This window comes from Trachinotus anak, unplaced genomic scaffold (genome assembly GCF_046630095.1).
Source record: "Trachinotus anak isolate AG129_WGS33_773 ecotype Australia unplaced genomic scaffold, CSIRO_AGI_Tana_v1 ptg000021l, whole genome shotgun sequence".
NCBI lineage: Eukaryota > Metazoa > Chordata > Actinopteri > Carangiformes > Carangidae > Trachinotus > Trachinotus anak.
Genome location: NW_027273872.1, coordinates 13,609,748 through 13,676,439, shown reverse-complemented (window position 1 = coordinate 13,676,439; position 66,692 = coordinate 13,609,748). Strand labels below are relative to the sequence as shown.

The 66,692-nt window shown below is 43.6% G+C and overlaps 3 protein-coding genes and 1 long non-coding RNA gene across 9 annotated transcripts; 3 read left to right on the top strand and 1 right to left on the bottom strand.

The window, feature by feature from the left end:
- Nucleotides 1–6,675: 6,675 nt before the first annotated feature.
- stard15 (StAR-related lipid transfer (START) domain containing 15) lies at nt 6,676–18,080 on the top strand. Its single transcript, XM_071458117.1, has 6 exons — nt 6,676–7,082; nt 14,629–14,776; nt 14,867–14,970; nt 15,809–15,926; nt 16,244–16,296; nt 16,517–18,080. Exons 1-6 carry the CDS (start codon nt 6,936–6,938, stop codon nt 16,730–16,732), a joined length of 786 nt encoding a protein of 261 aa, XP_071314218.1. The 5' UTR covers nt 6,676–6,935; the 3' UTR covers nt 16,733–18,080.
- A 418-nt stretch (nt 18,081–18,498) lies between these two features.
- Nucleotides 18,499–24,139, bottom strand: LOC139605815 (uncharacterized). Of its 2 annotated transcripts, XR_011684478.1 has the most exons (5): nt 23,631–24,139; nt 23,043–23,230; nt 22,792–22,949; nt 18,875–19,218; nt 18,499–18,782 (listed from the first exon to the last, which is right to left on the bottom strand). It is a non-coding gene; the product is annotated as an uncharacterized lncRNA (long non-coding RNA). The 2 variants fall into 2 exon arrangements; XR_011684477.1 differs by having other exon boundaries at nt 18,499–19,218.
- arap3 (ArfGAP with RhoGAP domain, ankyrin repeat and PH domain 3) lies at nt 19,402–50,030 on the top strand. 3 transcript variants are annotated; one of them, XM_071457620.1, is made up of 37 exons: nt 19,402–19,710; nt 19,854–19,962; nt 20,832–20,945; nt 29,169–29,331; nt 29,594–30,541; nt 30,997–31,037; nt 31,145–31,227; nt 31,446–31,513; nt 32,277–32,516; nt 33,559–33,628; nt 34,389–34,509; nt 35,429–35,613; nt 36,273–36,379; nt 36,888–37,087; nt 38,220–38,305; nt 38,881–39,063; nt 39,241–39,382; nt 39,751–39,864; nt 40,354–40,507; nt 40,616–40,718; nt 41,272–41,470; nt 41,558–41,621; nt 41,714–41,877; nt 42,293–42,505; nt 43,135–43,240; nt 43,320–43,467; nt 43,587–43,655; nt 43,832–43,906; nt 44,053–44,170; nt 44,274–44,402; nt 45,154–45,290; nt 45,401–45,483; nt 46,382–46,417; nt 46,924–46,987; nt 47,195–47,332; nt 47,743–47,781; nt 47,917–50,030. In XM_071457620.1, the coding sequence occupies exons 4-37, from the start codon at nt 29,258–29,260 to the stop codon at nt 48,394–48,396; spliced, it is 5,181 nt and encodes a 1,726-aa protein (XP_071313721.1). In that variant the 5' UTR covers nt 19,402–19,710; nt 19,854–19,962; nt 20,832–20,945; nt 29,169–29,257; the 3' UTR covers nt 48,397–50,030. The 3 variants fall into 3 exon arrangements, with proteins under 3 accessions (XP_071313721.1, XP_071313723.1, XP_071313720.1); XM_071457622.1 differs by lacking the exons at nt 19,402–19,710; nt 19,854–19,962 and having other exon boundaries at nt 20,804–20,945; nt 39,751–39,855; XM_071457619.1 differs by lacking the exons at nt 19,402–19,710; nt 19,854–19,962 and having other exon boundaries at nt 20,804–20,945.
- Nucleotides 50,031–51,105: 1,075 nt separating this feature from the next.
- b4galt7 (xylosylprotein beta 1,4-galactosyltransferase, polypeptide 7 (galactosyltransferase I)) lies at nt 51,106–59,327 on the top strand. 3 transcript variants are annotated; one of them, XM_071457877.1, is made up of 7 exons: nt 51,106–51,337; nt 51,461–51,757; nt 53,247–53,588; nt 54,519–54,744; nt 55,908–55,991; nt 56,369–56,473; nt 57,407–59,327. In XM_071457877.1, the coding sequence occupies exons 2-7, from the start codon at nt 51,705–51,707 to the stop codon at nt 57,560–57,562; spliced, it is 966 nt and encodes a 321-aa protein (XP_071313978.1). In that variant the 5' UTR covers nt 51,106–51,337; nt 51,461–51,704; the 3' UTR covers nt 57,563–59,327. The 3 variants fall into 3 exon arrangements, with proteins under 3 accessions (XP_071313978.1, XP_071313977.1, XP_071313976.1); XM_071457876.1 differs by having other exon boundaries at nt 51,106–51,364; XM_071457875.1 differs by having other exon boundaries at nt 51,106–51,757.
- The last annotated feature ends 7,365 nt before the right edge of the window (nt 59,328–66,692 follow it).

Below are 66,692 nucleotides of genomic sequence, written 5' to 3'. Positions count from 1 at the left end.
TCCTCCATAAACATCTGTCAAACATCTGGCTGGACTCACACACTGGGTGGAGGACATAATGCTGACTGGGGGGGTGGGTCACATGAGATCATGATTCAACAGGTGAGACGCGCAGGGACACATCGTCAGAGCAGCCGCTGGAGCTGGAGATTGATCTCACAGCTGTTTTTTTTTAATCTGGTCTCATGTTTTCACCAGGAACAATGAGACTGAACCAGATCCTGTGGATCACATACATGTACCTCATGTTACAATACATGTTACACTACCTGGTCTCTGGATGTGAACCTGGTCTCTGGATGAGGACCTGGTCTCTTTTATTTTCATCTCAGTGAACAAACTGGCTCAGAGTCAGCCTGAGTCCTACTGAGCCATGGAGATTTAGACTGATACAGCACAGAGTCGGTTTCCCTTCAAGGAACACAGAAGAAGAACTGACCCCTCTGGAATCAGGATCATGTGTAGATGAAGGGACTCAGTCAGGTCCAGATCTCAGAAGCTGATCAGATCTGTAAAATGTTGAAGGAAAAAAGAAAAGATTAATTATTTCTCTGCTGCCTTCATGTTCTTGTGATAAAATCTGACATCTGGAACATTAAATCCAGCTGTGACATGGAAACTTCCTGAGCATCTGCAGGTCTGTCCACAATCTGAAGCTGTGGTCTGAGGAGTCACGTCAGCTCAGGTGGGTTCACTTTACCAGAGTGAAGAGCAGCTGTTACTGAGGAGGGACAGATATGTAGCTGTTGAAACACTATCCAGCTGTTTGGCGTCTATGCTGATCTTCTACAAAACCTGGAGGAAAAAACGGTGGAGAATGTGCAGACACAGAAATGAGAGTGAAAACTCCCCAACAGGAGAAAACAGGAATCTGGAGGTTTTATCTCATTATCTTCTGTAACCAACCCGACCAGTGTGTGAACTCAATGACCCTCATCCTCCACGATGAGCTACATTCTGACCTCTCATCAACAGATATTTAATTTCATTTTTTGTAACAGACCAAATCTCCACAGGAGCCTGACTGTGAGAGAAGTGTGGGTGTTCGAGTGTGAACATGAACAAAGATGGAAAATCCTGAGGCTGAGATGACGAAGGCTGAAGATTCCTGGAGACTTGAAGACATCCCTGAAGATGAGACACAAAGACCAGTCTGAGCTGCTGAGTCAGAAACACCAGCTGGAGGAGGTCAGAGGTCAGCTACAGGTCTGACATCATACAGACACCATCGTCATCATCATCATTATCATCATCATCATCATCATCATCATCATCAAATAATGAATGCCTCTTTGTTCTCAACAGCTGAAACTACTGAGGATTCAAAAAGGTTTAAAACTTTTTTCCCCCACTTATTATTAGTGAAGAAACAGGATGAGCAGAGAGTGACAGGAGACACTGTGACAGAGAGTTGATGTGACAACGTGAATATAAAATAAGATTTAGTGGTGAAGATTGAATTTTGTTGGTATGTTGTGGGTAGTGTATGTGTAAGTGTGTGTGTGTGTGTGTGTGTGTGTGTGGTAGCATATTCTAATGACAGTGCATCATATACAATAATAATAATAATGATGATAATGATGTTGATGATGATGATGATGATGTGATAATGATGGAAACAGGTTCAAAACTAAAGAATCTGTTCCAAAAAAAAAGACTAAAACATGTTTTAAATGTTTCATGTTGTAAATAACAGAACAAAACAATAGGAAGTTGTTATTATTATTATTATATGGGGAATTTAAATGAATAAAATTCAGCTTTTTTGTCCATTGGGTCTGAACTTTGTCTCCAGCATGAAAGAACCAGTGAAATAATGTGGTGTTCAGAGGTGTATGTGTATTCTGATGGTGACACTATGACCACGACAGGAGACAGTGTTTATGTGACTCACTGTTATCAGCTGGTGTTTAGCTTCACTTTGACTGTGAAATGGAAAAAGTGTTTCTAACATCCTGGACTCAGACACACACAGTGACACCTCCACATGGACGTTGCACTCAACACAATATGGACACACACAGTTGTCCCTCCTGTCCATCCTGAGTGTGACATCTCCTCTGACTGCTCTGACAGAGGAGGAGGATAAACCAATACATTTATTCTCCTTCTTAACTTCACCTTTGTTTGACCAGTCAGTCCAGGTCTAAAGCCTCCGAGGAGACCTGGAAAGTTTCATACAAGATGAGACACAGATGCGCAAATACACCAACACAAACACAAAGATGCAGAAAACACTAACTTCTGCTCAGCACAAAGTCATGTTAATTGTTGTGATGTTGAGGTTGTTCGTTTACACAGAGAGCAGCAGTGTCGTCATCTTTAGCTTTTAGAGCAGCACGAAAACACACGTGGTGAATGTTTTTACCCTGCTCCTCTGTTTGTGTGTCACAGCCTGTTGGTCACAGCGTTCCACAGACTAAAGACTTAAGACTAGAGACTACAGAATAAAGGCTACTGACTACAAAATACAGACTCAAGACTAAAGACTAAGGACTAAAGACTACAAACTACAAACTACAGACTACAGACTAAAGACTAAAGACTAAAGACTACAGACTACAGACCAAAGAGATATGAGCTGCCAAACACTCAAGCTGAGTCACAGGAGCCACATTTAACATTAAACATCTTTAGTGTAAACACAGACATCAGTGAACTCATTGCTGCTTTGTTCTGTTTATAATGGCCAGCAGAGACCTCATCACTGTCAACCCTCTGCCAGCTTGAGTCTTCTCATCAGGGTCAGGCCTTGAGGAGCCACAGTCTGGACTTGGACCTGAGACTTTGTTGTTTCTGCATAGCCAAACTCTGTAGTTGTCCTGGTTGTGGTGCAGTGTAGGTCTGTGACAGCGAGCAGAAGGTGGTGTGATTACAAACTGTAGTGACTGAAGATGAATAATGATGGAGAGGAGAGTCTCAGCTTCAATCACAGCTTCTGTTTTTAAAGCGCGATTAGAAAATGCGACTGATAACAGAAACACACCCACTGTCTCTCTCTCTCTCTGTCTCTGTCTCTCTCACTGTGACGTGAGGAATCTCTCAGGGTTTTACTTTAGTGTGGAAACTTCACTTTACAGTCCATTTCACCTTTTTCACATTGTGGTGTTGATACACCCAAAACTAACACAGAACGAAGGCAACCTGTTCAGAGGGTCTGGATCCTGGTCTTCATCAGAGCCTCGTGTTTCCGGTGATATCAGCTCACCGCAGATACAGTGGGTCCAAACATCTGAGGCCACATTGAAAATCTAATATTTTCACATTAACCTGGATTTAATTAGAAAGTCTGAAGATTCAGAAACATTTAAAAACACGGGAAGTCCTGTCCTGTAAAATAAAGATTTAATATTCTGGTCTGATTCTAGGTCAGAAATCACATTTAACACAATTCAAACTCCTTTGTCTTTGGTTGTGTCTCTTCCATTGAAGCAGGTGTTCAGGTGAGACTCAGGTGGGTCTGGTTGACTCATCAGAGGCTCGCTGAGGTACCTGCAGCCAGAGTTCACCTGTTATACACAAGGCTGTGCCTAAAGTTTCCAGCAGCGGCTCTGTGATGGTTGAGAACTGGAAAAAAGTCCTGTTTACTAATGAATTCCAGTATAAGATGTTTGACAGAGGGGTTATCATGAGGTGGGATTGCTGCGATGCAACATCGAAACTCTATTTATACTTAAAATGTTTAGCTAAATTAGGACATTATGGGATGTATTCATTTTTTATGTATATTTTATACTTAAAGTAACAACAAACAGAATATTCAATGTTTCTCTGGCATTAAGATGAATAGACAGAGTGTTCAAAATCTGTCGTCCTCAGTCTATACAGCACAGTCCAAGAAAGACAAGCTGTTGTTTCTGACATCCTCTCCTGTGAACCTTACGTGTTTCTGTCCACTGAGTTGATAAGTTCTGTGAAGGGTCGCACTTCCTGGGTTTTAATTTTGACCCCTGTGTTGTCCTCTTCCCTGAACCAGTGACTTGGTGCTGTTCCTCTGAAAGAGTTCAGGACCTGCTTTCTACTTCTTCCATGTCAATGTTTGTCACAGTGGCAGATCCTGGTGAGCCCATAGCACTGCCATGCTTTTGTCTGTAGAGCCCCCATTGTTCTGGAAATAGGTGGTGTTTAGGCAGAGGTCCAGCAGTTTACATATCTGGTCTGGGTTGAGGTTGTTGTATGTGAAGGGTGTTGTCATGTAACAGACGTTGCCTTACTGTTTCCACCACCTCCATAGTTGATCCATATATGAACAGGTTTTGTGTGCAGGTTGTTTTCAATAAACTTTAAAGTTGAGTGAGTGAATCAGGATTTTACAGTGTAGACCTCAGCTCAGTCTCTCTGAGCTTCAACTCACTTCAACAATATGACTCACTACAGTCTGTGTTCTTCATCCATATTTCATCCACTTCAACAACCTTTTCAAACAAATTCAAGCTCGCAGCACAGTTTAGCTTTGGCTTGTGCAGAAGCAGCAAGTCAGCTGCTGTTTCTTCAGAAAGTGGAGTTTCTGTGATTATACAGTACAAATAAAAAAAGACTTGACCTGACCAATGATTTATATTGATAATATAACAGTATCTGATTTTCTTAAACTCTAATTTATCAACATCATCAGTCTTTATATTCAGTCTGTGGTGTGAACATCCTCAAGTGTTTCTCTCCTCAGTCAGTTCTGTTTCTGGTTCAAGCTGAAGTGCTGGTCGTTTTCAAATGCCTTCCATTTTGGTGCATTCAAGTTCAACAATGATGAAATACACTTTTATTAAACCTGGTTTAAAGACAAAGACCAAGAGGAGCCAGGTGGACAGAGACTAACCAGGCCAGTTGAGAGGAAACGGGAACCAGGAGGAACCAGGCGGGCCACACTGGGCCAGAGGAAAACCAGTTTTCCAGTTTGTAGACGGAGCAACATGTTTAATACCAACATTACCAGGAAGTACTGGTTAAAGTCCAGTTTGGTTTGTTGTGTGTGTACTCTTCACACTCCTCGGTGAAGTCCTGACATCAGCGAGTCAAAGCTGCTCTTTCCTCCCCACGCATGACCTTTGACCCCTGAGAACATCTGCTGGAAACCTGAACTGATCCTGAGCACAAAGCAGCTCTGTGTGTTACAGACCATCTGTTGCGCACACACACACACACACACACACACACACACACACACACACACACACAGACATAGGTTTAAGTGTGCAGTGCTCCCTCTGCTGGTGTCAGGGAAAGAAAACACTTCCCAACATGAACATGTAACATGAATCTATAACTGACAGATGATTCATCAAACAACAGTTCTTACACGTCTGCTAGTCTCTGAGTCTGATCTCAACAGACTCCTCCCTTACCTGATCCAGGTGTCTCAATCAGGAAGTCAGAGTTGATGAGCTTCAGACCAGTTTTTATGCAAACTAAATATGAATCATGGCAGAGGGTTTTTACAGAGTTTGAAACATGACTGGAGGAAATTTAACTTTGAAATTCATGTTCAGGAGTCTGTGAGTGATGAAGCTACAGAGTAAACCCTGAGTTCACTGGGTCCTATAATAGATTTCTGTTCAGTTTAACTTTTATTTAACATGTGATTGTGTTTATGTAATATCTGTTGTAAGGTGGGGGTGGAGGTTGACTTCAGCTTCAGGCCTCCAGAAGTCTTTCAGTCACTGTAATGGAAACAAAAAGCTGCTGTCATCTGATCTGTTGACCATCAGTCTGACTCCACCCACTGCTCCACCTGAACAACAGGTGCCAGGTACTGTTACTGATGCATTCAGGTGCTGTCTGAAACCCCAGAGTTTCTACATCAGAAGAGTCTGTTGAATCCTACTCATCCTGTTGTTTTCAGTTCATTAAAACATGGAGATGTAGAACCAGACGGAAGGTCTGAATTTAGAGTTGGTAATACTTTATTTTGGGAGTCTGTAAATTCTAATTTACTTCTATGTAATCTCATGAAATGTTTCCTGGAAATAAGCAGGTAAATTATCTTCAATTATAAATACAATGATCAATTAATACACCTGTAAAACAACACGTGACCTCAATACCTGATCACCTGACCTCTGTCATCGTGTCTCTGTTGTCTTACTCTCATCACCCTGGGATGGTCACATTTACAGCAGCACCTGAAGGCAGCATCCCCTCTAATGCAACATGAGACCAGAGATGGTTTGTTGTGAGCATAACTTCACTCTGTTACCAAAACCAAAGACATGTCAAGGACATTAAATGTTGTGTGACCTTTGACCCACAGATACGAACATGTGACTCATCCTGACACGTCTGTGAATAAAGACACAACTGTTAGAGAGAAGCAAACATTTTATTGTGAAAATCTTACTGCTCTGTAGTGAGTTCAGTGATGTTATTATGAAAGTAATCATTTGTCTTCCTGACTGGCAACAGATGAGCTCTGCTGACTCTGACCACAGTGAACTTGTGTGTTTGTTTAGTAGTGATGTTTCTCGACTATCATATTGTTATTATTGTCTGCAGTGTGTTTGTGTGTTTGTGTGTCAGTGTGTGTGACCCTCAGCTGTCACAGCTTCTCTCTGCTCAGACACAGTGTGAATAATCTGCATGATCCAGGAGAAAAATCCTTCAGGGACTCTGCTGGTCTGATGATTTTCTGGTTCCTGAAGGCAGAGGCAGAGTGAGAGCTCTTTACTTTTTGTCCCATCTGTGCAGCTCTCAGAGTCAGTGGGAGGAAGCAGAGATCCGCATGAGACAGACAGAGGAGTCCTCTCTCACCTTCACTCTTTATTCCTCCTCAGGGTCGTGAAGACTCCGGATTCAGTGTCTTCATCAGCTGAACCAGCAGCTGTGGTCCGGTTCTGCAGAGGGAGGGGGAAGATGGGGGGGGCGCTGATGTGAAGCACAACTCTCTCTTCCAGTTCGATCAGACTTTTTATTTATCTCTGGTTTATTGTGAAACACCTGAGATGCCGGTCCAGATCCCGGACGACTCGGACTTCTCCTCGTTCAAAGACCAGTGTCTGAGCACCGACGGATGGACGAGCCGCTACAACAAGGGAGGGGTGACGGTGTGGTGCCGGGAGGAGGAGAGCAGGACCGTCCAGAAGCTGAAGGTGAGGATCAGAAAATACAAACATGATGAGAACAGCCACATCCAGGCTCACCTGATGAATGCAACTGAAAACAGATATGATAAAACTAGTGACCATCATTAATCATATAGGTCCACATAACTGTGTACAGGGATGTTATGATGCTAAATAAAATTGTTATCTGCAGTGACAAATAATACTTAGTTAAATCTTATTAACATCAGTGGAGCTCCACAGGGTTCAAGTCTGAGTGCGCTTCTTTTTCTGCGACTTCTCATTGATGTGTAAACTAATGTTTCCAGTCACTGGTGATGGAAACTTATTGATAATCAGTGCGACGTTAAAAAATGTTTTTCATGTTCTAACAATATAAATACAAATATTATATTGTTATGAAGTGATGAGTTTGCACGTCATAATAACGTGGAAACTTATTTTTTATAACATGATATTGATTTTTATTTATAGTTATATCAGTTATAGTCAGTTATACACTCAGTGAGCACTTTGTTAGGAACACCTGTACACCTGCTTATTCATGCAGTTATCCAATCAGCCAATCAATGTGATTTCAGTGACTCTGACATGATTGTTGGCGTCTCTGAAATAAAAAAAATAAATAAAAAAAAAAACTATTAAATCATGTGATGTGATTTACATTATTATCAGAGCATTTCGATGATTTGTCAGATGAGTCAGGTAGGCTACGTGATCCACGTCACCACTGTCCTCTTCAGTCTGAACAGTTGGTTCAGTTCCTCCAGTCTGTGTAAATATTCAGTAACACTGACCTCTGTGTAAAGACTGGTTCAGCCTGTTTGAAGTTATTGATGTGTAAATCTACACTGAGCAGGTGCAGATGAAGTGGAACCAGTATTTCATTATACAGCTCATAAAGAGCTGCAACAATTAGTGGATTAATCAGTGTTCAACAAGCCAGCAGACAGAATGTTAATCTGTTTGAGTGTTGTACTATCATTGTTACACATCATTAATACCTGAACATCGTTAATACCTGAACATCGTTAATGTAATAGGTTCATTGAGAGAACGTCCCTGCATTTTGTTAAGGTTTACTGTTGTTTACACTGTGATGCTTGTCACCATGACAACAGCTACTCTAACTGGGATGAATTCTCCATCTGACAGCTGACAGACGTTAAGGGACACAGCTCAGTACTGTAGCACAGGTGTGGCAGGTGTGTTGATGCCTTTCGACTCAGACACGTGTCACCTGTAACAGCTGATCAGAGGTTGTAAACAGCTCGGCGGCTCCTGCAGAGGAAAAGCAAACCGCCACTTAGCGTCAGCGCGCTGAAAAATTCAGAGCGGAAAAGAAAAGGTAACGGCTGGAAACCTGAGGAGGTGCAGTTCAGTCCAGAGCTGCTGTTACCTCACTGGAGTGTTTCCAGTCTGGACGCTGTATGTAACTGTAGGTGTGGACATCAGTTCCACTGAAGACGGAGGAGGACACATTCACCTCACTGTATCTGTTTTTATGTGACAGTCAGGTGACAGAGGAGATGCTCACCTGTCACCTTCAGTCATTACCCTGTGGCAAAGCAATGAGCTAATGACCAGCGGCCAGCTCACCTCTCAGGTGACAGTGGCAGCCTGAACACCTGCGGACAAAACTAAAAATAATCATTCTCCCGAAAAACTGAACATGATGAAAGAAAAGTCCACCGCCACCTTTGGTTGTAGGAGGACTTTAATATTTAATATGGATTTATCAGTTGTGGTTTATTTTCTGTTACTGATATTGGAGGTGTGATGTACCTGAGTCCAGTTCTACTACATCCATGTGACAGTGGAAGTTACTGGTGACTGAACCTAAAGAGGAGCAAATTTAAACCAGGGTGAAAACCTTGTATTTGTTAGCACTGTGAGTGGTTCAAACTGAGTTAGTCTGAACTGCCATTAATGTCCCTGAGCAAATGGCTAACACCTGAGCTGTGGTGGAACAGAGATGGACCTTTACCTTTACAGTGCCTGATAGGCTGAGAGATATAACATGACAGGCTGTGAATCATGCAGACATCTGCAAACACACTTCAGTGTGTTTTTATTAAGATCGTATCAAACCAAACATCTCTGTGTCTCTGGTAGTTGTGGCCTCTGTGGACCTGAACCTCTTTCACATCCTGGTTTTGGATTTGCAGTAAATTTCACACCTGGTTCAGTCTCAGCTGTGAACAACCTCTCTCCTCCACCTGCTGAGCAGCAGACACACTCAGTCAGAGCAGCTGGTGGAGACCAAACACTGAGCTGAAAAAGAGCAGGAAACTGGACTGAGACTGATCAGGTGATACAAACACCACAACACATGAGTCATCATGCTGATGTGTAACAGCTGGATGTGGAGATAAACAGCTGTTTGACCACAGGTCAGACACAGCTGCAGCTATGAGATGATGTGATGTTGTGATCATGAAAATGTTTGAGAAGGAGTTGTGGGAGAAGTTGGGTTTTATATGTCTGTATGTTGCAGGTGAAGTAGCTGAGGCTAACACATGTACAGAAGGACGAGTCAATCATACACAAGTGATTTATCTGTAAACTGCCGTTGACACAGCAGTGTAGACGTTCGATTCTCCCTCAGAAATTGAAGCACAAGTACCTCGAAATTAAACGTTGTTAATTCACTCAGTCACATTTCACCACAGGTTCAAGTGTGAACAACAGAGAACGAACCTCCTACTGTAAACACTGGCCAGGAACGGGAGGGCTGATGCCACAGGAAGTCTTTTATTGTGAAATATATCTACAGGAAGTGTTGGATTTAGTTGACATCAAAGAGTCAAAATGATTTATCAGTGAGCGAAAACAGTTTAAACTGGACTCTGCTTGACTGATGAATTCATGACACGAAGTTGACAGAGAATTTATCAAGACGTCAAATAACCACAGAAGAAGAAGAGTGAGGGAGGAGTCTGACCTCAGAACTGTCTCCACCTGTTTAATGTGCACAGGAGAGAATCTGCTGACCTGAGGCTGACCACAGGAAGTCACTGTGGAGACAGTGTGTATGCTACTGTACCACTGTACAGCCACACACACACACACACACACACACTGACACACAGACACTGACACACAGACAGAGCTGCTGATGATGACGATAATGATGATGTTTTAATAATTCAGACAGTCTTTCTGGAGCAGCGAGGCGCTTCTCCTCACGCATGAATAATTAAAGTCCTCTTTGGAGCTGATGACACATGAGGCTGAAGCCAGGAGGAAGAGGATGATGACGGTCTCAAATGTGGACAGGTGCAGAGTGAAGAAGCTACAGACTGAGGGAGAAACTGCGGAGCCGTCCCCTCCTCTCTGTGTCTCACATACAGTATTTTAATTCAGCTGCATGAAGCTGTTTTGATTGACATGTTTTCCTGTTTCTGTAGTCATGACAACAGAACAAGTTTGAAACAGTGACTGAAACGTGGTCCATTGAGACGACATGTTCACCAGCGGCCATTTCAAAGCCTGGTTTTATAACCATGACGTCATCTGTTGTTGCCCTCTCTGCTCGCTGTGTCCTATGTTTAGTTATTCGTGTGCCTCCTTCAGTGATAATGATACATGTAATCAAAGTAGTTTATTTGCTGTAATGGAGGCGATGCTCAGCGTATTGAAGCGCTCCTCCTCCTCCCTGCAGTTCCTGAGAAGTCAGGGAAACCAGAGCCGCTCGGTAGACTGTCTGTAGCAAGAGGTGTAGCACTGAGCCCCCGGTCAGCATCCAGACATGGGTCAGACCTGGACCAGGTTCATACCCAGTGTGTTTGAAAACAAGTCTCTAACTCTAGAGTCAATGAGCTGAGTTAGCAACACTGCAGTTGTGAACACCCCCTGATAGCACCTGTTCTGGTCTGTGGTTCTGTGATGGTGGAACCAGCTCCTCCAGTCTATCAGAGCAGGGGCGTCCCTCTCTATCTTCAAGAATCTGCTGAGGACTCATCTCTTCAGAGAGCACCTCCTCTCATAACACCTCTAACACCCTAACATGTCTAACTAGCTCTGACTATGACTTTCAGTTCACTTCTTTACCTGATCTCCCTCACTCTTTAAATATATGTGGAACTTAGTCCTTACACCAAGGTCTCCTTCTGCACTGAAGCTTCACTGATGAACTGCACTGAGAGTCTCTGTGGAGAAAAGGGTCTGAATTAATGTCAGAGTAACATGGGAGTCTGTGGGGACTGACTCACTTTTGGAGCCAGACTCTAGTGTTTGTTTGAGGACCTGCAGTTTTTGATCCTTCAGTGTTGTTTTTTGTTTCAGCTCAGGAGGTTGAGACTTGTGTCAGAGCTCAGACTGAAAGTGACACAAAATGTTTTGAGTTTCTTTGTGATCGATTTGTGTCTGTTCACGATCGTTTTTGTTCTTTGTAGTCCTTTGATTGATCCAAAAAAACATATTAACCCAGGGGCCCTGACCCCAAGGGACCCATGACCCATATCACACATGTGATACTGTTGACATCATCTGTGAACTTTTTGAGGTCAGGGAATACTTTGACAGTGATCTCATTAACCCAAGAAGAAGAGTGTGGTCTCTGGTGGAAGTGACAGGAAACACAGTCAGACCCTGGTGAGTGGATCTGGTCTCAGTCACAGACTCTCCCCCTGTCAGACTGTTGAAGGTCAGAATCATCATCATCATCGCAGCTGTGATTCCTGTTGTCTGACAGATTTTCTCTCTTATGGGCCATCGTCTGAGTCCAACATGTACTGTGCTTTCTGCTAACAGTCCAACCCTGCCATGTGTCACATGGTATGGATAAATTACAGTCACATGACTGTAGAGCTGTCAGTGACAACACAACATGAAGTGTTTGAAATCTGCTGACTGTAAACTGCTGAGTGTCTGTTACAGAGGAAGATGACTCTCCTGGACCTTCAGTCTGAGTACGACCTGTCCTCAGGTGGACCACGTCCCCTCAGACACTGTGGACATAGGTAAAAACATCGTTCTCTCTCCAAAGTGAATAAATTGGAGCCACTTCATTTTAAACACCTTTCCTGAACCTTTTTTGACTCCAGCTGTTAAAACACAGACAGACTGACCCTGAAGGAGACAGACTGAGGTTAACAGGTAGAGACTGATGGTGAGTGACGGACACACAAAGACGTGAAGCCCAGGACTTTATGAATGATTAAGGCTGCAGCAGAGCCGTGCTGATTGAGTTACATGGAGCGTTTTACAATATCTGATGACTGGAGCTCCAGTACGATTACAGCCGTGGAAAAAAGTGACGTCCTGCCGTCTCACATGACGTCCACTGAACTCGGACCTAAACCTGCCTGATAGAAATCTCTCACAAACAAGCAGCAGAGGTGTAAATCTGGCGTGAACATGTCCAGACACACACAACAGGAGCGTCTCTGTGAAGAACAGAAGACTGAGATTCAGACATAAACAGGAAACAGTGTAAATTGTCTCTGAGGTGAACAGGTATGAAGACGGGTCAGACAATGAGGAAATACCTTGTCTAGACTCTATCTTTAAATTGAAGACAGCAGGACTGTAGAGTAGTCTACGCCGAGGTCAAACAGCTGCCAGATCAGCAGCTACAGCTTTTACATTTACTGACAGTCTGACAAGGTCGTCATGGATCAGATGGATGAGACGGTGATTCACTGTCTAACGTCTGCAGCAGACTGTCAAACGTCCAGCTCCTAACCTCATCGGTGAATCAGTGATGAAGCTGCTGTTGTTGACAGAAGAGGAAGATTCATACAGTGACAGCTGAGACCATACAATCATCTGTCACTGTGTATCTTCAATATAAAACATAATAACTGTTGGTAAAGAGGGATTTATTAACACAAGTTGTGAAAATATATTAAGTAATTAAATAATTGGGATTTACTTCTAAACTCCAGCAGGTGTGATTTGATGAAGCCGACTGGTCTGAATGTGATGGTTGTGTATGGTGTTTAATATGTTGAAATGATGATGATGATGATGATGGACAGACAGGTGGGAACAGACAGATGAGTGTAATCTGCAAAAAATAAAAACTGATAGTAGATTTCCAGATGTTGTATTTAAAGGATGCAGGTAGAGAAAAAACAGAGGACCTAAAAGGAGACTGTGGAGCGTGGAGAGATGAACAGAAGTCCAGAGCGGTATCTGAGACGACGCCCCACATCACAGGAAAATTAAACAGGAAGAAAGACTCGAGTTGTCAGAGGTCAGTGGTCAGCAGGTTCAGGCTCCTGTCAGAGAGGCTGCTGGTTCTCTGCTCACCTGAGGCTGAAATCCCAGAACACCTGGTACGATCTGAGCAGGGAAAGTGAAGCTCTGCTGTCCTGACTGGCTGCTGAAGTGCCTCCTTCTGATCAGGGTTAGGGTTTATCCATAATAATGGGTGTGACTTAATGAGGGACTACTGAGCAGGAGATGTCAGGAGAACACTGGTGGAAGATGCAGGTCTTTGGTTAATATAATTGTTTCTCAATGTTGTGTTGATTTTGTACATGTTGTTTTATTGGAGCAGGGACTCATGGTCATCATGAAGTCATCAACTACTCACATACTCAACACAACCAGCTAAACTGTAAAGTAACCAGAGCAACACAGGACATCATCAGGGAAATGCAGAGCTGTAAACTGAAGCAGTGATTCTCTAAACACAGCAGAGGCTCTGAACCATCGGAGCTCACTGTGTCTCTGCTCCTCTTTGAGCTTCACATGTTACACAACACATCCTACACTCAGACATTTATAACTCTGAGTCTCTGCTGAAGAGTCTGTTTCCCTCAGTGAGTCTGCAAAACCATCCAACTGATTTAATGTCTGCTCAGACCTTAAATCCACACACTGACAGTCTTTATCTCACTGCTGCATGTTTGGTTAAAGGTGACTGTGTGATGTGATGTGTTGTTATATGATCTTATATATTATCCTGTTCAGAGGAACTGAAGACACAATCTAGGAATGAACAACGATGATCTGAGAGATGATAATAACATGAAGCTGTGATGTCTCTGCAGCAGTTGCCTCGTTGGTCCTACACCTTTCACCTGTCGTTACTAACAAACATATACTATGAACCTAACCTGAGCACAGTCCACCTACAATGCACTATTCAAATAAACTCAAACTGTTGTATGAACTTAAACAACAGCAGAACAGGTAGGAGTTTTTCTCTTGGCTGCAGGAAATGAAGACAGTTGTGTTAAAGTTTATTCAGTCTCTTGATTCTGTTGAGCCAAAAGACCAAATTAACCTCGGTCTCCCTCCTCAGCTGAGCAGCATCCATCGTCCTGACTGCTCTGCTGACTATGGGTTTGTAGTCTTTTGCTGAAGGCCATGATGGGTTGTAGTCCTTGCTGCAGCAGAATGTATCTCCCCTCTATGACCCCCATGATATCACAACAAATATACCATGTGATTTAAATATGTGTTTAACTGACACTTTTGCTTTTATACTTTGATATCACATAAATGTTATGTAAGTCTCTGACTCTGAGCTGTCGTATTCAAGCCTCATCAGCTCTGTGACTGTTAGATTTTAGTCTACTCAGTAATAACTGATATCCTCTCTCTGTTTGTGTCCCAGATGAGGATAGTGTGTAAAGATGTGACTGCAGAGACGCTGTACGACGTCCTCCATGACACCAGCTACCGGAGGAAGTGGGACACCAACATGATCGACACATATGACATCGGCAGACTGACTGTTAATGCAGACGTTGGATATTACTCCTGTCAGTGCAGTTTCCCTTTGCAGCTCTCATGTGTTCAATCCTTCATACCACTGTGTTAATGTTTGTGTGTGTGTGTGTGTGTGTTTGAAGGGAAATGTCCGAGCCCTCTGAAGAACAGAGACTTTGTGACGATGAGATCTTGGCTTCCTCTGGGCAACGACTACCTGATCATCAACTACTCTGTCAAACACCCGGTCAGTGTTTCTCTCTACAGTTTTATTTTAACTTCTCCAGTGTTTTATTTGAAGAATTGATATCCATAAGAAGATATATTTGTGGTTTTAAGAACCAAAAAACATCTCAGTGTAGGTTTACATCTCCTTACTCGGGCTTCTCTCTGGAGCTCTAGTAACAGCAGGTCGGTCAGCCAATCAGAAAAGAGGCTCTGAGTCTGCTTTGTTGTGACATCACAAAGTTACAGAAGTCCTGACGGCTCATTTTAAGGCTCAGTTTCTGAATACAGGCTGTGTGCATTTCTCTGTGAACAGAGCACTTTGATACTTTCACAGTATTAGAACCTAGACCTGCTTTATAAGCAAAACACATGGACATCTACCTTAATACTATATGGCCCTTTAAGATGAATTTTATCATCTCTATATTCTGTCCTGCTGATATGAAAAATATTCTGTGTTGGACGGTGAAGATCTGTAGATCTCTGACTCGGGTCATTCAAACACAGATGGAGGACACACACTTCCTCCTACTTACCAAAATAAAATCAATAAATGCTGATGAAAACCTGTTTGGGAGCCAGAACCAACATAACCACAGCCAATGGAATGAGAACCAACAGAGACCGAGGAAATTGAACCAGAACCAACAGAGAGCACCCAGAGAGCTTTGAACCTTACCTGAACTCACCTGTGTCCCTGGATTTACTCTTATTTGATGTGAAAAATGACAAACCTGAATCTGGGTAAAAATGTAGAGAACCTCACCTGTCTGGACTGTGAGGTTCCTGTTCAGCAGGTGTGTCTGAAAACAATGAGTTAAAACTAACCTGGACCGTTTTTATGTTTGTCTGAACAGCAACATCCTCCTAAGAAGGACTATGTCCGAGCCGTGTCCCTGCTCACCGGCTACCTGATCCAGTCCAATGGAGCCAACTGTTCCACCCTCTACTACCTGACCCAGGTGGACCCCAGAGGTGAGAGTAACCACAGGAGACAGCTCTGACCTTTACAACAGTCTTTAAATGCAGCACACACACCCTCATCTTCACCAGTCAGTCAGCTGGTAAATAACCAGTTAACCCAGTATTCCTTTGTGTGTGTGTGTTTGTGTGTGTGTAGCTGGTACTGAACACTGTAATGTCCCATCCTGCCTTTAAAGTGTCCACAGAAGATGTTCTCTCTTTCAGAAAATGTCCTCACAAGGTCTCAGACTCAAATGGGTCATCACAAAGACAGAGCTCGCCCTCTACTGTAACGTCCTGTCTCTGTCTCTGTCTGTCTCTGTCTGCAGGGTCTCTACCAAAGTGGGTGGTGAACAGAGTCTCTCAGTTTGTGGCTCCAAAGGTAAAATCATTACTTTCTGATGTCAAAGAGGTTCTGGTGTCAACAGATGTAAAGATCTGTCTCTCTGTCTCTCTCTCTATCTGTCTCTCTGTATCTCTCTCTCTCTCTCTATCTGTCTCTCTGTGTCTCTCTCTCTCTATCTGTCTCTCTGTGTCTCTCTCTCTGTATCTGTCTCTCTGTGTCTCTCTCTATCTGTCTCTCTGTGTCTCTGTCCTCTCAGGCGATGAGGAAGATCTACAAGGCATCCGTGAAGTACCCAGACTGGAAGAGGAAGCACAACCCGAACCTGAAGCCTTGGATGTTTCCGGAGCAGAACACGCTGCCCTGCATCAGTGTTTCGGAGCTGACGCTGCAGCGAGCCGACTCTCTGGAGAATATCGATGAGAGCGGTGTTAGCGAGGAGAAGGCGCACCACAGCGATGACGAAGACACTTAAACACACACACACACACACACACACACACACACACTGATGTGACTCTGCTTTATGTTTGTTGGTTTGTTTGACAAGATAAACTTTATTGATCACAGAAAGATTTGAACTCATTAGACCAGGACCAGACCGCACCTGAAATGATCCTGATCTGCAGCTTGTTGGTTCTGTTGGTTCTGTTGTTGTACATCAGTCCAGTTTGGTGAAGTCTGGAAATGTTCAGAGGTTTTCAGATTCTTCATCTTCAGTCTGGTTCAGTTTAGGGAACTCAAACCACTTGGTTCAGGTGATCTGCCAACCCTCACAGGTGTTTGGCTCAGGTTAAAGGTGAGTGAACTAACGAGGACACTTAACTTGTAATAGAAGAGGAAGAAGACGTGAAGGTGAGACGATGGACTGCAGCTGTGAACAGTCAGAACGTTCAGGTAGAAACATATGTCAATACAAATAAATTACCTATCTGATTAAGGACAAATATCATTGATCAATGAATGAAAATCATAAAGTCATAAAGTCACAGGTGAGTTCATCGTCTTTAACTTAGATCATCAAGGTCTGAACTGTCCAGAGGAGAAGGTTCAATCAGGTAATGCAGGTCAAAACACCTGTGAGGGTAGGGTCAGGACCTGTACTGACCAGGACCCATACTGACGAGGACCCGTACTGACGAGGACCCGTACAGAGTCTAAAGAACCAATGTCAGAGTAAAACAGCTGAGTCTGAGTCTAAGCTATGAAAGTCATTTATCAGTGACTTACAGTCCACTGATCAGACTGATTGAAACAATAACCAATCAGAGATATAGACAGAGAAGATGAAGATGATGGTCACGATTTCAACATGAGCAATAACTGAATGAAACAGCTTAATGTGGTTTTCAGAGTCTGGTCCTGGTCTGATCTGAGGTCAGCTTCCTGTCTGCTGTAGCACTCAGCTGATGTTCAGATGCTAACAGCTGTGATCTTTGTGGGTCAGTTACACTGTATCTGGACTGAGCAGAGAGCCGGTGGGGGTGGGGGAGGGGTGTAACATGAACCAAACATGTTGCCCTGGCAGCAAAACTAACTTGTGTCATGTGACCAGACACATGAAGCGTTATGGTTAAAAACAAACTGTTTTCTTTAAACTGTTATTTAAAACATGATCATGTGACCCAACTCTCCAATGACCTTGAGAGAGTTCCCCCTGACCTCTGACCCTCTGACCTCTGATCAGGTGGCAGCAGTTTTCTGGCTCTTTGTCTGAGTGAAACAAACTGAAGACTGATGATAAACTGATAATATATGTTGTTGAATATCAGCTGATGTTGGTTTGAATAAAAAGTGTGAAATGTTTATGTTTTAACCTTAAAGTCTGTTTGTCATGTGACTTTTAGTGTAGTGAACAGATGTGACATCAGCAGGAGTGTGTGTGTGTGTGTGTGTGTGTGTGTGTGTGTGTGTGAGTCTGCAGCGCCTCCCAGGGGACGAATAACTTCACTACAGCCTGAACTTTGATGAGAGTTTAACTAATGAGTGTGGGGTTAAATCATGTGTGTCTGCAGCAGGTCAGTGTGTGTGTGTGTGTGTGTGTGTGTGTGTGTGTGTGTGTGTGTGTGTGTGTGTGTTTGTGTCATCACTGAGGAAGTGGGTCCACAGACAGGGTGGAGCATCTCTCCCACAAACTATCTTTGTTCTGTCAAACAGATTCTACTTTAAATTAATAAAGTTGAGATTTGAATTCAAACAGTTTGTTTTTGAACTGATGACACAGATATATTTAAAGGCCATTTTAATCTCCACATCCAAAACTGTTCACAGACATCAATAGATTTTAACACTTAACACCAGCTCATGGAGTTTAGATTATATAGATTATAGATAATTGTAGATGATATTTTTATACTTTAATCATTTTAAATGTCTAAAGAGCAGAATTCAAACAAGCAGCTTGAACAAGACAATGATTCACAGTCCCTATCACAGAGGATGAGACTGTGGTGATACTGATAGAGAAATCTACATCAAGAGGCTGGTCCTGGTCCTGGTCCTGGTCCTGGTCCTGGCATCAGCACCTATAGTTAAATGATTCAGTATTTCTGTCTCAGAGAGATAAGATATGGAGTCAGAGCTGGAAAATACTTAAGCCAGTGAAAAAACACGAGACCTGATCACTGACAGACAAAAGCTTCATCGTCATCCTCACCACACATTTTGTCAGTCATCACAGTGTTTGAACTAACTCTTGAAGACCTGTAATGAAGCTGTGAGAGGAGCAGGATCTGGTCTCTACAGACCTGGTCTTCTTTTAAGGAACACTGTGCTTCATAGTTCAGGAGCTATTCACAATCTAGACCAGAAGGTGGCGCTAACCATGTCACATGACCAGTGCAGACCAGGTGATGTCACAGACTGTGGAGGACTGTTTCCTGGTGGTCTGTAGTTCTGTGGTGTGTTGGACCCTCAGTCTGGAGGAGGACAGTGAGCAGGTCCATGTTCAGAAACAAAAACCTGAAACAGAGACATAAACCAGTGTTTGAGTGAATCCTGGTCCCTGGTCTGTGAATGGTCTGAGGAGGACTTTACATGTGACTGCTTCCTCCCTCAGGCTGAAGAATGCAGCCGGACTCCGGATCCTCTCTGGGCTCTATTGTCTCAGGCTCTTCCTGTTTCCTGTCTGCAGGACTCTGATTGTTATTTGGGCAGCGAGGAGGAAACTCTGCCGCTGTCCAGCTTCTCTCACAGGACGGGACGCTTCCTCTCGACACACACTCAGTCCACCTCACTGGTCCAGGTCCTGCTCTGTCTGTGAGGCTCAGGGTCACTGTTCACACCTACACTACCCTCAGCTCACTTCGTTGTCATGACAACAGAAGCTGTCAGAGACGTTGTGAGTTCGTGGTGTGAACAGGACACCAGCAACTGAGACGATGGTTTTTCATCATGTGAACACAAAGTACACGTCAGACTACAGGACTAAAGTTGGTTTAAAAAAATCCTAGTGTAAGTGCAGTCAGATTCTCTCTGCAGCGTGGCTCTCTTTTCCTTCCTCATGACCTCTCCTTCACATCTTTTCTCGACCTCATGATGTTTTCCATCAAAGTTAAGGAGAAGCGGTTCGACTAATTTTGACTTTTCAACTGCAGCCAAGGAGGAGGAGGAGAGGCAGGAGGAGGAGGAGGACGTGGAAGACGAGGTGAAGGAGGAGAAGGAGGTTCTCACCAGCGTCCAAAGACTCATTTGCTTTCATATCAGGTGAGGATGGACAGAAAAGTGAGAGGGGAGACTCTAACGGATCAGTGATGAAGACTCAGTGATGAGGGTGTAGTCAGGGATTAGAGGAACTGTTCTGATGTGGATTACAGGGATTACAGAGGAAACAGCTGCTCAGGCAGAATCAGGGAAAAACCAAAACAGTTCGGCCCCAAACTTGGTGACAGACTGAGGAGCTTATATAGCCCACTGCTGGCTGAACCTGTGCCAATTATCCAATGAGGACAGAGGACAGGGGCGGGGTCTTTATAGGAAACTAAAACACTAACACTACAAAGTAAAAGTCTTTGTCTAGCAAGCTGTCAAGACCTCAGTAAATAATGGAGCAACTTTAAGAAACTCAGTTTATTAAAAATGATCTTATATATTTTATTATTTCACTCTGATATCCTTTGCTAACTATGTCAATAACAAAAAAAGGATTGGATATTTAAAGGATATTTTTACACTTAAAATTAATTAAATGATATTATTGTTTTTATTGTTATTACTGTTTTGTCCTTATCATTGATTACTAATTTTGCTCTTGTAAATAATTTTTCTTGACTTTTTATTCATGTTTGAACATAGTTTATTACTTCAAATAGTTTATCAATAACATGGGGAAATCATTCTTAAATCATGATGCTAATTTTTTGTGTAATTACGTAACATTACATAATGTTTTTATATCTTATAAGTTTATTTTATTTACTTTATTTATTTACTTTATTTTGGGAACTACACTAACCGGATGTAGAACATGCTCTTCTGGCTCGACACATTTATTTTGAAATTTGTAGCCGGAAGCCGTAGCAGCGGCTGTTCAGCCCAACTTGACGTTCAGCTCACAGCAGAGTTTCTCCTCCCAGAGCCCCCAGTCTGCCAGAAACCAGCTCCGGACTTTACTGGTGTACTTCACGGGACAGAGACCTGCAGAAACCTCAGGGACCAGAGCGGAGACCAGAAACCAGACCGGATCAGAGGTGAGACTCTTTTAATTTGTATTTAACTGAGACTGGGAGCAGATCTGGTTTGAAGGTCCGGTCTGTCTCGGTGAGTCCTGCAGGAAGCGGCTCGTCCCACTGGTCGTCCGGAGTCCTCACACAGCTCTGGTCCTCCCGGGTTTCAGTCTGATTTCTGTGGGAACTGAAGCGCAGAGAGGAAGTTTTGGCGCTGAGGCGGCTCGGGCGCATCTGGTGCGTCAAAGTGAATGAAACATGATTCATTCAGAGACAGAGGAGGACTCAGGGAGGGACGCGTCCCGAACAGGGATCCGGTCCCGGGATCCGGGTCTTCGGTTTGAATTATTAGATAGTGGTTCAAAGTGAGCAAAACATTCAGACCAGTATGAGGCTGGTTGTAGCGGTGAGCTCCAGCAGGGTGGAGCCGGAGGGTCCCTGCAGGTCAGGGTGTGACGTCATGAATCCAGTGATGAATCTCAGTTATTCATCAAACTGATAAAAATCCTGTTAAATCAGTGAACACCACCCACTCAGCCCGTGAGAGCCCCCCCCCCCCCCCCCACTCTCTGACCTCTGCAGGGTGTCACACTGTGAACTGATCTCATGATGTCACCTGCATTGATTGAACAAAACTTTATTTGCAGTGTGGATCATGTGACCGCAAGAATCCAGTGATAAAGATCTGAAAGCAGATTTTGAGGTCAACTTCACTGACACAGGTACCAGTGATAACCAACTGACACACCGTGAAGCTCGGGCTCTTGGGGCCCCTCAGGGTGTGGGGCTCCGGAGCAGGAGCTTGCTCTGCTCAGTTAGTAAAGCAGCCTTTCTGACAGCCTTTACAGCAAATCAGACGACAGCTCTGTGACCTCATTAGCAGCTCTGTGTCCTCACTGCATTTTGGAGGGGGGGGGGCCTTCATGACAAAATAAATAACAATATACTCAGCTCCATTGCCGAGGCTAACTGAACAGCTGAGGTCAAACTATGAACGTGTGAACACCGGAGGAGTTCCCTCTGTATTTAAAGAGCTTCTCATCACGTCCCAACAGTCGGTTCCCTTTTGGATCCGGTCCCAATCAGCTAAATACCTGGATTCATCAACCTTAGACATGTACAAACCTCTTCTCTGTCCTTTCAGCAGCTGCTTGTTTGTTTCTCCCTCCAGTTAATATTAAATCAGCTGCAGATCATTAATGTTAATTGATGTTTGAAAAATATTAAATATAAAATCTTAACAACACACGATAAAAGTGACACAAACCAATAATCAGCTGACAGAGCAGCAGCAGATCAATTTTCTGATGATGATGATGATGATGATGATGATGCTGTGAGACAGTGTGCAGTGAGGCGGTGGCTTGGCGTGAGATGTTCAAGAGCGCGGGAAACAGGGCGTTCACATGCAACACAAACATCCTGTAAAGAGGAAACTGAGCTTCCTGTTTGAGATGAAATTTCAGAGTAAACCAATTAATTTGTTTTTACTATATTTCCATCTATAGGTGACACAATGACAGAACGTGTGACTGTGTTCGTCCTGGGTTTAAACACTTTCAAACAGATCAGAAGGTCTGTGTGAGTCAGTCAGTTTAGTTGGAGAACCACTGGGTTAGAGCATATTAAGAACCTTCCCCTCAGGAAACAGCTGATATTGGAGGATCACTGACTCATAGTTCACCTGTAACAGCTCCGTCAGACATGTTTGTCAGTTTCAGAAACCCCTCCCCCCACGCCGGTCAGAACAGGGTCACAGCGGTGTGCAGGTGAGAAAGTAGGCAGGGCTTGAACGGGTTATGTCACTTGTCGTATGAAGCTGAGGTCAAACTGAATGTCTCTATGAGAGACTGACCGTGGGAGGACTTACCTCTGTGCACCTGTGCAAGTGTTGGTCTGTGAGCAGGACTGGGGTTCAGTGCCTTGCTCAGAGGCACTGAGGGCAGCTGCTGTGTTCAGAGGCTCATCACAGCTGTTCATGATGATGATGTTTATTGATGTGACGTGTTTTCAGATGAAAACTAGTTTCTAGAAGAATGACAACATCACAGTCAGCTTATTACAACAGCACTTACATCACACACAGGATGGACTGTGTGTGTGTGTGTGCGTGTGTGTTACCATTTGTTCTCTTGAACAGTAACAGGAAGTTGGACCACCACGTCTTCCTCTTCAGAAACTCCCTGTGAATTGCGGCTGTGATGTAACAGACCTGACATCAGCTCTGTTCCATTAAGGAGCAGTTTACAGTCTGTTCTCATGGAGCTCAGCTGATCTCAGAGCAGCAGCTGATGAGTCCACGTCCTCATCTAAAACCAGAGGAACCTGTGCTGTTTTACACTTTACCAACTACAGTCAGTGATCACTACTCTGCTTACCCAGGAAACACACGCACACACACGCACACACACGCACACACACACACACACACACACACACATATACACATACACACACACACACACTTTTTAGAATCACTTCTGGTGATGCTAAGAACTAAGAACTGAAAATGAAATGTGACATATCTAAAGATTTTCCCCTTTTCTGTCTGCAGATCATTCTCATTAATGTTTCTATTTAACGATCAGTCATTTTGTCTTTCAAAAAAATCATTACAATTTCCTAGAGTTCGATGTGACATCTTCACGTCTTGTTCTGTCCAAAGAGATAAAAACAAACTGAGATGTTTGAGAAGCAACAAACATTTACCTTTTATCTGATTATCAGAACTGATTGTTTTTCTGTTGGATCTCTGATGATGACGATGATGATGATGATGATGATGATGATGATGATGGTGATGACGATGATGATGATGATGATGGTGATGACGATGATGATGATGGTGATGACAGTGATGCTGATGATGATGATGATGAAGCAGGTGAGCAGGTGAGCAGGTGTTAGGTTGTTCTTACAGGGATCATAGATCAAAGTTACAGTCACACTCAGTTACTCTGACATCAGCACACACACACACACACACACACACACACACACACACCTCACCACCACCACACACGCAGACACTCACACCTTCATCTCCACCGTTTCCAGTGTGTGCTCCCTGTTACCCTACGTTCCCAGTGTTCCCAGTGAGTCTCAGTGTGTGGTTCCAGTCACAGCTCTGGAACAATCAACCTTCTGTTTGTCACAATAGAGCCTCACTGTTATTACACTGCCTCGCTCGCCCACCCCTCTCTCTCTCTTTTATTTGTCCTTCCTTTACCCTCCTCTCTCTGCCCCCCCTCTCCCTCTCTCTCTCTCTCTCTCTCTCTCTCTCTCTCTCTCTCTCTCTCTCTCTGCCTCCCCCACCCTCCTCCCATCAGTGAGGTGAAGAATGAAGGTCAGTCTCTCCCTCTCTTCCTTCCTCCCTCCTCCTACTCTCGCTCTGGTCAGACTCTCTAACAGAGGGCTTTGTTTGGGGAGGGTTTGTTGTGGCTTTGATTGACAGGCCTCTCAGCCAATCACTCGCTCTGGTCAGGCTCTGTCCTGGTTTATCAAAAATTCTTGTTTCAGTCGCTGAGCTCTGCAGCAAAGGCGGGAAACATTTAAGTTGGGGGGTGGGGACCATGAAGAAGTGACCCCCTGAACGTCATCATAACAAACATAACAAATATGGCTGCCGTTAGCACTCACAGCTGTGAAGCTAATGTGTTTCACTGGGAAACTTTATTTGTTTATTAGTTTGATGCAGTAACTTGTAGCTGGCTAGCTAAAACAGCTAACTGCTGTAACACTGGGTATGAGCTAAACTAACAGCATCCACATGGTGATGTTACAGAGTCAGTCTGAGTGTTTGCGTTGAATGACTGAGTGAATATTGTATTGAACCCACATTATAAGACATTATTCAGATTATTGTTGACGCTGATTAGGAGTCCGCTCAGAGGTGGGGGGGTCTGAGGAAAAGGAGGCAGAGCATGAAGAGTGCAGAAATCTAAAAATAAACGACTTTTCTTTACACATTTATCATCTTTACCTGCTGCATATATTATGTCAGCTAAACATTGACACAATATCTAATGACCAGAAACAACATATATACAGGAAGGAAAAGGGGGCGTGTCCAGAGGGTCAGCTGACAGGTCGGGCTGGGCTGTGACATCACCGTTACATATGTGACAGTAATTAATGCAACTCGGAGACACACACATCACTGTGAGAACTAGTGACAACACAACAACACAGAGTCAGAGGAGATGTCTGAACCTGATCTCACTGAAGCCGAAAAACACAGACTCACTACTGTGAGAAAAACTGACACACAACTGACAAAAGTCAAATCATCACACAACTGAAGTGAATTAAACAGTGCTGAGGGTTAGAGGAGAGGAAGATGGAAATAATGACAGAGATGATGATGATGATGATGATGATGATGAAGACGGAGCTGGGGATGGATGGATGAAAGGAGGAAGGGTGTGTTTGGTGTTTTGGGAGAAGTGGGAGGGCAGAGGAAACAATGGGTGTGAAACAAATGTTTTTAATCTCAGAGACAAACTCACTGATATAACTGCATCTACACTCATGTTCTCCTCATGTTCTACTTTACTGTTCTAGAGATAATCTAAGAGCGAAGTCTTCATCATTTCATGTCTCCATCATCTTCATCTTCACACAGGCTCTGAGACCAGATCTGACCTGAATAAAAAAACCCTGTCACAGACAGGAGGACCACAGGTTGGTAACACGTCGTCACACAGACTGTGTTGTACACAGGAATCCTGACTCTGACTCAGATGCTGTCAGACCTCAGACCTGCTCTCTGAGATGCATTATATAGTGTTGAGTGCGAGTGTTACAGAAGTGGAAGTAGGAGGAAGTATGATGGGAGTGTCTGTATCCTCTGCTCTGTTTGTGTCCTTTTCCTCGGCTCAGTCTTTATCTGCAGCCCTCACCCACTTCCTGCCTCCCTGAAAACCTGCTCCTGGTTTCTTCCTCCTCTGTGGCCTCTGGCTCTTTGTCCTCTCATATCAGACTTTTCTCTACAGACTCCTGCTTTCTGTTACTCCTCCTCCTCCATGTTGCTCCTGTTCACACCGGCTGTACCTGCTCAGCTGTAGTTTCTCTATTGTCAGTTTCACAGCGGAGACATAATGAGACGTCCAGAAAGCAGGGTTTGACCACTTAAAGCTAAAAATAGACATCAATCAGAATGAAGCGATATCTCTCTCTACATCTGATCTCAGAACAGCTTCCCTGCCCTCTTGTGGTGGCAGCAGGGTACTGTCCCTTAAGCTAGCTTGACTTCCAGCCGTTGTAACCTATGGTTGTAACTATTGTTTCTGTCATTTTCCTGGGTGTGATCGTGGCCTGTTGACAACGGCTGGATCTTAGCAAACAGTGATGGGCTTAATTTGGAGGTGGGCGCAGTGCATTGAGGTTAATCCTGGAGTGACTGGTGATTAGCTACATGCCAAAATATGCAAGCTGTCCTTGACTCAGTTTCTACTGTTCTGAAATCAGTTCAGATCTGTTATGATATTGCACGCATCATGGGCATGCGCAGACGTGTGTGGAAACTAGACCTGCGCATTAATCGGCAGCAGGAGCAAGAAAGCGAGCAAATTACACTAATTTATCACCTCTGTGTGAGATCTGCAGTAAGTTTGAGACGTTTGAGACAGAATATTGTTACAGGAGGAGAGCAGCTCCTTTCAGGAATAGATCAGTGTGTTGGTTGGGTGCATAGTGAGAGAGAGAGAAAGAGAGAGAGAGAGAGAGAGTAGTGAAGCTGGCGACCGGAGCAGAGCATTAGCTTGTTTGTTAGCAGTTAGCAGTGTGTCTGTGAACGTAGCAGTGTAATGTTTGTTCACTTTAAGCTGTTTGTTAGTAAATAAATGCTACAACTCCTACAGATTGAAGTTCCTGCGTCTCTTAGCTTAAACTGCACTGAGGTGGGAAAATACAGGATTCTACATTGTCACTGTGTTAATGTCAGTTAATGGTAAATATGTTGAAGATTACCATAGAAGTGATTTGTAGATATTTTTTCTCTATACTGCACATTTGATATGTTTAACGTCAGATCAGAAGAATAATCCTAAAACTTGTTCAGATAGGAGGGAGAAAGGTGAAGATGTCCAGACAGAGAGCAGCAAGATGGCGGAGAGAGACTTTCAGCACAAAATCATGAGACAGGACAGGACCTGAGTTTATGAGAGATTTGATTTGCTAGTGTCATGAGTAGGTATGTTTTGATCTGCTCTGTATTTTTCAGTTGGTTGGTTGGTTCTGAAAAGTCAAAGATGAAATGCCTCCTGACAAATTTGCCAGAACTCTGAACATTTCCACCATTTTCGACCACCAACTTCGTCTGGATACTGAATCAGAACCAAAGCAGCATCCTGCTGCTCTCATGTATCATGTGACCTCAGCATCGTCTGAGGCTGAAACTGTCACTGTGTGTTTCAGATGTTGTTAATAATGTGTGTGAGGCTGATCTCATATCAGAACAGAGGCTGGTTTTACTGGTTTTACTGGTTTAATATGAAGCAGCTGAGGTCTGGAGGAGGAAAAATGTGGACAGGAGGAAGCTGCTGTGACTCACTTCCTCCTCAGCCTTTGTCTTCATGCTGGACACTGCTGACCTGTGTGTGTGTCCAGCAGCTATTTTTACTCTGTGGTTTACACTCAGTGTCAGTTTGGTGTCAGTCATCTTTCAGTGTCCTCATTGTCTGTCTGATGAAGTTACACCATTGGTTGGCTGGCTGAGTGTTGGTGACAGCTTCCTGTTTAGTCCTGAGTTTAGTCAGACCCAGTTTAGCCCTGCAGACCAGGAACCTGACCAGGACTTCAGAAATGATGTTTTCTCTCATCAGGATTGGGCTTTTGTCCCCATGAGGACTACTGGTCCTGACAAGGTTGGTGTTGTTAACCCTGACCCCAGAAAGCTGACAAAAAAACACACACACACACACACACACATAAATCAGAGGAATCCATAAAGCACATTCCAACCTTGTTCAGGAAATCTGGAGACACACACACACACACACACAGAGTTGCACAGTTATTTCTTTGAAAACCCCCCACCCTTCAGCTTGGGGCAGGGTTAGGGTTATGCCTCGCCTCAGCTGCAGGCACTCCCTGTATCCTTTGTGTGTGTGTGTGTGTGTGTGTGTGTGTGTATCCGGTGGTCTTTGTTCACTGTGTGTTGATGAGAAGCTGCTCTCTGTTTCCATAAAGGAAAACGTGTGTAACTGAATTCAGCAGAACGAATTTATTTGTGTGTTGTGCTTCTTGTGAACAATGACACAATTCCAGAGTGGGGGGGGGGGGGGTCAATTGTGATGATTGACTGATGAGTCTCTGTCACTCATCACTGTCAGGTCAACAGGTGAATCAGCTGCTGACTCAGCTCTCAGGTGAGACACAGTCTGTCCCACAGTACAGTTGGAGGATGTGTTCATGGAGTGAGCTGCAGGACTCAGGCCTGAGTTACCTCTGCTGCAGGTTTCTGGGTAAAACAAAGAAAAATATAAGAAGAGATGACAGTAGAAGTGAACCTGTGTCAGGTGAGGCTGTGAAACACACACCTGTGCAGTAAGTCTCTACAACATCATCATCTTCATCATAACTAGCTTCACTCTTGTTTGTTGTATGTTGTCATCAGGATGTTGTTATCTGTCACTGCAGGTACGGAACATTTAAAGCTACATGTTCAGTCACAAACAGTGTTACCATAGAAACAACATCCAGACAGAAATAAAGTCAAACAGGTGAAAAATGTTTCACCTTCATTTATCTTTATTACAGATGATGTAACAGACTCTGTGTTTGTCCATTAGAAACACTCCACACTCATCACGTGTGTGTGTGTGTTTGTGTGAGCGTTCATGTAGCCAGCGGTGTTTCCAGACCAAGCCTCTCTGTTTGTGCTGTGGTGCCCCCCCCTCTGTCTGTACAGAGGTCGGAGGTCATCCTGCTGCAGACGCTGAGGAACAATCCTGCAGCTGTGTCTGCCCGCTGACATCATGTTTTGTTCATCCTCTGTGGTTTTAGTTGGCTGGGAGCAGGGTCATGACCTTCAGGGGTCAAAGGTCACAGTGATACCATCTAACTGCAGTAAAAACTGAATTCTGCTCTGCTGCTGCTGGGGGGGGCGGTGTCATCAGGTTTGTCCATTGATGGGGATGATGATGGTGTGACCCCTGTGGGTGGTTGTGTGTTAAATGGAGGAACCATCAGTGATGTAGTTGTTAAAATCAGACCGTGTTTGTGTTTTGTCTTTGTCCCCTGCAGATGGACAGCCATCGTCTGTCCCAGCTGTAGGTCAGTGATGGCCGTGGTGTTTCCTGGACGTGGAGGAGACGACGTCAGATCCAGACTCAATGTTGGTCGTCATGGCCTCACTGGATGGAAGCACGCCGGTTGAGACGCTTCTGGCAGCGATCCATCTGGAGAGGTCAGAGGGGGGCTAGGACACAGTTATTTTCCTCTTTATGATGAAGATGCTACCTCTTTAGCATATACACACACAACTGCCTTATCGTGGTGGCAGCAGGCTGAGCAGCATTCCTCTCTCCAGCTCCTCCAGGGGGACCCTGAGGTGTTCCCAGGCTAGGTGGGAGTTCAGGGTCTACTCCTGAGACTACATGTATGTAGTGGTGCCATCATCATCCAACCTGCTGAATTGAGTTGAAGGTTTTCGTGTTTTCTCTCTGCAGGTACCTGAACACCTTCTGTCGAGCTGGTCTCCTGTTAGCTAGAGACTTCACACACCTGGATCATGACGCCCTCGTCAGTCTGGGTGTAACGGCCACAGGACACAGGAAGAGAATCCTACGATTGGTCAGTCTCATTCAGAGGACAGAAGCTCAAAGAGCCAACCAGAAAGCAGAGACTGATCTCCCACGTGACCGCTGTCAGTCTGTGACAGAGCGAGGGCGCAGTGCTGCGTCACCCCGCCAGTCCACAGGACCCGTTAACTTTGAGGCATTCAGGAACAGCTCGGCTCCGAACCTTGCCGCCATGCTGACAAACTCAGAGCCCAGCAGCAGCAGAGCTGTGGTGAAGCCGGTTCCCAAACCCAGAACCGTCTTCAACCGCCGCAGGACTGCACCCATCCAGTTCTGTCCAACACCAGACCCTGCACCACCCCCACCCAGGAGGCTCTCCCAGGAGTCCATATGTTTTACTGTGTTAGAGGGTTTGACCCCAGGGGACATGCCCACACCTGATGACAGGTTGACCTCTGATCTCAACAACAAATCAACCACATCCAGCCGAAGACCAAGCCAAGTGGAGAGGGCGAGGCCCAGCCGCAGCTTGTCTCTGACAGATGCTGGAGGGTTGTTACCTCCAATTCCCCCAAGGCTGCACCGTGGGCCCCTGCCCTTAATATTCCAGGGGTCCCCGTCCTCTTCTTCTTCTATACCTGTACAAACAGAGCAGAATCAGACATTTTCCTCCCTGACTTCCTGTCCTGGAGGTCTTGACAGCAGCAGGCTCTCTGGATCATCACCTTCCAGTTCACCCAGGGGAGGTGGGCTGGAGATGGTCTCTAATGAGATCTACTGGGGCACTCTACCTGGATCTGCCCCCAGTGGAGGGAGGAGTTACTGCCAGGCGTCGGCTCCTCTGACCCCCCCCAGACAAACCCCTGAAAGAAACAGGTACGGCACTCATACTGTTGGGCTTTGGTCTTGACAAATGTCTTTCAATACATTTAATACCACTTAATATGTTGTCTGACAACAGTCTGATAGTGATGACAAAATGAATCCATCCATCCTCTAATGGGTCAGTAACCTGCTACAGGCAGGAGGGTTTGTGGGTGGAGACGGAGAATATGCAGAGGAGTGGGACCACTGCTGTAAGGGGTCAGACGGCTGCACCAGGTGTAGTAGTAAGAACAACGTTGTTGTGAGACTGACACATTTCAGTTTGTGGCCTTCACCAGGATCCTGAGATGTTTCCAGACTAGATCTTTAATCCAGGGAATCCATGACCCTGGTCCACAGATTCAGACCAGTCTGTAATCTGTCTCTTTATTGGTGGGACACATTGACTCTCCACCCGTTTAAATCAACTATTGATTGCTTGTTGGTGTGTTTGTGTGTGTTTTCAGTGGCAGTACTTTAAGTAACAACTCTTCAGGATCAGCCCGAGGTGAGTGCAGACAGACCATGGTAACGCTGGCAGGATTTAAAGTCATGTTACAGTCCACACCACAGTAACCAGCTAACTCTCAGTGTCTTCTGTTAAACTGCCGACAGCATCGACAGATGACCCAGAGGAGGAGATCAGCCCCTACTGTGAAACCGTTTTCCAGACCAGGAGAAATCCACACATCTTTGAGGTGAGGTTCCTTCTCTGTTTCCTCTCAACCTTTCCTTATTAGACAGATAACATTACCGAGACATTTCCTTAATTGTCTCAAGTCCTCTGAAGTTGGTTGAGTTTTCATCCCTGTAGTTGTTATTTTAAAATGAAGGAAGGATTATGGAGTTAACCTTGTAATATCTCCTGCCTGTGAATATAAATGTGCTCATATAATATTTTATGTTGCATATCCAGAGTGAAAGAGGTAGACTGGAAGGAAAAGAAACGAGGAAGGATGAGGAGAAACATGCAGAGGATCATGGGTAAGACACCAGACAATCTGCAAAATATTAAATACTTTTGTTGGAATCTTGGAAAGAGCAGGTGCTTTCAAAAAATACTGGGCAGGTGATTGGATGATCCATCTGTCTGTCATATGATGTAGCCGGAGAGCCTGGAAAGATGGATTCTCGCTTGGAAGAAGTACAGCTGCCTCGAATACAAAAGAAAATCACTCGACATTATGCAAAATAACAACAAAATAACACAGTCGAGCAGCCAACATTAGAGAAGAAACAGCTAAAAACCCCAATCTAAAGATAAACATGAAGAAATAGACAAGAAAAATTAAATTATTAAGGGTTTACAGCACATGAGTTCATTCTGAGTACTGAGGTAAAAACAATATATCTTCATTAGAAAATATTTTGTCTGCATTCAACACAAAAATGAGTTTAATAAGCTCAGATTGTCAATTATCAAAGACAGACTGGAGTTCATGAAGTGCATCTGACAGAAGATCTCATCATGTATAAAACTGTATCATCTGCATATCAAATGCACTGCGAGTTCTATACTCAGTGCACTGTTATTATCTTGTTATATAATATTTGTAAAACTTTTCAGAATATCCACAGCCATGGCTTATAAAACTTTATCATCCGCATTAGTTTCATGTACCATTAACACCTATTTATATAAAGACAATTGTAAAAGTGGGCTGAGTGTAGAACCCCGAGGCACTGCAGAGTGTTTACATAGACCGATCTGCTCTTCAATTAATAAAGTCTTTATTTGTACCTTTAGGTGTCAGAAGTTCTCCTGGACCAAGCGTTTGTCTCAGGCTCTTCACTCCGGAGACTCTCAGGGTTACAGCACTGTTGGAGAACCTCCACCCCCCCTCCGCTACCTCTCCCTACCCCCCAACACCTTCCACTCTGAGACCGATGAGGACCTGACCATCTCCCCCTATGCCAGCTACACCTCCCTGACTGAGAGAGCCCCACCCATCATCAGCGGGTGGCTGGACAAGCTGTCTCCACAGGGGTGCGTTTGATTTTTAGGCCTAGTAAGACTTGCGAGAACAAAACCACATGGGTGCATTTGATTTAAACAGCTGGTTGTGATTTAGTAGGTACCAGGAGGTACCAGGTGTCCTTGGACAGGTTTCAGAGGTTCTTAAGAAGTTGTACAGGGTCTTGAGGAGGTTCCTGAGATAGTTTCTTAAGTAGGTTCCAGGGGTTTTTAATGAGATTTAAGGAGGTTCCAGATGTTCTTAAGGAGGTATCTCAGATCCTTGAGGAGGGTCCAGTGGAATCTGAGAGAATTCAGGGTTGTGCAATGTAATCATGTGCTGGCAGGTCTCCTGGTCTAAAGACTGATGAACACTGAAACATGAACACTTCTGTGCACATAGAAGAGGAAGGAGAGAACAGTCTTGAGGAGATGGAGCTCCACCCATGTTCTCACCTGACCAATCACAGTGGTTGAATGGTCTGTTTCAGGAAGTAAAACACATCAGTGACACAGATTCACCTGTTCAGTCTGCAAACACCTGATGTGATTCATGTACACGGTGTGTGTGCGTGCATGCGCGTGTGTGTGTGTGTGTGTGTGTGTGTGTGTCTGTGTGTTGTATTTGTCAGGGATCAGACAGCAGTGCTGGTTCTTCTGCTGCGTCTTCTCCACTCTGCTCCTCCCTGTGTCTCCTGCCTCCTCAGGAGCTGCCTCTGCCTCGTCACCTTCTCTTCCTCCTCCTCCTCCTCCTCCTCTTCTTCATCCTCTGACTCTTCATCCTCCACTCGGTGTGTGTTTGTCTCTTCCTTCTTCCTGTCCTCCTCAGTCTCTGGCTTTGAAACTTCTTATTTGGTTCTGTGGTGACACTGATGAACTGTAATAAATCCCATTAGAGTCAGAACAGTGTTGATTCTCTTCATCTTTAAACTGGATTCAACAACGCGAGTGGAAAATCAAAGTGTGCTGATTACACTGGTGCTTTATTGTAACTGGTAAATTACTCTGACCAATCACTTGTTGGCTTATGTAAAAGAATGTGTGATTGTGATCTGATGTTTGTGTTTTTTTTTAGGAACTATGTTTTCCAGAAACGTTATGTGAAGTTTGACGGAAAAAACCTGATGTACTTCGGCAGTGAGAAGGTACGACGAGCATCAATCACCACTGTCAATCAATCAGACTTTGTATTTATAACACAAAGTCTTTACAGAATAAAAGCAATAAAAACAACACCCCCCCCAACCAACACACACAAGACATCCCCATTTATACACAGAGGAATAAATTAGTACTAAGTAATAAATAAAAATAAGACGACAATAACAGGAGCTGAGGAAACACTGAAGACTATAAAGCAAAGATAAAGATAGAATATTAAAACAGGGGAAATGAATGGAAGTGAGTGAAATCAGAAATAAAATGAATAACCAGAGATAAAAGTAGAAAACAGAAAATAAACCAGTAAAACAGTTTGAATAGACAGATAAACGAATCAAATCAATCTTAAACTTCTGAGGAGGACATCAACTGAAATGTCTTTTGTCTCGTGTAAACCGCAAACATCAACTTGCATTTTCTTTTCCTCATAAACAGTCTGTAACCTGAACCAGTTTCCCAGTGACTGACAGGTTAACGAGTTCAGGCTCACAGGTTTTACTTCCTTTGGCTTCAACACTGTCTCTGATCCAAACCACAAAACAACATGAAACTGATACAGCTGCTGTACAAATTAGAAACAAGTCCACCTGACCCTGCTCCCTGCCACCCCCCCGCTGAACATTTTAACACCTGAAAGGAGTAACATACCTGCTGCTTCATGAAGGCCACACCTGCTCTGGCTGATGAGAAATGCAGATCATGGTTGAAATGATTTGAATGGTTCTGTGTCTGTGTGTGTTTCAGGACGTCTACCCTAAAGGAGTGATCCCACTGGCGGCCATCCAGATGGCCCGCCCAGCCAAAGACAATAAATTTGAAATAGTGACAAGTCAGAGGATCTTTGTGTTCAGGACTGATAACGAAGGTAACATCTCACTCTCACACACACACACACACACACACACACACACATACACAAACTGGTCATTCAGTCTGATCTGAGGTGTTCCTCTGAGCTGCTGGTCTCAGGTCTGTCACATGATCAGCTCCTGCACACGGCTGTAAAATTGTCAGGCTCTCTACAGTAACCAGGGAGCTTAGCAGGTCATGTGACTCTGCTCCAGCTGGGACAGACAAAAGACTGACCCACTAACCTGCTGCATACAGACCACTCTGAAACCAGGTCCCCACAATCCTGATGTCTGTGCACATAAAGGAGGAGAGTTTTATTTCTACAGAGTGAGACAGGGAGTGACAGAAGAAGAAAAGACAGAGAAGACAAAGAGCAGGGCTCAGTCTAAATCCAAGATGTAGGTTTTTGTATAAAAAATCAACAACAATACACACTGACAGCCTTACAGAGACATAGAGTGATGTGTCTTTTCACTCTAAAGCAGTTGTTGTGTGAATTAACCAGAGTTAACCAGCTGATCTGGAATCAGTTTCATCACAGATAAACATGAGAACCTGCTTCAACGTGGCTCTGCTGATGAACTGAGTAAAGATGAAGGTCTGAGCAGAGTTTAATGAGTCCAGGTGGTTTAGAAACCGGGAACCAGATCAGAGAGGAACCACCTGTAAGAACCATCAGCAGGTTCAACCACAGTGTGTTTCTGCTGAAACCACACAGCAAGTACTGGAAACACCAGAGTCTCCGGAAGGCCTCACTCAACACTGAGCTGCTTGTTAACTTTGTTTTGCTGAGGAGCTAAAGTGTGATGTTAAGAAGAGTTTCCACTGCAGCTGAAGAAATGAAGGCAGATTAGACCAACAACAGAGTGTGTGTGTGTTTTATTTGTTTTCATCATGTTTTGATTATGTGTTTCGCCTGCTCTGTGTGTCAGTGCTGAGGCGGCGCTGGGTGTCCACGCTGCAGGAACACGTCAGGGATCAGCTGGTGTTTGGTCGCCGGCGGTTTGGTCCTGGATCTCACTGTCAGAAACATGGAGCTCTGGAACTGAAAGGAACCAAATCCAAAGTGTACGCCGCCATCAACACGGACCAGATCTGGCTGCACAAGAGTGAGCAGGTGAGACGGAGGTGTCCAGGTGGAGGTTACCTGGAGCTGTGAGGCTCAATCATGTATCAGTGTTGATCTAAAAGTCTCATGAATCTGAAAACAATCTCTATAAATCTGACAAGAACATTCAGACTCAAGGATGAACTGATTAGATTTTGGAGGTCAAAGGTCACTGTGACCTCACAACACATTTTTTGCCACAAGTTATGAATTCATTCACTAATTAAGACACAATTTAACTCAAATGTCTAACAGGATAAAATGAAGTGATGACATTTAATATCCAAAAGGTTAAAGGTGAACTTCACTGTGACATCATAATGTTCACTGAGTAAGCAGAGCCTGTGACCATCACTGGTCTGATTCTCCTGTTTTCTTTGCTGACACAGGTTGAACCGATCTCACCCCTGTTAGAGTCATGACTTTTACATGATGACATGATTGTGATGAATATTAATTGCCAGCAGTGACTGAAATCTGTCTGACATCACGTGTGGTTAGATTTTTGTGCTCATCGTTTAATCCAGGTTTAAATCAGCTGGTTTTAGTGTGACCCAGGTTTCCAGTTTGTGATGAAGCTGTGTGTTTGATTCAGAAGCACACACACCAGCTGCTCATTATCACATGCAGGTTGTTGACATGTGCATCTCTAACATGTGTATCTGCAGTGTTTTCGTAACGGAATTGGCATCACAGTGATCGAAGCTCGAGGGGCGACGATCAGAGACGGAAAACACAAGAGTTTCGACCTCATCACTCCCTACAAAACCTTCAGGTATCATCAGGCTCTGTCTGCATCCAAGATTTATGACACATATATCATGACTGTGAGTCTGCTCAGGACCTGAACCACATTAGAAGAATGAATGTTGTGACTCCTCTCAGACAGTGAAGAGTCTAAAATCATCATCTCAAGACAGAGACGATTCACGTCCACCTCTTTAGTCTCTGCAGATGAAACCTCTGCCAGCTTCTGCCAGGCTGTGCCATTTGGTCCCAAAAACCAGGTCACTGAATGAGAAAAAGCTCCTTACAGCTAATTCCCTGCAGCTCTGCAGCGTGTTGACTCACAGCTGCTGGTTTTTACCAGCAGCACAGAGACTGTCATCTCTGCCTGTGTTCGCTCTGAACCGAGAACAACCCAGCTTCCCTTCTCTGTGTCAGTGTAAATACTGAATGGGGAAATCAGCAGACTTTAAAAAGAGGATTTGTCTTTTTAAAATGCCGTTGACATGGCGACCGTCCACCAGGCCTCACTGCAGACCTCTGTTTCGCCTCCTCAGCTTCACGGCGGAGACAGACCGGGAGAAGCGGGACTGGATGGAGGCCCTGCAGGAGTCCATTGCCGAGACTCTGTCGGACTATGAGGTAGCCGAGAAGATCTGGTCCAACCGATCCAACAGGATGTGTGCTGACTGCAAGGCCCTGAACCCTGACTGGGCCTCCATCAACTTGTGTGTGGTCATCTGCAAGAACTGTGCAGGTAGGACGGTCTGTGGGTTTAAGGCAGGTGACAACGTCATGAAACCCAGACACAAATATGTGAAATTATAATCTGTTATCTTTTTAAAATGAGGACAAACTCTGTTGATTCATGCTAATTTGAATCCATTACTGTGCTTGTTGGGCAACACAACAACAACCAGCACACAACTTCACAGAAACACTCCAATAACCTCCCAAATCCTGCAACCTAGCAACAATCGACCAACATTTTTGTTTCCTTCTGGAGCTTTTGATTGAATCCCCCACCATCCTAAACAGCTCACCTGGCAACCACCTAGTAACACCTAGGCACCTCAGTAATGCCTCAGTTACCCTCCACAAGAACTCAGCAACCACCCAAACACTGCAGCAACCACCTGCCAACCTTGAGATCAGACAAGTCTGGATTAGATCAGAGAAGACTAGAGGACTGTAGTGGATTAGATAAACCCAAATCTGTCTGATGTTTCCATCCAGGTAACCAGCAGGACACCTCACACCTGTGTTTTTATAACGGACTGACAGAAATAAGATGGTTTCAATGGAGATTTATATTTCTAGTTATAGTTATATAGACAGCTGATTTTACAACTGGATGTGACAGTGTGACGTATGATTCTGAAAACACGGGCGTGGCAGGACTCACCCCTCCTCCCCCCGTTTAAATGAAACTGTAGCTGTTCATAAACACACCTGCACAGGTGAATTCAGTGTGTTAACACTGATCAGACACTTACACAACTGTGTGTTTACCTGTGAATACCTGTGGAGACATGAATCACTGCAGGTGAAACTGTCACTGCTGGTTCACCTGTGTGTGTGTGTGTGTGTGTGTGTGTGTGTGTGTGTGTGTGTGTGTGTGTGTCATCCTGCTGTCATCATCCAGGTGGGTGGGGGTGGCCTCAACATGAAGTGACATGCTCACAGGGCAGCTGTGTGACGCTGATGTGTTTATTGCTCTTCTCTGGAGCCATTAATCAATAACTGATAATCATTAGTCCAGACTAACACTAACTAACATGAAAACCTCCAGAATTCAGACCACCTCCAGAACATGTCCACATAATCCTCTGTTCACCTGTGTGTGTGTGTGTGTGTGTGTGTGTGTGTGTGTGTGTGTGTGTTTGCAGGGCAGCACAGAGGTCTGGGGACGATGGTCTCTAAAGTTCAGAGTCTGAAGCTGGACACCAGCGTCTGGAGCAACGAGATTGTCCAGGTGAGACCGGAACCACCTGTAGTAGTTCTCTTTCGACACCTGTGCTGCACAGGCTGTCGCTGACTTTAGGTTCATGCGTAGGTAAACGTGTGTTTGTGTGTGTGTGTTTGTGTGTCTTTATGTTGAAAATATTATGATATAATGACAATAATAAAAAAGTAAAATCAGATGATCCATGGTCAGATTAACCTGCTGGCTCATGAGACGCAGAACGACAGAAGTTTCATGTGATGGGACTGTGACGAATCAGGGAAGGATATGTCATGACTGATTAGACCCAGTCAGGAAGTGAGCAGGGTGTCTGCTAAAACACCACCCCAGAGTTTCAAAGTAAAATGTCATAAATGTGCAGTCACATGATCCGCAGCGTGGTTGCCCAGAATTCATAGAACTGTTGTGACATCAGTAGCTCTGGTTCAGACTCTTACTTTGAAATGAGGGTGAAACTGGATCTGAGTCCAACATGTGACGGAGGCTAGATCGACAAATTTTGTCAGTTTTCTTCGTCTGTTGTATGATCACCAACCTAAACCAGAGCTGTGTTGTTGTGTTGACTTGTGTGCTTGTGTCGTCAGCTGTTCATCATGCTGGGGAACGACAGGGCCAACGATTTCTGGGCGTCTCGTCTGTCTGTGTCAGAGGAGCTGGACTGTGATGCCTCACCTGATCAGAGGAGAGAGTTCATCACCCAGAAGTACAGAGAGGGACGGTACCGCCTCCCCCACCCCACACTCAGCAGCCAGGAGGAGCTGCTCAAGGTCTGAGATCTGATCTGAGACCACAACAGGAACACAATAGGCAGCCTGTCTCTCTCTCTGTTCTCTCTCTCTCTCTCTCTCTCTCTCTCTCTCTCTCTCTCTCTCTCTCTGTTAATGTCTCTCTTTTTCTGTGTTAATGTCTCTCTCTCTCTGTTACTGTCCCCCTCTCACTAACAGGTCTTGTGTTCAGCGGTCTCTGAACAGACTCTTCTGAAAACCGTCACTCAGATTTTCTCGGAGGCAGAGTCAGCTCGTCTCACTAGCGACTCCAACGGCTGCCAACAACACCATCCCCTGCTGGATCACTGCACCACCTCAGGTCTGGACTCTACTGTACTCTACTTTGATCTATCTATAACTACCGAGATCTAAACAGAACCAAGTCTGTGGTCTGGCCAGATCAGCTGTGTGGAGGCTGACTCCAGATCAGAAGAGAAACGTTATTTAACATCAGTCTAATGTTTTCACTCAAACAATGAAAACATTTGTTTTCAGATTGTTGAAACTTATAAAGATCAACAACAATCTACTGATCTTTGCTATGAGAAATAACAGTGACACACAGGCCTGAGACTCTGACTAAATATTCACTGATTTTACTTCACATTTTTCCCTAATTTGTTTCAACAAATATCACTCCATGTGACCTCTTTGTGTGTGTGTGTGTGTGTGTTCTATCCTCATCAGATCCCAGTGTGTATGATGAGATCATGCAGCCTGTTCTTCACTCTGGTTACCTCTACAAGTCTGGCTCCGTCAACAGAGGAACGCTGTCCAGAAAAACTCGAGAGGGTGAGGGGGGTGAGTGTGAGTGTGTGTGTGTGTGTGTGTGTGTGTGTATGGTGGGGGGTGGTGGGGGGGTTAGTGAACAGACTGAGCTGCTGTAAACATTTCCTACTCAACACCTTTCAGACCCCCCCTCCCCTGTATTACTCCTGTTTGACCATTTAACATCAAACTAAGGTTAAAGGTCATTTAACATCTGACGTGTTGATTGTAACAGAAATAAGTTTGTAATTTCAGTTTCCTTGAAAGAATTTTTCATCAGGTATTCAACTCAACATGTAATAATAATGTAATAATAATCAATATTGGATTAATCTTTAATTGGGTTTAAACAGAGCTGCTCTTTCAAGTTTTCTCTAACTCCCACCAAACTACAGAGATTCAGATTATTAGGAAGAATCATCATTATCATCTTTTATTTCATGTTTCCATAGAAACAACTTGTGTTTATTGATGAGAATAGAAACTTATTTTTGTGATGCCCCCCCTCTCGTCCCGGTCCAGACTTCCAGAAGTTCTGGTGTTCAGTGGATCAGTCTCTGCTCCTGTACGAGTCGGACCGATCAGCTGAGCCCTGCATGCAGATCAGTGTTAAAGACATCGTCTGTCTGGGAGTCAGCCGCCCTGACTCCTCCAACAACAACGGATTCATCGACAGGTTCAGACCCTGCTCCTTTCTACACATGTCATCTACATCCACAGAAACACAGACGCTTTAAGTTGTAAGGTAAAACGTGTGTTTCACTTCTCTCTGTCGCCCACTCAGGTTTCGTTACACCTTCGAATTATACCTGACGTCAGAGAAACTGCATCAGTTTGGTTTGGAGACGGCTGACGCGCTGCACAGCTGGACTAAAGCCATTGGAAAGGTCAGACGTTTTGACCTGGACTCAACTTCATCATCATCGACACAGAGATATTAACTCACACAGACACTAAATGCTGCCTCCTTATATTTCACTGTCCTTGCTCTGGGGACAAGTGAATGTCTCAGAGGACCTGAGTGATCAGGAGGGAGAACACATTAAAAGCTCTGACAAGCGTTCAGGTTCTAGTCCACTGAGTTATTTCAACACTAATGAAAGGCTTTAAAATCTGGTCTAAAACTGACAGGACAGGGGTGATGTGTCCTCTCCCTCTGGTCTTGGTCAGTGCTGCTGGACTCTGAACGATCACAATTTTCAATCAGGGTCTAGAAGCCGAGATCTTTGGGAAGGGTTGATGATGACAACACAGGGACAGAGATAGGTGGTGGTCTGACATTACAGAGGACACATGAATCCTCAGACCATCAGTAACATCATGTAACTGTGAGTTTGTCCATTAAGACGTTAAACACTAAATGATTAGAGGACCTTCCAGCACCCAGCAGTCTGATCTGATGTTGTTAATCTTTACTGACGCCCTGTTGTCCACCGTCAGGCTGCGACGCCGCTCAGCTGTCACTGTCTGCTGACCCGGGAGTTTGAGCGGGTCGGTCTGCTGAGGTACAGGGCCATGTTGGACCCTCAGCAGTGGAAGGAGGCCTACTTTGTCCTACAGAAGTCCAACCTCTTCATTTGTCCCAGAAACGATGGAGCAGCAGAGGACATCATCAACCTGAACCGCCTGCAGGAGCTCAGTCAGTGTCCCACACAGTCCTGGTCCTGGTTTACAAATGCACCAGGTCTGAGCGGTTTAGATAAAAGTGTCTGTGTTTGTGTTGAAGGTCTCACCTCCGAGAACGAGAACCACGAGAAGAAAGACATCCTGGTCTTAGTGGAGAAGGGGAGGTGAGAGGTCTCGGTCTCTGCTGGACACCAGTGTATCTGCTCCTGGTCTTGTTTCTGTTTGCCTTCATCGTTTCATCTCCTGTACTTGTCAGGACTCTGCACCTGCAGGGGGTCGGCCGCACAGATTTCTCTCTGTGGTACTCGGATATCCAGCGAGCAGCCGGCGGGAAAGGAAACACTCTGAGGGAACAGCAGCTGAGCAGAAACGATATCCCCATTATCGTGGACAGCTGCATCGCCTTCATCACTCAGTATGGTGAGGAGGAGGAGGATCTGATCTGTGCTGTTTCTGTCCTCAGGATCATATGACTGAACAAACCTCAGTCCCTCCAATGTGTTCATTATGTTTAGTGGTTTAATAAAACATTTACCTGCCTAGACAGGTCTGCAGAGGTTCTGTGTATCGCTCTATGTGATCTTCCCCCATTGTTTATCATTTAAAATGAACAGCTCAGGCAGGTGTAGAGGCAGGTATTGAGTGAGATATATCACGTCCATCTAAGCTGGTCCAGAGTCAGACTTGGTCCACAGTGACACCAAGATGTCTCACCTGAGAGGACAGAGAAGTGAGACAAGACTGCTGGAGCAGAAATAAGACGTGATGTGTGGCCTCCACAGATCAGTTTTCTCTGTTTTTCATTTCTCAAAGCTCATGGTTCTGGTTTCTGTAGGTCTGGGCCATGAGGGGATCTACAGGAAGAACGGGGCCAAATCCAGAATCAAACTGTTGATGGAGGAGTTTCGCAAAGATGCTCGAAATGTCAAACTGCGGATCGGGGACCACTTCATTGAGGACGTGACGGACGTCCTGAAGAGGTTCTTCAGAGAGATCGATGACCCCATCTTCATGGCCGACCTCCACCCGCTGTGGCAGGAGGCTGCCAGTGAGTCCTGTTGAATTCAGACCAGAGTCTGTGCTGCCAGGGTCCAGGTTTAGGTCAGGTCTTGCACTTGTCTCTGTGTTAGTTTTCACTGTGAGACACATGTTAGATACCTTCAAGCTTTCAGATCAGCTGATTGTATCAACAGTCACCCTTATCTGAAAGACTCCGTACCTGAATGTGGTAAATAGACCTGTATTTACCTTAAAGTCCTGTTCACTCCTCCACCTGCAGACCAGGTGGAGGGAATGTGACGCTCCTGCTGCTACAAACTGAGTCACCTTCACACTCTGTGGAGCCTGGTCACAGCTTCATCTGACTGTGTCCAGTCAGACATATTGTGGATCTTGGATTTAACTTTATGTTGTCATGGCAATGGAGGAAATCACCACAAATGTCATCATTTTGATGCTAGTTTTACAACAAAAGGAACTTAATGAAAGGATGTATCTGTGTGAAGCAGTGATCTGCTGTCCTGTTTATTTCCCTTTGTTTGTCACAGGATATTTAGTGTGTTCACCTGGATTATTGTTTACTTATTATTTTTAGTAAGTTGAATAAGTTGACTGTTGTTCTCATTGTCATGAAACACTGAATCTGAAAGTGTCATGAAACTGAATTTCCATCCTCAGAAATCCCTCAGAGGAGTCAGAGGCTGGACCGGTATAAAGAGATCATCCGAAGTCTTCCTCGAGTCAACAGGACGACTCTGGCTGCTCTCATCAGTCACCTGTACAGGTGAGCTCACGCCGACAGACCAGAGACAGGTGTGACAGCAGGTGCAGGTGCAGTAACAGTAGGTGTTTGTCCCTCTCAGGGTCCAGAAGTGTGCAGGTCTGAACCAGATGTGCACCAAGAACCTGTCGCTGCTGTTCGCTCCCAGTCTGTTTCAGACTGACGGGAAAGGAGAGCACGAGGTGAAGATCATCGAGGATCTGATAGACAACTACCTGTACGTCTTTGATGTGAGTGTCAGGTGACATCAGGTGACATCAGGTGACATCAGGTGACATCAGGTGACCTCAGGTGACCTCAGGTGACAGGTTTTCTGTGTGTTGTTAAAAACACTCTGTTTGTGTTTCAGATCGATGAGGAGCATCAGACTCAGATCGAGCTGGAAATCAGCCTCATCACCACCTGGAAGGACACGCAGGTGGTCTCACAGTGATGACATCACTTCATCATCATCACACCTTTAATACAAACATCACAAAGCCCTTTATCAGTTTTTTTTTGTTGTAGTATAATGAATAAAACTTATGAGTATAAATAAGAGCTGAATAGTTGTTATTATGTATAACTTATTGATCAGTTATTGATTGTGTGCAGCTGTCTCAGGCCGGTGATCTGATCATTGAAGTTTATTTGGAGATGAAGATACCAGACTGCTGCATCACTCTCAAGGTCAGTCTGATTATCACTAACATTTCTATTAATAATTATCAGTAATCAATAATCAGTGACCAGGGTAAACTAAAGCAAACAGCCAATCATGAAGCATCAGTCTCAGTGACACCTGTGTGACAGTGTGTGACCTCTGACCCCTGCAGGTGTCTCCCACCATGTGTGCTGAGGAGCTGACCAATCAGGTTCTGTACATGAGGAACGTCCCGGCCGGAGACAAAGACGTGTGGATGACGTTTGAGGCCATCGAGGACGGACAGCTGGGTGAGACAGCACCACAACAACTGGACACCTGTCTCTGTTTCTGACACACCTGGACTGTGTTTAGATGAACACCTGTCGCTCTCTCTCTCTCTCTCTCTCTCAGAGCGCCCGTTACACCCCAAAGAGAGAGTCCTGGAACAGGCCCTGCAGTGGTGTAAGATGGCCGACCCGAGCTCTGCCTACCTGGTGGTGAAGAGAGTTCCTAAAGGAGAAGGCATCAACATCCTCACCTGTAGGTCCAACACACACACACACACACACACACACACACACACACACACGATGACATCAGACCACCTGAGGAGAAGGAACAGCACAGGTGTCACTAACAACAACCTAATACCTGGAGATGACTCACCTGAGTGTGTCTTCATACAAATAAATCATCAACACGAACAAGCTGCTGTCTGTCAATTCAATTCAATTCAATTCAATTCAAATAGCTTTATTGGCATGAACAAAAACATGTTGTTGCCAAAACAGTTTACTGAATATTAAAATACATAAAATACAATAATTAGACAGAGGAGCTGCTGGTCCTTCAGGAGAACTGAGAGTTTCTCCTCTGGGGTTAACATCTGGAGGTTTGGTATCTTCTTTGTTATTTCTCTGTAGTGGAGGTCTCTCACTGGAGAGAACTTCTCACATTGGAGGAGGAAGTGCGTCTCTGTTTCTACATCCCCTGTCGAGCAGTGCCCACACACACACACCCCTCTCTGTCTGACAGCCGTGTCTGTCTGTGACTTCCTGTTGGTCACTGAGTCTGTATTTGGTCAGGATCCGTCTCTGCTCCGTGTCTCTGACATAGTGGAGACATTTGATGTTCTCTGTTTAGGGTCAGATAACAATTTAGGTTGTAAATATAGATGTAATGATTGATTGATAATTAATTTCATTCTGTAGTGTTGTTTTGAAGCAGTGGTGATGGAGCTTGTCTGGTTAACGTCTCTCTCTCTCTCTCTCTCTCTCTCTCTCTCTCTCAGCCTATAAAAGTGAGATCATGAAGATTGGCCTGTTGAGGTGTCGTGAAGAACCTCCGAAGCTTCTTCAGGGGAACAAATTCCAGGAGAGAACGTTTCAGATCAAGGATCATAAACTGCTGCTGCTCAAAGACAAGAAGGCAAGAGAACAGGGCTCCTGTCAGAAATGCAGACCAGAGAACAGGATTTCTTTCAGAACTATAGACCAGAGAGCGGGTTTCTGTCACACTGACTTTTCTGTGTTATTCAGAGCATCAAACCAGAGAAGGAGTGGTCTCTGACATCCATGAAGATCTACATCGGCATCCGCAGGAAACTGAAAGCTCCAACCAGGTAACAGGAAGTTCTCACTCACAGGCTCCCTCAGATTTCTCTCATTACATCTAATCCTGTCAGAGTCACACCTGGTTTTATATTTTGTTGAGCTGAGTTTGTTGCCTCGTGTGAATCACTCTAGAAATAAACATTATTATCACTTTGTATCATAAAACGCAGCAGCTAACAGGAACACACAGGAAGTCACTGATGATACTGAAGAAAATAAGAGCGTGTGAGAGGAACCTAGAGCTGCTGCGTTTATTGTTTAGCTGACTGCAACAATTATAACAACAGTGTTTTAACCCAGTGACCTCACGGCGCCTGGTCTGTAAATAAAACTGTGTGTAGATGTGTTCAGAGTCAACAGCCGTCAACCACACACTGACTGACTCTGTAAAAACACGGCATCCGTTCATTCACTCATTCATTAATTCACTCGTTCAGTTATTCACGCATACATTCATTCCATCACTCATCCATTCATTTATTCTCTCACTCATTTATCCTCTCATTCACTCATCCATTAATTAATTCATGTATTTGTTAATTCATTCAGTCATTCATTCATTTATTCAATCATTTGTCCATTCATTCCTTCACTCATCCATTCATCCATTCATTCATGCATTCACTCATTCCTACACTCATCCATTTATCCTTCACTCACTCACTCACTCACTCATTCATATAAACTGATGTGCGTAGCCTACATTAAAGGTCAGTCAGAGGTTCAGTTGTCTCAGTTCAGACACAGATCAGATCTGAGGGTTTAAAAAGAACCAGTTATTAATGAGGGAGTTTACAGAGGTCAGAGGTCAGCAGTGTTTATACATGATGAACTCTACAGATTCCTCTGAGGCTCTGAAACATAACTGTGATCAGCTGATTATTAATGACCTGTTTCCATCTGCAGGTGGGGGTTCACAGTGATGTCAGACAAACACCAGCTGTAAGTATCCAGCTGTCAACATCAGCTGATCGTCATCAGTAGGTTTATCAATCACACTTGGTGTCAAACTAGACCAGATGTGGTCCAAACACAGCTGATATCACTCGTTCTGTGTTTGTTGACTTTGAAGCTGAGTCATTCTGCTGTAATTAATAATTACTAATTAATAATGATGATTATGAATTTTATGTGTACCTTTCAGAAGGAAAATTGCAGCTCAAAGTTTTTTACAACAAAGAAATCACATCAAAAAGAGCTTAGATGAAAACATGTTAAAACATTAATAAAATCAAACCCACTTGATGATAATAATAAGTGAATGAGTCTCTGATGACGACAGTCCTGTTGCTGTCCACCTGTCAGAACAGTCTGGTTCTGAAGTGAACCATAGATCTGAACAGATCTACGTATTTATGCTGCAGAGACTGAAGAACTTCATCAGTTGTTCATGCTTCATGTTGTACATTCAGACTGAAGTTTACCTGTGTGGGGTCTCTCTGTCTCAGGTACCTGTGCTGCAGCTGTGAGGCCGACCTGTGGGACTGGATCACCAGCTTCCTCAAAGCTCAGGTCAGTTTAACTGCTCCGACTGAGTTCACCTGCAGACTGAGTACCTGGAGATCTGTCTTCTTGTTTCTCAAGTTAAAGGAGAAACTCTATTTCGCAATAATAAAAGTGTTGAAAGACATTTTAAAGATCTGTGTGAAGCATGAACTCCCAGTTTCCTTTGTCTCGGCTCCCTTCTGACTCTCATCTACCTCTTTGATTATTTTCCAGAATGATGACCCTGGTCCTCCAGTGCTGAGGCGTCACTCCTCGTCAGATATCTCCAAACAGAAGTTTGGCACGATGCCGCTCGTCCCCATCAGAGGAAATGAGAGCAACAGCAGCATGTTGTCAGCCAATCAGACGCTGGTGAGACTCAGGTTTTAAAACTGATGTGGAAAAAAACAAACTGTTCCATAACTGTAACAGGTTATAAAACACTAACAGTCTGAAATATGTTTTTAATGGAGTCAGTCTATGGACAGAAACAGTCGTTTGCTTCACGAAGCTGATGTTGGTTTTGTTTCTTAAAATCCTTGAAATGAGTAAAAGTGTGTTTCAGTGTTTGATTGTTTCATTCACTGGTCTGAGGTGTGGTTTTTCAGAGGTTGGCAGCATAAAATATATGAAATATGTAAAATATAAAATGTATAAAATACTTTTCACACAAATTTGAGACAAGAAACTGAAGTGGCCTGAACAAACTCTGTAAATTCCTGCTCCTCGTCCCTATATTCACAATAACTCATCAGACTTTGTATATTTTCTTGTCCCTGAAGAGGAAGTTACATGATAGACGGACTCTCTCCATGTACTTTGTGAGTATTTTATTCCTTGCTTGTTTTATTTTCTTGTTTATTTAGTGAGTTCTTTGTGTTTTACTTAGTAGGGAAAGTTGAGATGAAGTGGTTTTGTGCAGGACTGATGTGTTCAGTGTCTCTCTATGTCTGCAGCCCATGAAGGTGCAGCAGGACTCATTCGAGGAGCGTTCAGAGTCTCCTGACCTCCCTGAGCCGCTCTACGAGGAGGTCGGAGACTTCGGCCTGCAGGTCCTAAAATCTCTGGAGACCAGCTTCCTGTCCAGCAGTGCTGCAGAGACCCAGGAGGTCCTGGACCACCCACGGCTCAGACTAGTTCCCGTGGAAACTGGACACCTGGATTCCATGATGGCTCCTGACCGCGTCAGTGGCTCTGTGGAGACTCTGGAGCACAGCAGCAGCAGCGGAGGTGGAGGAGGTGATGGAGAAGCAGATTGCAGCTCTCCGGACTTGAATGCCCCCCAGCAGCCTGCAGTGAGGAGGAGGCAGCAGCTGCAGGGGGTCTGTACACCGTCACAGGAACTCCTGCTGCAAGAGCTGTCATCTGCTTTCACCAAGAAGACTGAAGAGGAGGAGGAGGAGGAGGAAGAGGAGGAGAGGCCATATGATGTCTGAGAAACAAAAATCTATCAAAGTTTGAACAGAGTCTGGTGGAGTCAGGAGGAGTGTGACTCTGTCTCTGTCCAGTTTGAGGAAGGAAAAAATATTCAGCATAAAAGCATAAAAAACTTCATTAGAACTGTTGCACATTTGAAATCCTGTTATCATCACTGTCTGCAGTTACTACTGTCTGACTCCAGGGGACATTGCACAGTTCTTCTGCTGTGAATTCAGTTTAAAACACAACAGAAAAAACTTAACAATATCCACAGGTCTCAGTCCAGGATCAGGATCAGACTGGATCAGTGATTCAGGTTGATCAATGACTGAACTGAACAGCTGAAGGAACAGGTTTTCTCCTGGATCCTGCTCCAACAGACTCTGAGGATCAGGTTCTGGTCCCTTGTCATCAGGGATGTCTGGGGGTGTTAAACCTCCAGGCCCCTGACACTGAGCAGCACGGAGTCGGACCACAGACTCTGATGGTGGAACGTAGACATAAAAGAAAGAGAGAGATGAACACTTTTCAGCAAGGGGATGAAGACGGAGCAGCGTACACTGTGATTGGCTGAGAGGTCACCTGACGATGATGTGACTTCCAGTATTTTGTTGAGGTGTTGATGATAAATGATCATTAAACTTCGCACAGTACATGACGTCCCAGGTGAGGGAGTCTCTGCAGGTAAAGCTGCGCTAACTTGATTTCTTGTAGCTCTGTTTTGTCTCCTCCGGCTTCACTGGGTTCAGCAGCTGAGTCTGACTGAGGACAGAGCAGATACAGAGCAGAGAGTGAAGCAGTACAGTCAGTGTTGAAGCTGCAGGTTCAGCTGATGATCCTCTGTAGCTTCATCACAGCATCAGTTCACCAGGTGTTAAACACTATTGATTGGAGACTGTGAGTGTGACTGTTCATCATCAGATCTGATCCTGATCAGATTAATATTTTTAGACAATATGTGAAGATACAAATTTAAAGTCATATCTGTCATAACTTACATATCTGTATATATAAACTTTATAGCTCTTTATGACATAAGCTCGATGTTACTGTGCAGTGAAACTGCTGACAAGATGAACAAACTGATTCCACTGTTTTTGACTGGGAAAAGTTTGATGTTGAATGAAAACACGACATTTTATTGTACATATGAATGTGTTTAATGTGTTACTGGACCAGCACACTGTCTCTGTATTTTAACACTGGTGCAGTTTAAGTGTTGATTCACTCAGAGCTGCTGTGGCTCAGTGACATCACTGGATTCATCATTTCAAACAAGTTGCAGCCTCTTTATGTTAATTTATTTAAAAACCATTAATGTTCCTGGTTTTTACTTTTTTAAACTGTGACGTATCCTCACTAAAACCACAAACAAATAATCACCATTTAAATGTAACAGATGAGACGAGAGAAATAAATGAACCCACAGTAAAAGAGTATTTTCTCTGTCTGTCCACCAGTCCTCCCATAACACAGTCTAACTGGTCCCAGTCTGACTCTAGCATTGTATCAGACTGGTTTGACGATGGTTAATGTGTGTATATACTTTTTTATCTGTTGCACATTATCCTACAAAGTTGTCTGTCTCCTGATTGTTCTGGAAGGTTTCATGTACATGAAGGATGAAATTAAAATATATTTTGGTTCATAATCTGCAGTTTAGCTCTTCACTGAACGTCTGTGTGTGTCTTTATATCTTTTTGAGGACATGTTGTCTGGTCTCCACTTGCTCTTGGTGCTGTTTGACAGTTGAAGATTAGATTAGAGAGGGGTTACTGAATAAAACTGAACACAGCTGTAGCTACTATTAGATAACACTGAGGTCAAGACCTTTGTATTATGTCCAGTAATTTGGTGATTTGAAGTTCAGATGAGTTTTACATTTTACAATCACACAGGGTTCATACAAACTGAAAGATAACTGAGGCATAAGTGTGAATAACAGTTCATTCACAAAGTGTTCATGTTTCCCTCACCAGTCTGTTCTCAGGACTCCATAATGACAGTGAAAACAGAATCTCAGGAATTTCTGCAAATGTATTAAAAAGTAAAAAACTGAAAGTTTTCTCTGGATCATCTCTGAGATGTTTCTACACCTGGACTGGAGTCCACCTGTGGCAAATCAGCTGACTGCACACACCTGTCTATATAAGATCTCAGGTCTCTTGAACTGCCACTGTGTAACAACTACGAATGGGATATAAAAGTTTGACACAACCAAAATTTGAGAAACGTTTCTGAACATTTTGACTCATTGTGAAATGAGTTACTACCTGAACGAATTCATGAGAAGAAAGGGTTGAAAAATGTATGAAAAGTTGTGGAAAACTGTTGATTTCAAATTTCTGACCCTTCACTTCAAGGAAAAAATATGTCAGAAAAATATTGAATATCTGGGCAAGTATTTAATATCAAAAACTGAAAACATAGTCTTAATTGAGCTCAACATTTTAATGTCTGAGGCTTGTAGAAGGAGACACGAATCAAAAAACGGTGGAATGATTCTTGAACCCGGGAATATAAATAGGGAGATTGCTTCGCATCAAATTGACTTGAAAAAAGTTTGAATGAAACAAGACAATAATCTCTAAACTGGCGTTTCTCATGATACAACGTGAACAAGTGCAGAATAATTCAACTTCATGCACAGACCGCACTGTTCCTTTAATTAAAATGAAACAGTCGGAACCTTTATTATTACCACCGCCGTTCCCCTCCGGACTCTCATACGGGGTGTACCGCATTACAATCGGCTTGTGTTTGATTTTTTTCCGTCTGAAATAATCGTCAAACGTTTCGTCGTCCGGTTCCCTGTTCTGTTCTTTGTAACATTTCACCGAGCTCAAACGTGAACGGACAGTCGGTGTCGGTCGACGTCGCGGCTACGAAAACTAAAAGCCGAAGATGTAGGAGTGTGAACCCGGAGCGGCGGTGTGTGTGAACCGCTACATGCTACGTGTACGGTAACGGTTACCGTGAAGCAAGGTGGCTGGCTGGCTAACGGAGAGAGGGGGGAGAGAGAGAAAGAGACATGGATCCTGAACGAACCGGATTTTAACTTTTTTTTTATTTTTATTTCAGCGAGCAGATGTTCAGAGGCTGTGAGACCGAACCGCCGGAGGTTTGTGCGGTGACAGCGAGCAGAAAGACAGCGCGGAGGACGGCTCGGTCTCCGGCGGCGCTTGGACGTGAGAGGAGATGGTGGAGTGAGAAACACTGAAGTAACGACGCGACCGCTGCTTCTGTCTATCTGAGGGGTGACCGTCTGTCGGTGTTTTAACCCTTAATAACCGAACTGAACTCGGGCAGCTTTCCGTTTGTCAAGATGATGTATTCATCGAGAAGAAAGCCGGTCCTCTACTTCAAAGAGGAGAAGAGGTGTGTTTGTTTTAATGTCCGCGTCACAGCTGCTCGCTTTATTCCTGTTTAATTCACATTGATGGCACATTAATAAAAAAAACTATTGTTAAAGAAAGAAGTGCAGCCAAACTAACGCTTTATCGTCACCTTTTAAAGAAATGAGATCTCTAAGGTTCCCCATCAAGAACACAGGAAGTAAGTAGATACTGTGGTTCCCAAACTGTGGTCCAGGGACAGAAAGAGGTCATTAAAATAATCCAAGTAAACCTTACCAAACAGTGGCCTTCCCCCAAAAGTCAGGCTGAATTTTGGGGGAAATGACTCAAAAGTCATGTTAAATATTTATTTTTTAATGAGTGAAACTGTTAAAATAGTGAATTTGGATTTTTCAGTGGAAACAATGTAGTTTAAATGAAGAGCTTCAACCTTATATGTCACTGTATGTTCCTTAAAGCGACTTATAAGATAATAAAAGGGGAAACAACACATTAAAACATTAATACATCACATTAGTTTGGTGTGTGTTTCTTCCTCCAGTGGATAACTGGTCAAAAATACCATGATGTGGCTTCATGCTCCAGAGAAGTCATGTGACCACAGTAAATGTTGGTTTAGAAAATAAGTGGTTTTAAAAAAGTCACTCCCCCTGAATCAGACTGACAACTTTTCTTAGCTTGGTTTGAGGTTTTTGTGATAAGAGCCGGGGCTGTCACTTCAAGTTCAAAGAAAATTCAAACTGGCACGTAAATCCTTCAAACTGTGTCGTTGGTCGGCTCAGCGCCATATCCTCAAATGTCCTTGACTGAATGAGTGAGGTCTTGAGGAAGTTAAACCATTGGTCGTGCAAGTGTTGGACTCTAACCATTGCCTGCTGCTCTAATTTAAAAAGCTGGAACCATCATATTTCTGCTTGAAAACAGATTTAAACGATTGATTATCAAAATAGTTTCGGATCTTTGCTGTAGATCTTTCAATCCACTAAAAAAACTCCTCATTAACTGCTGCAGCTTTAGTGTATTTATTCAACTATGTTTGTGTCCCTGACACAGTTTGGGATCTCAGATGGTTTGATGGTTTGGTTTGATGGTTTGATGGTTTGGCTCAGATATCTGGATGTTTGTTGCTCTAACCACTGAAACTCTCTTCACACATTAAATACAAACAGCACAGGCTTCATTTAAACTAATGTCTTTTCGTCATCCAGATGGAGGCGAGTTTAACACAAACATTCCTCATGACTTTGTAAATGGTAGTGTTGTAGTTGTGTTATTTCTGTTTTCTGATTGTGTATTTGTCTGATTATGGGTGGATGGATAAGAGATCTCAGGCTCAGTGAGAAAACCTGATTAAAATTTTAACACTGTGAAAAGCTCCATAGTCCAAACCTCAGTCACATTTCTTTATAACCAGATGTAAGGGACCTGTACGTTAATGTTGTGTGATGTTGTCGTTACCTGTTTGTTTGTTGGATTGTTGTGTTTTCTGAAGTTGCCCTGTGTGTTTGCAGGTTCCTGTCTGGTAAATGCACAGTCTACAAGCTGTTCGGCCTATGCATGGTGCTGGTCCTGGTGTCTCTGCTCTGGCTGCAGCTCAGCTGTTCAGGTGAAATGTCCTCCATGCGTGAAGATGGACCTCTCCCCCAGCAGCAGCTGCCGCCGCCCTGCCCCCCCGTCAGTCAGGCGTCTGCGGCAGACGACCCCTCCTGGGGTCCTCACAAACTAGCCCTCATCATCCCCTTCAGAGAGCGCTTCGAGGAGCTGCTGGTCTTCGTTCCCTTCATGCACACGTTCCTCAACAAGAAGAAGATCCGCCACAAGATCCTCGTCATCAACCAGGTGGATCACTACAGGTCAGAACATCACCTGGATGAACCACCAATTGTCATCATTATATATAATATATGATATATAACATAGTATAGACAAGGTCATTCTGTTCTTTTATATGTCTCTCACTTTGTACAGTGAAGCAGTACAAAGAAATGAGTTTGTTTTTTTTTAAAAACCAGGATGCTGTGAAAATGAAAATGATCGACCATATCAGCTCCAGTGAGTCTGAGGATCTGACCCTGTCACATTGGTCCTGTGTGACTGATCATGCTTTACTTTTCAAACTATGACCTCCATTTAAAACCTGAAGAGTATAAGTTAGAAATGACTTTTTGATGAGAAGCAGCTTCATTTTCAGACACATCAGGATTCTCTTCCTCTGTCGTCGGCTGGTTTCACTGGGTTGTTAGGTTGAAGTTACAGAGAGACAGTGAAAGAAAATAGCTCCATGTAAACATATGTTTCACTGGGACTAAAGAATGAATGTCAGGTGATCTGACCTGGGACCAGCTCAGGATCCTCCTGCACCTGGTCTTGACTGATAGAGGGGTGTCTGTGCTACATAGTCAGCCGATTTATTTGAAGACATCCAGAAATCCAAGATCTCTGCATCAGCTGTGTCCACACCGGTCCGTGAGGTCGAAGTTTGTCTCCATCCAAGCTCAGACCAAAGTCCACAAAGACACAAGACTGTTAAGTCCCAGTCCCTCTGTGGCCTGAGGGTTCAGATCTTGATGAGTTTTGGGTGTATGTACATCTGGATTTACAGTTGTCCACATGTGATCAGAGAACAAACTGTGGACAGGTCCCTAATAATCTGAAATCTTTTCAATCTATAGCTCAGCAGGAGCAGATGTCTCACCTGTTGAAGCTCCACATTACTGTTCAGGTGAGGTTGTTGTATCAAACAGCTGCAGACGGGTAACAGTGTTTCTCACCACCTGTTTCAGATTTAACCGAGCGTCTCTTATCAACGTGGGCTACCTGGAGAGTGGTAACGACACAGACTACCTGGCGATGCATGACGTGGACCTGCTGCCCCTGAACGACGCTCTGGACTACGGCTACCCTGAGGACGGACCGTTCCACGTGGCCTCACCTGAGCTGCACCCGCTCTACCACTACAAGACCTACGTAGGAGGAATCCTGCTGCTCACCAAGAAACATTACAACATGGTACTGAGCTTTTCATCAGGTCTTTTCCACTCAGCTGAAGAGTCTGTACTAACTGAGCAGCAGTGTAATGGTCCTCAATGCACAGCAGGGGGAGCCACCCCCAGTGTTTTACTCACAGCTTCTTACTGTTGCACACAAATCTTGACTGTGTAATGAACAGGTGGATTATCATGGTGAATTGAGTTGAATTTGGATCTGGGTCACTGACCAACTTGTTCCATCTGGGTCTGAACCAGTTTTTCATGTTCACATAAATGTTAAAGAAAATAAGAACATCAGCGTCACTTCAGATGCTCCTCATACAGTTATGTAATGATTTGATGTGTCCACTAGATGGAGCTCTTTAACCTGCTGTGATCTTTACCTGTGGTCAACTCAGGCTGCAATTTCATCACTGAACCTTTAAACTTCCTCCAGACATGACAAAATCTTCTGCTATGATTCGTATTTAGTTGAACACGTTTACACATAAAAACTGGTTTGAAGCTCATCTATACTGACTTCCTTGTTGAGAAACCTGGATCAGGCCTTGTGCCCCGCCCACCACCTGCTTGCTCCAGGTCTCCGGGTGAAAGAGCAGAGTATCAAGATGGTTAGAGGAGGAAACATCAGAGAGACTCAGCCACATGTCTGAGCCTCAGTCAGACCCAGACTCAGATGAGGAGTCTGTTGAGACCAGAATCAGAGACTAGCAGACGTATCAGAACAGTTAGTGCAGTTAGCTTCTTTTATTTGTTTAGGTTGTTTGTTGACTTGTAACTGGCAGTGGCTGACACAGTGTTAGTGGTTGTGCTGATGCTAACTCTGGCTCTCTGGTGTATTTTTCCCCGCCCCCTGTCCCCACAATATGACAGGGTTGGTTCCTTAGGTCATATAACGTATGAATTCCTGACTGTCTGAATCTGTTTTTATGAGACTGTCATTAGTTTACTGTGGTTCAAGGTGGAAAAACTCAGTCATAGTGTTGTCTGATTATTTTTCTCTTCATATGTCTTTATTATATAAAAACATAATATAGACATTAACAAAGTTAAACAATTAATCATCTTCATCAGAGGGTCTTCAGTGTTTGGATACCCTCTCTGTTGTAACTGTGGCTGTTCTCCAGTCTGTGTCTCATCAGTCAGAAGATTTTATCGTCCCTGTTTCTGTTTGATTTGCAGTGTAATGGGATGTCAAACAGGTTCTGGGGTTGGGGCAGAGAGGATGACGAGTTCTACAGAAGACTGAGAAAAGCTGAGCTACAGGTAAAAATATAATTCAATCTCCAATAGTAATTTTTCTCACTGTGTATGAAACAGTAGCCCAGAGCCTCAGGTCAGTTTGATCCGCAGAGAAAAAGATGTGACGTCTTGTTTGAATCCTTAACTAATGATTTAGATTAAACTACAGGTATTATACAGTAAACATATCATTAAAGGTACTTTGTTGGGCTGCTGTGGATATAAATTATTAGTAATTTGTCTGATCAGGTGGTTATTATAATATATGTGAAGAAATTTTAATCTAAAAATATATAAAGGTTAAACAAGTCGTCAGGTTTAAACCTATCACAGTGGTTCATTGTTACTGCCTCATCAGGTAGATCAGTTTCTGACAGGTAAAGATGATCTCTCCTCTGCAGCTGTTCAGGCCGAGTGGAATCAGTACAGGATATAAAACCTTCCTCCACATCCACGACCCGGCCTGGAGAAAGAGAGACCAGAAGAGGGTGGCATCTCAGAAACAGGTACAGGTATCCATCCACCTCATGGAGTGTAGCTTCAAGAAGCTGCTGTTAGGAACAACTACAAGCTGATGTAGTTGACAGTGCATATAGATGACAACGTCTTTATTTAACCACGTTTAACCACGTCTTCAAATCTTCCAGTGTGAATCAGAAATTCGACCAGTGTTATTAATAAATCTGTGAAGGATGTGATGGTGACTGCAGACACACCCCCTCCCTCAGCCGATGAACGGTGCTCTGATTACAGGGAGTCTGCGTTTACCTGTGTAAAACTACAAGTGTCTTAATCAAAGCTGCATCAGTTCACAAGGTCACACAGACAAGACACTGACGTAGCTGCAGTGGAGCTATTACACACAGCAACAATTCACACCAAAGATTCTCAAACACTTTAATATTAAAGCAGCAGCTGATGATGATGATGATGATTGGCTGGAGCTCAGAGCCGTGTTTGTTATTTCCACTCAGAGATGGTGAACTTTAAAATAATTTCCTACTGTAACAAATAAATCAGAAAATAAGAATAAACTGTTGATCACTGTTAAGATAAATGCCATCAAGAAGCTGTGAAGGAAACAGGCAGCAGGTTGATTTTGATCTTCAAAAATTAAGAACCAGGACAGAAATATCTTCTAATATCTAAGAGAAAGTGTTTAAAAAAAAAAAAAAAAAAAACAACTCTTGAACTCTCGTCTTTAATGATCCAAAGAGAGAAAAATGTCCTGATTATGTAAACACTTATTATCTGATGAATTGGATGCAGTTCTGGTCAAACTGTTCAAATTCAGAAAAGACTGATGAAGTAAAAATCTTCATTCCTGAATGAGCCACAGAAAAGTCCATCAGGTTTTAAACAAACATTTTAAACACATTTGAAATAGAGGTATTTCCCCCCGTCTGTCCCTCCCTACCCCTCCCTCCTCCTCCCTGTAGGAGCAATTTAAGGTGGATCCGGACGGGGGGCTGACTAACCTTCATTACCAGGTGGAGTCCAGACAGGATCTGACCATCAGCGGGGCTCCCTGCACCATCATCAACACCAAACTGGAGTGTGACCAGAACCAGACGCCCTGGTGTCTTCTGGTCTAGACTGATGGGAGTCCAAGTCCAGTTTGTTCTCCTGCAGGCTCATCGGGTTTTAACCAGCAGACTTGGATCCTTCAGGGAAGTGCTGGTCGTGGTCTTTGAGACTTTGTTTTGAAGACGTGGCTGCAGTGAGCAGACAGAAGCCTGGACGGAAGCAGCCTGGAGGTTAATAAACCTCAGGATCAAACAAACTACATTTCCCTAATATCAGGTACACATCATTAATAAAAATACAACGGGCGGACTGAAACCTCTTGATGACATTGTCCTACCTGTCAGACTGAAGAAGTCTGTTCAGTAACTGTGTTTTCTCACCTGATGAAACTCCCCTGAACTCACCTAGAGACCGTTGGTGTGTGACCTCTACCCTCGGAGCAGTGCATGGAGACGACTGTTACACTGAGCTCATTTCAAGCTGATGAGCATGACAAACCTGAGCTGTTGACCTCTCTTTGTTCTCTGGTACCTGCTGACTTGTGATGGTGTGAACGCAAACTTAAAGTCTATTTTTTTTTTTTTTACTCTGGGCTTGTGCAAATGGAGCAAAGACGGTGGGGTGACGGCTGCCGACAACGCATGTTTCACCAGACATCAGACTGATCTGTCATCATACTGAAACATCAGAGGGTTTTTATTCATGAAACAGATCAAATATAAAATAATCATCAGTCTGTGAAGATTCCTCAAAAACACAAGTATTAGGAACATTTCTAACCTCAAGAGTCTGATTGTGTTGTTCTTTCCCTCTGACACTGTTAAAATGAAGAGTGTATCTCTTCTAATGGTTTTATTTTTTACAGTATGTTCCTTTTAACAGAAACATGTTGAATTAGCCAAAGAAAAAATTGGAGACTCCTGTGTCTCATAATCACAACTGGGTGTCTAATAATTACAAAGGTTTTTTCTCATGACTTTGAGAAAACAGTTTGGCAGTTATTAAATACTGAGTCATAATGATGAGAGAGCATGTCCTAGTTTCTTTTCTTTGAAAACAGTGAGTTTCTACAAAGTAAACTGAGCCAAACTAAGTCAAACCAGCTTGAACTGAAGTGAACTGAAGCGTTAGGACAGTGTGGTGTTTCAGCAGCAGCAGGAACTTCCTCGGTAGCATTAGCAATTAACAATTAACAATTTAGACCAGTCTCATCTGGGTATAAACTAATAAATAATCCCATGAACACAGGCCAGGTTTATTAGTGTTTCTGTAAAAGTTGGAACAAGATTTGAAAAAAATGTCTTATTTGCTTATTTGAGAATAAAATGTTGTCATTATCTGGAGAGTGACACGTGTGTCAGACCTACTCAGAAATGAAGGACAAAAACTTAAGGTTACCTTTGTCTTTAACTGTGTCAGCATCAGTGCAGATTTTAACATGTATGACAGATTAGTCTGTTTCCATGAGAATACTTGTGTCTGTTGATGGGAAGCCAGTGAGGGATCTTGTCCTTATTTCAGCTGTCAGTTAACATAAAACCAGATCTCCAGGAGTTTTTCTGAACATTGAACTTCTCCTTTACACCCGTGGCTCTCTTCTCTGTTCTGGTCTGGCTTTAGTTTAATATGAGAAGCTGCTGACACTGTTCTGTTCTCTGCTGCTGTAATGTGCTGGTCGGCCTCCAGAGAGCGCTCTCAAAGGCGATGGCTTTAGATGAATAGTCTGTACATATACAGACCATGATGTCACACTGATTTTATTCTCCAGAGACAATGGTGCCATGTATTTGTACAATATTCAGTATTTATATAAATCTGACTTTACAAGAAATGTCTGGAGTTGTTTGTTCCTTTTTGTTGTCGTTTTTTTTTGTTAATGTGGAAAACTACCAAGGAGCATGCAGATCCTTGAATTTAGCAGGAAAAAGACAAATTAACTCCACATTTCTAGCTGGAGCTTGTCAGCTAAAAAGAGAACTGTTGCTATCAGACATTAGCGGTTCTAGCTAGCCAGTTGAGCTAATGTAAGCACCATGAGTTGTTTGAAAGACTTTTCAATGTTTCCAAGATTCTTGTTTTAATAAAACAGATGTACTTGATGGCTACACATGATGATATGCTAATAGACTGAGGCCAAAGCTAACGGTGCTAACAGGTCTTTGAGCTAGTTAGCCCAAAGTATAAAAAAAAGCTTCCAGATGCGACACCCATACAGTATTTTTAACGCAACCTATGACAACACAAAATGAAAGTACATAATGCTACTTTACTACTGACAGGTAGTTAGATAATTAGCCAGACGTGCTAACACTAACAGCTTAAATTAGATCAGAAAAACACAGTTTAATCCGTTGGTTATAGTTTTGTTAGTCTGTTTTTGGTTTTGAAAAGGTTAAAGCTAAAAAATATGACCCTGCAGCTTCTCAGTGTCAGCCCTTTAAAAAAAAAATACCTTAATTCAAACTAACTGTGAGGCACAATTAAGAAAAATGAAAATAACTTTTTACTCAGGTACAGCAGAGTAAATGTAGTAATGTAAAGGATTCATAGACTTCTTCCACCCTCAGTCAGATTCACATTCCACCGCTGTATTTCTTCATGTGCTCTGAACCTGTATGAACATGTCAAAACCTTTAACTGCAGGTGGTGACGGCTGTTTGCTGTTGTTCTCAGTCACTGTGAACAACAACCAAAATAAAAGTAAGAATTGAGTGCTTCAGAAAAAACACAGGAAATGTTTTTAACTGAGGGTGAGATCAAATTGTCTTACACGGGTGCGTGTCTGTCTTGACACCACCACTACATATAGTTTTTACCTGTCACCTCCTCTTCTCTCCTCATTTGCATGTCGAGTTGTTGCCGGTGTGACTTTTAACACACTGATGGGTTCTTCAGCAGGAGGAATGCAGATAAATGCAGGTGGATGCAGATAAATGAATGGGTGCTGCTACCTGAGTGATGGATCAGAGGTTAGCAAGAACCATTAGCAGGTTAAATAGCAGGCGTTTACAGCCGGTTAGCCTGTCATCCTGCTGCTCCTAATGAGCCACTGTGGATCTGATAATGAAAGCTCTCAGCCTTCATCATCCACACTCACATACTGCACTTGGACAGAAAAACAGTTGACCTGATTGATTCAGATTAAGCATGTTCTTGCTGTTAAATATTAAGTTCAGTAGCACTTTACTGAATCTGAATTGTCTTGAATCCTTGAAACAGATTTCATTGAAATAATTGTTTCATTTATTTATTTCTGGTATAAATTCATGATAATTTGAGTTCATACAACTGATTAAAAATACAATGAATAAGATGTTAAAAAGGGTAACATTAATGAAAGGTTTGTTTAGCAGAGGGTATGACCTTGGAATTGTGGGATAGAGCAAGGGGTCAAAATTAGCACGGCTGCAGAGGAAAGCCATATGGCTCCAAAATTATATTCTGCATATGGTTCAAGAGTTGCACACGGTAATTGTATTTGATTTGTTATTTGTGTGTAATGTTATTGTCCCTTTATGTGGATAGTGTGCTGAGTTTTCTGTATTTTTGTCTGGTTTCCTTTGTGCTAACATGGTTGAGCCTGATTGTGATGGACACTAGCTTACCATGTTTGAACCTGTTTACATGGTAACAAAGTTACCTTAAAACAATGGAGAGACCTATGTGTGTTTTCAACTTATATGTTTTATTATTTGTAGTTTTCACGGTTTCTTCTGATGTTTTCTTTGGACGAGAGAGAGAGAGAAATCCTCAAAAGACGTGGCCATTGTTTGTTGGACCAGTGTAGCTACAAACAGATTTTGGTCAAGATGTCCTGCAGCTCTCTTCCAGAAGATAAGTGGTCAAACAGTTTATTGGAGAGGTCTCACTGAGTTAAAGAGATGAAGAGGCAGAGTGTTGGCTGGTGGAGGATTTTCAAAACCTGAACCAGATTCTACTGTTTTAAAGGTCCATATAGTATAAAGGTAGATGTCCATGTCTTTTTTGGTTATAAAGCAGATCTAGGTTCTATATTAATACTGTGCCCCACCCACCTGGATCCACCATCCAACCTTGCAGGATTTGGTTTAGTGTTTGTGTGTGTTTACCTGAAATCTGCTATATTTTTTATAGATAACTCAGAAAACAGTCAGTCGATCAGAGGAGCGGCTCAGAGCCTCAGAATAATATGAATTCTACTTTATCGTTCAGCAACAATCAACTAAATAAACGTCTGATTTTTCAGCCTGATACTCTGAACGTAACCTGAAGGTCAACTGGTTGTTGGTTCAGGTCAGAGAATACGGTGTGACCCTGGTGTTAGGCTGATGCTGAGCATCATCAACAAAAATTAACAACTGTTACTGTATCATGATGGACTGTTGCAGTTGGCCTTGTGTGACTGTCTGTGGCTGATTTAGCTTGTGTTTGTTTTCTCTGTAGAGACAGGAGACAACTTCAGACAGCTGATGAAGGACAGATTAGATAAAGGTTCGTTAGCTGCAGACTTGTCCTGATGCCTCCTCCAGATATAGATCCATGAGGTCTGTAAAATCAAAAGGACTCCGCCAGTCATGTGATCAGGAAATTTCAGCCTTTTAAATTTGAAATCATATCTATTCTAAGTGTTCAAACGTACGGGCTGTTAGAGGCGGTGGATGAAAGGTCAGAGTGTAACCAGAGGAATGTGTCATTTGATTTTCTCACCCTGACAGTCAGTTTGTTGTTGTTCTTCCTGTTTACCAGCGTTTTCTGCTTCTGTTTTAACACATGTTGATCAGGTATATTAGCTTAGCCTTGCTCAGCTCCTGGATATCAGCAGCTTGCATTTCCCTGGAGGCCCCTGGGGCCCCGTGCAGCCTTGACAGCCTCTCCCTGTCATCTTCAGCAGACAGACACCAGCTCTGGTGGTACAGTTGTGGATTTTCTGGGGGAGAGCCAAAGACAGCGACAGAGACAAAGAGAGGATGGGGAGAATCTACACCCCCTCCCCTCAAAGCTGTTCCCCCCTGGGTGCAATTTTCACCTTTTGTTGGAGGTGACTGGAAAAAAAAACACCTCAGCTCACCACAAATAGACGACAGCAGCTCTCTTGCACTGCTGCTTTGTGCTAATTTTTTAATTCCCCACTCAGTAATTATAATTCTTTATCTTGGCAGTAATATAAGATAATGGAAATTGTATAGTAATAACTATGAGAGCAGGGCTGCACGGTTCACACGTATTTATAGATGCTCAGGACTCAGGAGCAGATGTGCCACCAACACTTAATTTTCAGCCTTTGTTAATGAATGTGGGGGATTATGTTTCTATTATGGAGCAATTAACAAAAAATAAAAGATAAACTGGAGGGATGAGAGCAAGTAATCATATTCACTACATGGCTAATAAAACACTAAGGGACCAGACGGAGTCAAAACACAAACAAGTGTCATCTGGTGGAGGAAAAACAGACGCAGAAGAAGCTGCATCAGCTGGCTGCTGGTTTTCTTGAATTTCATCATTTGAAGTGTTGGGTTTAGTCCAGAGAGTTAATCATACCATGACAAGTGGCAGTGGTGGGGGTGGGGGTGGGGGTCAACTTTTCTCCAGGGTGAGAGGGAACCCACTACAGAGCCAGCAGTCCTCACAGCATCTCACCTGTTTAACTAAAACTGTTAAATAAATGTAGTGAAGAAGAAAGTTCAATATTCCTCTCTGAAATGTGGAAGTGGAAGAATAAAGTAGTATCAAACGGAAATACTCAAGTACAAGTACCTCAAAATTGTACTCAGGGTAAATGTACTTAATTATGTTCCACCACTGCTAATATAATTACTGAGCCTTTAGCACACATGGATTTTAATATTGTTCAATGACACAACAAGTAACTCCTCAACTCCTGAGTGAAAACAAAGTTGGTGTCTGTTAGCTAATATGAAAAAGGTAAAAGACTTACTAAACCACCACAGACACACAAAGACTGTAAACATGAAATAATAAACTCTATATTGATGTCAAAATTCCTGCTATACAGACTGAACTATTTTACAGAGAAACTGTACAGAAACTTAAAACTGTTTCTGACCGAAGATGTTCTGAGATCAACCAGCACAGGAACACAGCAGCTAGAGAAGACAGAGAAGAAGAAGACGACTGATGACAAATTTAAAATTGATAGGAACAGTTCAATTATTAACACATTTGTAAACCACAGGACACAACACAGAGAACCTTTAGAGTATAGTTTACAGTGTATGTGTGTGTGTGTGTGTGTGTGTGTGTGTGTGTGTGTGTGTGTGTGTGTGTGTGTGTGTGTGTGTGTGTGTGTGTGTGTGTGTGTGGTTTTTGCCGTGTCGGCATCAGTCCACCTACAGATGGTCGGACTCTCACTCGTCTGTCACACTCTGATTGGCTGCTTCACTGCTGCTGCTGGAAGCTTCTGAACCAAACCTGACAGACATTTCTCTCTCTCTCTCTCTCTCTCTCTCTCTCTCTCTCTCTCTCACACAACACACAAACACACACACTCAGACTATATGGCATATATAGGAGGAACAGTATAGTGACAATAACATAAAACAGCAAAGATGAGGTCTGTTCATAATGAACAGCTCAGTTCATCTCAGCATCATCAGAATATTATATATGAACTAATTAAACATCACTGAGCTCAGATTACTGCTCTAACTTCACGTGAACGAATTCTTGATGTTAAAGTTGAATGAAGATCCAGTTTACAAAGACTGAACTGATCAGAGATGAAAACACAATATCTCATCAACATGTCAGCATTTCACATCATCTTACAGCAGCTGTAATTAACACTAGATTAAAGTGTTTTGCTTAATTAATATTTCACTCTGAGAGGAGATAAAGTTACAGAATTAAAATCCTCAAAGAGCTGTTGAATTTTGATAAATTGTTGGATTAAAATATACCACTGTAATGTTACAGGTGTCAGTGTATTTGTAGGTACAGGTAGATTTTTTTCCCTTTTTATTCATTTCAGAAGGAAATGAGGCGAGGTGCACCAGCACCTCACTATGTGTCCACATCCACCTGAAGCGTTTCAGTTTTATTTCTCTGTCGAACATCAAACTGTATAATGTGAAACAACAGTGTTTAGAATAAAACATGAAATCCTGTTTTTATAAGGAGTTTGGAAAGGAGGCATATAAAAATAACAAGTCTATAATAACAACAGGAAATCTCATTGAGATCAATTAAATATTAATAGAAAAACAAGCCACTAAACTTCAAGGTGTGCTGCATCCCATTAGTAAGATACTGGAAACCAGTCTGTCCCAGTTCAGGTCTGGTATCCTGTGGTTCTGGTGTAATCAGCTCTGAACTCAACCACAGATGTTAAATATCTCAGCTGCATTGAAAGTAAATGTGTGTCAGTGAAGACCTCAGACAGGAGATCAGCATGATCTGGTCCTGGGTCCAATCTTCATAAAGGACAATCTGGTAATCCAGTATTTCTACACTGTCCTGTTGGTACTGTCACTTCAGAAACCGGTCTGAATACTTCTTAAGCCACTGACGTACAAGCTGTCAGTCTGGTACAGACACAGTGAGGTTCAGTGTCAGACCACTGGAGGGCGCTGTGCTGTTTGTTATGAACCAGACGGGTCTAGCAGTCGAACACACAGGTCCACAGGTTCACTGACTTTTCAGCACAAACACTCACAGATTCATCAGGTCTTAATGAGACAGGAGGTAAAGACTCACTCATTTAGTTCAGTTAAGTTTCATCCTCAGTCCTGAGTCTGTAGAATTGGAAACAAATAGATTTATTAAGTGTCAAGTAATGACCTGTTTTGGTCAGAATTAATTAACTGGGAGTGAACCAGTTGAACATGTCATTAACAGTTTTTAGGTAATTGTGCTTTACTTGAGTAAGTCCATGTTTTGTTACTTTACACTTCTACTCCACTACTTTTATCTGACAGATTTTACTAAAAAAACATTTTCAACAAAGACATGTTGATGTATTGTTATAGATTATCTATCAATATAAAGTGGTTCAAATTAGCTCCACCTTTATTTACTGCACTTATTGAGACTGTCCTGTAACAAATGAGCCCATAGGGTGTGTCAGCAGGTCATTATTACCCACAGTTAGGTTTTGTTGCTAGGCGACATCTAGTGGTCCTAGTAATTATGACAGGAGCAAAGGGAAAAGTGCAGTGTTGTAGTACATAGAGCGACGTATCAGAGGGTTGATGGATGTTCATGTTAAGGGACTGGTTAGAGACTGGTTGGAGGGCTGGTTGGAGGACTAGTTGGAGGCCTGGCTGGAGGGCTGGTTGGATGTGTGGTTGGAAGTCTGGTCGGAGGACTGGTCAGAGGACTAGTTGGAGGACTAGTTGGAGGACTGGCTGGAGGACTGGTTGGAGGGCTGGTTGGAGGACTAGTTGGAGGACTAGCTGGAGGACTGGCTGGAGGACTGGTTGGAGACTTGTTGGAGGACTGGTTGGAGGGCTGGTTGGAGGGCTGGTTGGAGGACTAGTTGGAGGACTAGCTGGAGGACTGGCTGGAGGACTGGTTGGAGACTTGTTGGAGGACTGGTTGGAGGGCTGGTTGGAGGGCTGGTTGGAGGACTGGTTGGACCTGTGACAAGTATCTGTCTTATCAGAAATGACGTGTGTGTACCTGTTTATTTACATTAATGACTGTGTGTTATTGTGTATTAGAACTTGAACAGTCTATATATTATTTCTGTACTGTAGTGTGTCAGTAACCCCCCCCCCCCCGGGTCTCTGGCCGCCGGCGGCCCGGCGCTGAGTTATGACATTTTTGGCATAGCTGTGCTGCAGGTGAAAACACGTCGCTGTGAAATGCAGTTTAACTAATGGTTCACCTCCTGCAGCAATTTGTCCTCCACAACAACATAAATTACCGTTTAGGAGACGACTGTCGGCCTCCGGCGGTCTGACACTCTGACTGACAGTTTGGATGAGCTCAGTGGCGCTTCTCAAACTTAGGTCTGGAGACCCCCAGGGGTCCTGCAGGGGTTTCCAGGGAGTCCCCCTTTTAAAAATCAACTTTGACGTACAAGAATTTCCTCAATTACAGACTGAAAAGAGGCTTTAGATTCAGCCACACATCTGTCAGGCAGCTGTCTGATCAGGTCTGTAGTCTGTGTGTAAGTGGCCCACAGAAAACCAACACATCACTTCTAACTGAATATACAGTTTTTAGAAAAACAGCCTCTGTTCACTTCAATGAACT

Bases quoted from the DNA above. Each gene is read 5' to 3' on its own strand.
- stard15 (XM_071458117.1), top strand. From the start codon at position 6,936: ATGCCGGTCCAGATCCCGGACGACTCGGACTTCTCCTCGTTCAAAGAC. The intron at 14,971-15,808 runs GTCAGTGTTTCT...TTGTCTGAACAG, and splicing joins ACTACTCTGTCAAACACCCG to CAACATCCTCCTAAGAAGGA. The intron at 15,927-16,243 runs GTGAGAGTAACC...CTCTGTCTGCAG, and splicing joins GACCCAGGTGGACCCCAGAG to GGTCTCTACCAAAGTGGGTG.
- arap3 (XM_071457620.1), top strand. From the start codon at position 29,258: ATGTTGGTCGTCATGGCCTCACTGGATGGAAGCACGCCGGTTGAGACG. The intron at 32,517-33,558 runs GTGCGTTTGATT...GTTTTTTTTTAG, and splicing joins GACAAGCTGTCTCCACAGGG to GAACTATGTTTTCCAGAAAC. The intron at 43,907-44,052 runs GTCAGTCTGATT...TGACCCCTGCAG, and splicing joins ACTGCTGCATCACTCTCAAG to GTGTCTCCCACCATGTGTGC.
- b4galt7 (XM_071457877.1), top strand. From the start codon at position 51,705: ATGATGTATTCATCGAGAAGAAAGCCGGTCCTCTACTTCAAAGAGGAG. The intron at 51,758-53,246 runs GTGTGTTTGTTT...GTGTGTTTGCAG, and splicing joins TACTTCAAAGAGGAGAAGAG to GTTCCTGTCTGGTAAATGCA. The intron at 53,589-54,518 runs GTCAGAACATCA...CACCTGTTTCAG, and splicing joins AACCAGGTGGATCACTACAG to ATTTAACCGAGCGTCTCTTA.